We start from the raw sequence: 72,089 nt of genomic DNA, 5'->3' as shown, positions 1-72,089 counted from the left end.
AACAATGTACCATGAACTATGAAACACATGTATACACCAGTGGGATAGCAAGAGTGCCTTGGGCCCTAATGCAATCGTGGAAAGTGACCCTCCTAATCTCAAGCTGAATAGTAAAAAACTATTTGGGGTGCAGAACTGTGCACAAAACATTGGGCTTAGGTGGCACTGGAGCTTCAGTGTCATTAACAGCAACACTGCTTCTGTGCAACACTACAAAGCATGCCAAAAAATGGATGATGCCCTAACCACCCCAGTGAGTTATGCTACACCAGTAAATGAGGGGATATAAGATAATGAAGTAGATCAGTGATTTAGAGGCTGGATGCAAGGCTGCTAGTGACATCCAAGGAGCATATACTCATATTATTACATAGACTGGATGTGGTACAGTGCTCAGGGGCATTAGACTTCGAAATTTGGAGTAATACGTAGTGTGGTGAAATTTCAGACTCCCTTGTCCTGTTGCAGTCATTAACAGCTGCTCTACAATGAGTTCACACTTGTATTCCTTAGCAATGCTGCCTCAGTACACACAACCTGTGCCCACTGACACCACTAACGATAATGAAACAGGTATTGCAAATGCAGAACAAACATAGCAATATCACCATCATACACCACTAAGTTCGGTCAATGAATGACAAGATGATATTTAGAAAGAGGGGCAAACCATATTGGGTGGTATATTATCAGTATAGTAGGACATAGCTCCTCGATAAGTCTTGAGACAATATATATGTAATTATCCCCCATATGATTGTGTGTTACTAGATTAACCACTGCTATATTGTCCTGCAGCTACATTTCAACCACCGCATCCACAACATACAGTTTCATTCACCATTGCCTCCTCCCTACTGCATAAAACCTAGTTCTACATTGATGCTTCAAAAATAATCTTATTTTATTTTTACTTTAATTGTAACCGTTTTTGCATATTTGTATTTATTATTCATAACCTTTCCATAAGTTTAATTGCAAGTAATGTATTTATCATTAAATTAAATCAAAAACTAACACTAGCATTAAAATAGATGTAAATAATTTAGTATTAGAACTGTTGGACCCGGCCCGTTGGGCAGGTTCACCCCTAGACTTTTTGCTTTTTCCTAGCCTGTTTTTGGACCCTGGTGTTGGTGATTTTAGGCCTCTGTGCACTTTTTCACTGTGGTACAGTGTAAAGTGCTTGAGGTCTCTGTATGTGTGGTGAGTGACCTGCCCTCCCATAGGAATGAATGGGGAATATGTATGCCCATGGTAGTTCCTGATGCGTGGGGAGTGCAGGGGCGAGTTTGGTATGAGCGAACTTGTGAGAATGAATGCTGCAAAATGATGTATGCGGCATGACTGTGTCTAGTCTAGAAGTACTACTTTTGGAAGTTGGCATATTTGTGTAAGTTGGTGCTAGCGTGTGATTGGCTGGTGAGCCTGGCCCAGAGTGCCTGGGCCTGCTTGTGGATTGACTGTCTGGGGTGAGGATGACAGGGGCTGGAGAGCCCAGATGGTTGTCTGAGTCAGCCCGTGGATGAAAGGCAGCATCTGCCTCCAAGGAAGTGGGAGGAGATTAGCACCTGATAGTGAAGGGCTGTTCCTGTGTAACTACAAAGCTGGCTCCACCTCCCGCTGGGCGACTGACACCTCTGTCCCTGATACTGAAGGGGACTTCCCTCTAAACCAGTCCAGCTGGTTCTCACACTGCCTGCTTCAAAGGACTTCAAAGGATTTTCTGTGTATAAGAAGGGGCTGTGCCCCCTTCCAAAATGTTCTTGTTTCTGACTTGAATCTACCAGGGGCGGGCGCTGCCCAGCCCCTGGATGCCTGGAGGACTTCTGGGGGGACCCCTCTGCCTTGCCTGGGCTGAGGGGGGGACTTTGCTGAACTTTCTGCCCCCCTAAGCACCTTGAAGTGCTTTTTCTTGGCTATAGCGCTTGGGAGCGCTGGATTCGTCTTTCTTGGCGCAGGGAGCGCTTTGGATTTCCTTTGGCGCTTAAGAGCGCTTTATTCCTGCTCCTGGGAGCGCCGTGGGTCGTCATGTAGCGCTGGGAGCGCTTTATTTACATTGCGAGTGCCCACCTCGCTTATTTGTACTTTTATTTCATTTCGGTATTGCCGATATTTTAAATGCCTCCCCGCCTGCCTAGCTAGAGAGGGGCCGCCGCGCTGCCCGCGGCGACCCGGAAGCGCTTGGCCGGCCGACCAATCCGGTCGCGGCCGGCCGGAAGTCCCGCCCCCGCAGCCCGGGTGCCGAGAAATGGCGACCGCGAGCCCGGGGAAGGAGAGAGGAGAAGAGTGATGGCGGCCGGCTGACAGGGCTCCTGTGAGCGGAGGGAGCCCTGCCACGAGAGGAGCGGCCTGAGGATGGAAGCGGAGGGGGCGCGAGGCACATTGTCGGTGCCTGCCCCCACCGTGAGGCTCCCCGTTGCGTGGAGACGGCCGGTGAGTGAGCAGATGAGAGGGAGGGGCGCCGGGACACATTGTCGGTGTCCACCCCTCCCCCGCAGTAGCGCGAGCTCGCGCTCCTCGTGCATATGAAGCCATGAGGGCTTCAAGGGCGGCCCCGGGTGGCAGCGGGTCGCCCCAACGCGTGTAGAGCCCCGAGAGGCTCCTTGCCCCTATCGTTGTGTCCAGAGCCATGGAGGCTCTAAGGGGGCAGATGTGATTTAAGAGCCCAGAGAGGCTCGGGGGCCATTTCCATGACGTCGAGCCCCAGAGGGGGCTCCAACGACCCCACAGATGTTCTAAGAGCCTGCTAGGCTCAGAGGGGGTATTTCGTTGAAGAGCCAGAGGGCTCCAGGGGCCTATATGTGTCCCAGAGCCTGTGTGGCTCCAGCATGGCGCAGTTTGCGCCCAAGGGTCAGTGAGGACCCTGTCACAGTTTATTTTATTGCGATGCCCAGGTGCCCAGCACTTTGTGGGCACCTGCCACGTTTAGGCTTTTTGTACTCTGTGACTGGCGCTGCGTGGCAGCGCACCCTGACTTTGGACTCAGGGCATCTTTGCCCCACAAGGCCAGTTGGCCTAGGGACTGCCAAGTATTGGCTTATGTAGTGTTGGCGCAATGCGATTCCTATGCTTTTAATAGTAATTGCCTACTGTGTGTTTTTGCGCTATTGACTTATGTTATGGCACCTCTGAATGTTTATGCATTATGTGTCTTCCTTTCCATGCGCTGCACCTCTGAATGTTTAGTCATCATGTGTCTTCTTGCGCTGCACCCCTGAATATATTTTATTGCATCATGTGCTCTATTCTTAACACCTCTGAATGTTTATGGCGTCATGTGTTTCTCCTTATTACTCCTCTGAATGAGTTTATTACATCATGAGTAAGGTATTCTTTCTTAGACCCCTAAATGCTGAGTGTTACTTAGGTGGTTGTCTTTTCTACTCCTCTGAATGTAGGTTTATTGCATCATGAGTAATGTATTCTTTCTTAGACCCCTAAATGCTGTGTGATACTTAGGTGGTTCTTCTTTTTCTAGTACAGGTGGTCCTAGTAAGGTCCTGGTTCCTGTTACCAGTGGTTACTTGTTGTTATCTTTGATTATTATTTTATGTTACATTAATTCTAGAAGTGATTTTATATTCTACATTTTATCTATAAGTGCTATATCTGAATATGACAGTGGCCCTTGTGGCCCTGTCTTGTGTACATAATCCCTGTGAATATTGCCTGTGCCAGTTGGCACAATGTATATGTGTGATTTTATCTGATACGTTTTTACAATACAAAAGTTATTTTTATAATAACCTTGTGTGGAGTCTCTTTTGTGGTGTGCCTAGTATGTTGTTGCTGTTGTGCGCTGGCGCAACCGCTTTACACATTGCCTCCGAGTTTAGCCTTACTGCTTGAGCCAAGCTACCAAGGGGGTGAGCAGAGGTTATCTTGGCATGTGACTTCCTTGCCCTGACTAGAATGGTGGTTTCTGCCTGGCTTTGGCGTCAGCCTTAGCCTACCAGAAATAGCCAGTTCTAAGAAGAACCAATATAATTAAAATATTTATATACAAAAATGATATATTTCTTAAAAATATAATTAAACTGTTTTAATATAATATTAAAATGTAAATGTAAATTAAAATAATTAGTATTAAAGTAGAACTAAAAAATATATGTAACAGCACATTAACTCATTAAATAAAAGATTTAATTGATAATGAAATAAATTAAAAAAAATAATTACATTTCAATTATTTTGTTGCAAACAATTTGTAAAAATATGACCCTATCATTATTATATTTAACTAATATTTACTAAATTGTATTAAAGCGTATCTGTTTGACTAATTTTAATGAATTTTTTTTAATTAAAAGTGTAAAAATTTTATTTTTGTATTTTTAAACAACAACAATAGTCATATATGTATTGAACAATCTATTTTAATAGAAAATTGCGTTTACCACTTAAAAAAATAAATATGTAGGTAAGTTAAAATTTGAAATCATTTCATTTGCATGCAAGCACCTGGAACGTAAATGATGTGAGAGCTACAGGTGCTTAGAGAGTATCACTTGCAGATCAGACTCTCTCGGACTCAATTTTTTTACGCAATAGACTGACAAGGCAAATCACTCTTATAATTAGATTTTTAAAATAGTCAAATTCCTCATGTCACTAGATTCCGTGGCAGCGGTCAAGGCCCCAACTCCTAGTAAACTGCAAATATATTGCTCATTTTTTCTCGTATAAAATATCCTCTTTGTATGCTTTCTTCCCAGAAAAGTAAAGAACCATAGTTTCTTCCTCCTAGAGCATCATCTGGCGCTCCACTAGAATGTTCCTTCAGCACTAGGAACAACTCTGTAGGAGAAATCTGCCCTCTTGCTGAAAAAGTTAAATCAGGCTCCCCACAAGACACAGCTTCTCCTTCCATTCTGGAACCTGGGCTTGTGACTTTTGCTCCAACCTTATGTGCACTGCTCAACCTGTCTTTCGAAGCTGGACAACTTCCAGCTGAGTGGAAACATTCTCAGTTCAAAAAATATTTTATTAACAGTCATAAAAAAATCACTTATACAAATGAAAGAGATCAGTACAAAAAAGAAGGTATACAATAAAGTAAATAAAGGAAACAATCCAAAGAAGAAAAACTGCATATAAAACCAGCTATGATGAAATATGCAACAATTATTAATGTATTAATGTACAAAAGGATGATAAGATATTTGTTAATAAAAGTAGATAAAACAGTAAAGGGAACTCAAGGAGGTTTAGCGTCTTCCTGATGAAAGGGGGATGTAGGCAGAGAGCGGAGAGCACATGTATCAAAAAATGAAGTAACTGGATCCCAAAACTGCTTTCGTTTTGGAGCCAAAGCAAGTGGATAAACATACATTGTGTCTAGCCTATGGTTGTAACATACAGCGTACCACCAAGCCTGGTACGAGAGTTTAGTAAGATCCTTCCAAGCCTTGGTAATTTGCTGAAAAGCCACTGCAAGAAGCAGGTCAATTATTTTTATGCTGAAGGTGCAATGATTCCAAATGGGGGATATACTACCTAGAAAAATATGAGATACATGAAACGGGTGTGTAGTGGAAAAAATATTATTAATTTGAGACCATACCTGAAACCAAAACATGTGAACCGGAGTGCAATTGAAAAGCAAGTGTATCAAATCTGCATGAGGTGCAGAACAAGTCCAACACGTATGTGACAAGTCAGGGTATCTTTTACTAAGAGTTAATGGGGAAAGTAAGAGTCGATTATAGATGAAAAACAAAGTCTGAACAGTATTTGCAGCCCTGGAGGATTTCCGTATCTTTACCCATAGCTTATCCCATAATTCAACAGACCATGAAAGACCCAAGTCCACTTCCCATGCTTCTTCTACCTTAGTCTTTGTGTGTGGTGATGCTGGAGCGTGTAACAAAGAATAAATCTTGGATGCCCTAGTCCCTCTAGTAAGTAAAGTGCGTAATTGAGATATGTTAGGAGACTCCTGAGGTGATGTAGGGGGTAGCATGATGTGTAAGTCATATGCTGACTGAAGTGCTTGTGTTAATTTGAGAAATTTAGCACGAAAGGAGGAAGGAAGATGGAAAGCTGCCGCTGCTTATGAAAAAGGGATAATATGTGATCGGTGGAATATTTGATGTATCCATATAAGACCACGACTTCTCCAAGACTTCCAAAAAATGGTTTATTATTTATTAAAATCGATGAGTTGTGCCAAATAGGTTGTTCAAAAAAGGAGGAAATTAAAGGAGATGGCAACATTTTAGAAGTGTATTTGAGGATTGGAGTGGAAATAGACTTCGGTGGACGAGAAAAAGAGAGGTACTCTAGAAAGGAGAAGGGAGAAATATATGCCAATTCTAGCGTTGTCCACAGGGGAGAAAACGTGGGAGAGTCATCAATCCATGTAGAAGCTTGGTTTAATAGAAAGGATTTGTGATACAAAGAAAAATTCGGAAGAATCACCCCACCCTCTGCTTTCGGGCGCGTTAACTTAGATAAAGACATGCTAGCTTTTTTGCGTCCCCACAGGAATGAAGATAAGATGGAATTAATTTTCTTGAAACGAAATAAAGGGATACAGAATGGAATGTTGGAAATTGTGAATAAAATCAAGGGGGAAAGCATAATTTTGATAGTATCTAATCTGCCCCACCAAGATAGATATAAAGGATGCCATTTTGTGGTAAGGTCCGTCAATTTTTTAAAGCATTCTTCCATGCAACGCGAAACCGTACCTGAGAGAGTAGGAGTAAAGTGAAGACCTAAATATTTCATACAATTAGGGTTCCACGTGAAACCCGAAGTGGTGAAATCCGATTTATAAGTGAATTTGGTCCAAGGTAAAATCTCGCACTTATCTTTTTTTAATTTGTAGCCAGAGACAGAGGCTAATAAATTAACTTCAGTTAAAAAAGCAGGTAACGGAGTCGTGGGCTCAGACAAGAATAATAAAACGTCATCCGCATAAGTTGCCATTTTAATTGTGGACTGTTGGAACGTAAAGCCCTTTATGGCAGTATTTTGGCGAATTCGCAGTAGGAAGGGCTCTAGGGCAAGATTGAATAGGAAGGGTGAAAGAGGACAACCCTGACGAACCCCCCTACCAAGAGGGAAGTAAGAAGAAATGCCACCATTCCCTGCAATAGCAGCTCTGTGGTGCGAGTGTAAGAGAGAGATGAGGGTAGACATTTTTGGGCCATGGCCGAACCACTTCAACGTCTGAAAAAGATACGACCACTCAACTCTATCGAAAGCCTTTTCCGCATCCAAGGCAATTGCAGCAATAGAGTGAGAAGAATGTGAAGTCTTAGAGAGAATATCGAAGAACAGTCTAGTGTTATCTGAAAGCAGTCTGCCTTTGACGAAACCAGACTGCTCCTTCCTCAATAGATCCGGCAAAAAGTATTCTAAATGGAGAGCCAAGGTTTTAGAAAAAAATTTGTAATCAATATTTGCTAGGGAAATGGGTCTATAGTTTTTACAGTGCTGTGGGTCTTTACCTGGTTTGGGAAGAATGCAAATGAGAGCGTCCGAAAAGGAACCTGAGGAAGAACCGGAGTCAAGAAAAGTGGAAATAAGTGTGCTTAGTTTTGGGATTAGTAATGCCGAGAAATGGAGAAAAAATTCTACTGTGAATCCATCTGGACCCGGGGCCTTATCTTTTTTAAGAGCTTTCAAAGCACCGAGAAGTTCTTTCTGAGTTATATCTGATTCTAATGGAGAAAGGTCAGGAGGGATAGCAAATGGTGACTCAATGTCGGAGAAGAATTGATAGATATCCTGGGACGTGGAAGTTGTTTCTGAAGAATATAATGTTTTGTAAAATTGAAGAAATTCCTGTAAGATGTCTTCATCTTTGTGTCTCAGAACAGAATCCTGACCATAAATATTATCATCATCATCATCAATAAGCTTTATTCGGTTGAAACAAAGCAACCATAAAAGCACAATACAATTATTAAAATACATTCATATCAAATACATAATAAAAAGATAGACCATACCAAAGAATAGATGAGTTCATACATACAATAGATTTACCACAATATTACAAAAGGTTTTTGAATTATGCGAAAGTGCAAAGTGCATTAGCAGGAAATGTCATTAGTTTGTGGAGTAGCACTAACTATGGTAATAGACAACCCCTGACATCAGGATTTTATTATCAGACCATTCGAGGATCAGTTTAACAGGTCAATACACCCAATCTGTATCGGAGTGTACAGAAAAACAATTCCGAATGGGTAGATTATCATTGCTGAGTGTATGGCCTTTATTGCCCCTACAGTGATTCTTTCCTGTCTTTAATCTAACTGGGGGCATGTATGCAGTTCTGGGGTAAAAGTCTCTCAATTCCCTTAAAACTATTGGGCCGTCACCCCTTTGAGGCTGCCAGCCTTGCAGATAAGGGACAACACGGGGATCCCTAAAATTTACGAGGATGAGATCACCCGCTATATCTTTAGTTAGAGGACCCAACCATTTCACCCTTCTGACGTTCAAAATTTTCCCGACGATGTTTGGTGGGAGGGCTCTGTTCTTTGTTAGCCAGAAAGATACCTTGTTTGCCAATTCCGCTTGTCCCTCGATCTTTCCGTTACTTAATTCGGGCACACCTGAAAAAATGCATACAAATGGAGCGGCCTCCGGCGATAGATCAATATGATTGATTTTTCTTTGCCTGTGGCCATTGTTGGAGAGAGTCCCCACTAAGGGCGTTGGATCATTGATCGTCCCTACTCTGTTATCAGCGCTCTGTGGTATTACCCTTATTGGTGTTATCTGCCGAGTATTGGATGGTAGTGGCTTTTTAGATTTTTTAGGGGCAGATGACTGGGTTGGGGGGGTACTGCTTTGTGTCGAAGTTATTGGTGGATCGGCAGTGGCTGGGGGTTCTACTTTGTTAGCTCCTACCAGACTTTCTAAGAGGATCGCGTTTGCCTTCATTGTCTCTTCTATAGATGTTACTTTTTCACCTATTACCATGATTTTTTTAACCAATGGGGATATTAAAGATTTAACAATAAGTTCAATCAGGGCCAATGGGTCAGTTGGTATGAAAGATAGGGGAGAATCAGAAGTTGAGCATGCCCTGAATGATTTCGGGGTTTTGCTAGTGGCAGGGGGGGGAACTGCATGCCGCTTTCTTTTAGTGGGGGGAGTCTGAGGGTTAGTTGTTAAAAGAGTGATTTCTTTAACTGAAGTTAGGGAGTGGCTTCCCAGGTAGGTTACTTTAGGATTGGGAGGTGTGTTATGCTTAGGACGTATATTTATTGGGGCACCTGTTTGTTTGTTTCCCTCTTCAATCCAGGTGTGATTAGTTTTGCAAAGCGCGTTCAGTTCTTCCAATAAGGATAGTGATTGGCAGTAGTTAGCTGTCACCACAGGGGATTCACGACTGGATTTTAAATGGTCCAAACACCCATTCCCAAGCCCCCCATGGGAGTCAGTGTTATTTATGGCCCCTTTACCAGCCATAATATGGGTTGCTTACTTTTGAAAGTAATATGGGAGCAACAACTAGCACCAGTGCTGGGCCAATGTACAATGTCAGTAGTCCTTTTCTGTTAGCCCAAGTGTGAATCAAGGTAGTCACTATTATGGGTCTATAAGTTTTACCTCCTTTATCCAGTGGATGGCAGGCGAGATGCAAATGGGATGCCCTGCCCTGCCTCCTATGGCCTCTGAGGGCCACAGAGGGCCCGCCCTTTGCCCTGGCTTAGCCCGGCGCAGTCCCGCGCGCGTCCCGCGACGCGGAGGGAGCCTCGTCCGTTATCAGTGCCTCCGGGGGCGCAGAAACCGGAAATGACCCGCTCAGGCTGCTGGGAGCTGTAGTCCGCCGGCGGCCGTGCAGGTGGAGAGCAACGGTGGCGTGCAGCACTCACAGCATGTGGGCACCAGCAGCAGCGGCGGAGTGTGCCCGGTATGTCCCTCCTGCACCTCGACTTAGGTGCTGAGCTGTGTTCCCCCGCTCCTCAGTGGGAGCCTCGTCCGTTATCAGCGCCTCCGGGCGCGCAGAAACCGGAAATGACCCGCTCAGGCTGCTGGGAGCTGTAGTCCACCGGCGGCCGTGCAGGTGGAGAGCAACGGCGGCGTGCAGCACTCACAGCGTGTGGTCCCCAGCAGCAGCGGCGGAGTGTGCCCAGTACGTCCCTCCTGCACCTCGACTTAGGTGCTGAGCTGTGTAAATATTATCTATATTAGTCCTATTTTTTTAAACTTTCAAATAATTTGCCAATAGTTTGCCGGCCTTATTTTGACCCCTGTAAAATTCAGAATCAAGAAGAAGGGAATTATTGAAGCGCCATTTCTTAGTGAGGGGTGACTTCTGTAAAATGTCCAGGGAAATGGAAATAGGTGCGTGATACGAGATCAAAATAGAACCAATGTCGGAGGCAAACAAAGATTGAGAAAGATGATGTGAGATAAAAATGTAATCTAGACGAGATTGAGTCTTGTGTGGTGGAGAGAAGAAAGAGTACTCTCTTAGAGTAGGATTACATAACCTCCAAGCATCAATAAGTTTAAACTGATGAATGAGTTGTTTGAAAGATTTATGTGACTTGTGGGGAGTGTATGTGCTAGTAGAGTGCCTGTCTAGAAAGGGGTCAAAAACTTCATTGCAATCTCCCGCCAGAATGAAATTGTCCTCATAGTGTTGGGTAATGTCAGGAGATAAAGAAGACCAAAAAGAGGCGTCACCTGTAGTTGGAGCGTATATGTTTAGAAGGCAAACTGGAGTATTATCCACAACAAATTTAACTAAGACCCATCTACCAAGCTGATCCGCTGAGTTAGCAACTATCTTGACTGAGAGGGATTTGTGAAATAAAATGAGAACCCCATTACGCTTTCCGTCACCTGGGGAAAAGAAGACCTCCCCAACCAAGGCTCTTTTAAGTTTGACAGATTCTTCAGGTGAAAGGTGTGATTCTTGTAAACAGGCAATGTCAGCTTTAAGCTTGGCTAAGTGTGTTAAGACTCTCTGCCTCTTTATGGGGGAGTGCAAACCTCTAACGTTCCATGAAACAATTTTTAAAGGCATTCAACAAGGTAAAAAAAAAGGGGCAAGGAAAGGAAAAAAGCAAGAAAAGAAAAAAATATAGAAGAAAGATAAGAAGGGAGAGATATGACTTATCGAACATCCAGGACATGTACGGGTAGGGAGGATGGAGGCCACATAGGATGATGACGGGTACGTAACTCGTGAGGGAGGGTGGGAAGGAGAGACGGCTCGGCAGACTCCAGGAATAAAATGAGGGAAGAGGAAACCCACAGGACAATGATCTATAAAATGGAGATAAAAGAACAAATGAAAAACATTAACAACTAGATATTAAAATATAAGTCAAGATAAAGCATTATCTAAGAACTAACCATCAACAGCAATGAATGCATGTGGATAAAACCATAAGTCAACAATAATAAACTTCAAGTAAAATGAGACACAGATGCAACATCCATCGCAGTAGATCTATGTGAGTAGAGAAAACTCTTCAACTTCAGTGGGTCCTCATAAGAAGTGGTTTTGTTATTAAGAGTCACCCTAAATAGACAGGGATGGAACAGACCATAACGCGCTTCAAGCGAGCGCAATTGAGGACGTAGTGACAAAAATTACTTGCGTCTGTCAGCGGTGGCCTTGGCATAGTCCTGAGAGAAAAAGAGAGGACTGCCCAACCATGTAATTCGCTTCATGGCTCTCGCAGCTGAAATAATTTTAAGCAAGTCAGTATATTCAGGGAAATATATGATAACTCCCCTTGGGTTCCTGACAGCTGGGGTGGACATTGCAGTTGGAGGGAGGCCCAGATGGTGCGCCCTCTGTACATTGAGAGTGGTGCTATCTGGTAATGAAAGGACTTTTGGTAGGAAAGTCTTGAAAAACACCAGGGGGTCTGACCCCTCTGTCCCCTCCGGAAGACCATAAATTCGTAGGTTGTTCCTTCTATTACGATTTTCTAAATTTTTGAGTTGTCTATGCATGGCTGAGACCTGTGCGCACAACGAGTCCACCTTAGAGACAGACGAGGTCAAGGAAGTAACATCCTGCTCCAATTGGGTAACGCGATCATCTACAGTTAACAATTTGTCCGTGATATTTGGAGTGTGGCTCTAGTCTCATCAATGAAGGGGCACAGTGCCCTTATTTCTTCCGATAGGATATCCATGGTGGCCAAGTTGGGCTGCTTTGGAGGAGAAGGAGGATTTTGTTTTAACCTTTTCATAGGACCTTTAGTAGCCGAGGATACGGATGGATTTGATGGTGATGATGTATGTTTAGATGATGATTCCAGCAAATCCTCCATTGCAAGGCACTGAAATCTGGAACTCGTATGAATTAGAAATTTACGTGAAGAAGTTGAGGGTTTATGCAAATCTTGGGATAACCTGCCCATTAAGGAAAGAACTAGTGCAAAATGAGCAAAGTAATTCACCTCACAGGACACTGTATATGTATAAAAACTGAAGGAAAACACATGTAACAGCAGAGTTATTGCTTAAAGAGAGTGCTAGGAATACAATGAGAAGACAGTAAGTTGAAGTAAATATGTAAATGCCACTAATGCAGAGAAAGTGAATTCAAAATCCTACTATGCGCATGTTACTGACATGTCAAAACACATCAAAGTGTAAAAATAAGGCAAATAGCAAACATTCAATACAGATACCAGCCATTACATAATAGAAAAGGATGCTATGATAAACATGCACCGAAATGCTCAAGAAAACATTATACAAAAAACTCAATGTATTAAATAATGTATAAAGCATCTGTGAGGAACATTATAAAAGGTTCGCCGTAGTATAAGTCACTGAAGCATGTGGAAATATCCATGCACAAACTTGAATGAATATAAGATAGAAGGCGCCAAAAATTCAAGTGGAAAGATGAAGGTGAAGCATTAAATGCAGGCTAACGCACAATTAACCAACAAGTCTATAGCAGAAATGTCGAACTTTGGCATAAAACTAGCTGAGACGTGCAACATTGCCAAGGAAATGAAAAGTCATAAACAATCGATCTTCTCATGCATATTTCAGAGGCATTGCTGTAAAACAGGCTGTCGTGATGATGAAATAAGAAATGACCTCATCTGTTAGTAAAGCGATGCACAATGAAGGAAATTCAATTTGTGGCAGCAAAATGATGACAGAAGGGACCACCACATTAAAAGGCAGCAACAAAAATGAGATGTAACTGGTAGGGCGCGCAGTCCTCAGCGAGGAAACCGAACTACAGCTAGGAGCCAAGCTCCGTCAGCGGGACTCACAAAATGGCGGCTGCGTCTCCTCAGAGGCAAACTAAGTGCGTGGAATGACAGTTGAGACGCTGCACATGCAAAGTTAGCCTTTCACAGAGATGAGGGCAGTAAAACACTTGGGCATAAGGGAGTTGGAGCAGGATAAGCTGTTCGCAGCAAGCGTTTGAAAACCGGAGTACCGCTAGGAGCGAAGCTCCGTCAGCAGGGACCGGGAAATGGCCGCAACCTCACCAGGCTCCTTGACTTCTGGGAGTATGAAAGTGGACCCTCCTGACATCGCAAGCTTCAGCGAAGGGGTCGCTCCGATACTGCATTCGGTCCGACATCTAGTCCCGTGATTTTGGCATCTCAAATCACCGGAAGGAGCCGCGCCATGCACCCCTTCACCACCGCTTCCCGGGAGAGCTACAGAAACGCCGCCATCTCCTGCGGGCGCTAGCCACGCCCCCCTGAGTGGAAACATTCTATGGTGGTTCCTCTTCTTAAGAAACAAGCTTTCAACCAATCTCGATGCTTCCCTTTTTTTTGAAAATTGCAGAAAAGCATGTAAATTCACAACTAATGAAGTTCATTGAGGAAATGAACTTCTTCATGAGATGCATTCTAGTTTTAGGCCGCAGTACAACACAGAATCCACCCTCTTTATTAGCCTCAGAAATGCTACGTATGTTGGCTGATGAAGGCAAGATGGCTGTATTAATCTTGCTAGATTTAAGTGGGGACTTTGATACTGTATCAGACGGCCTGCTTTTAGAACAGATGTGCCTCCAAGGTATAAGAGGAAGAGTCTACAAATGGTTTGCCGATTTTCTGGACAACCGACCATTCCAGGTTTTTCAGAAATCGCACACTTTGGAAATTATCCCCTTACAACATGGCTTGCCACAGGTGTCTGCTTTAAGCCTGAATCTGTTTAACTTATATCTCTGTCCACTGGCGGACATGATTGAACGCCACGATGTGAGGATCATGTCTTATGCTGACGATACTCAGCTGATCATCACACTGGCGCAAGATGATCGGAGGGCCGCAGATAATTTTAAGTCCTGTCTGGTAGACCTTGCATCATGGATGGACACCAGCTGTCTTAGATTAAATGCAGATAAGACAGATGTTTTGGTGATCGGGAAGCAGCCCTCAATATGGTCTTCTGCTTGGTGGCCTTGTGAACTGGGGCCCACTCCGGTCCCTAAACTTAAAGTTAAGAACTTGGGCATCACCTTCAATGCAACGCTATCTTTTGATAAGCAGATCTCGGCTACAGACGGAATCTACTTTGGCATGTTAAAGATGGTACGAAAGATTCTGGGACTGCTACCAGAATCAGCTAAGAAAATGGATATTCAGGCCTTGCTGGTATCCCAGCTTGATACCTGAAATATACTCTACTTTGGGGTCTCCATAGGCAGGCTGGGAATGCTTCAAAGGGTACAAAATGCTGCAGCTCGGTTCCCTCTAAAAATTCCAAAGCAGTCCTCCATAAGCACGGGACTTGCCAAATTTCAATGGCTCCCCATTAGGAATAGAGTCTCCTTCAAAGCACTCTGCTTCGTGCATCGGATACTTAATCAGAAGAGCTCAATATACTTGTTTCCTCTGATTCGAGCCTACACTCCCGCCAGATACCTCAGTTCTTCTGGGGCGGTGCTAACGGTGTCTCTAGAGTGAATTTAATGTGCTTGGGGGGCAGCTCTTTTAGGCTACTTGCAGCTAAATTATGAAACACTATGCCCCGGGACCTGGGATCGGAGCCATCAGAAGTAAGATTTCAGAAAAATCTCAAGACCTGGCTGTCCAGGAAATAGCATATGACTGATCTGCCCATGTAGCAGAACCTGACTGACTGATTCTTGGAGCTCAGTGCTGTTTATCTTTAGCGCAGAACGCTCCTTCGGAGTAACCAGACGCTTTACACATTTCTTAACATAACATAATATTTTATTTCACAATATTTCTCGGGCAGTGTTATCTTAAGCCCTTACCTCCAATATTTTGTATGGGAGTGTTTTGTAGGACCTATGAGTGGCCATGTATTGTGCCAGACTTATTCCAAGGCCGATGGGCTGGAGTACATGTACAACTGCTTTTAACTCCTTTTTGGCTGTTATAACTTTGGAATTGTAGTTTGTGAACAACTATGGGCTTACTCTTTTGCTGGTGGGTGTTTGTATCTGCATGTCCCTCCCTAATTCCCTCATTAGACCTCCCTAAACCCTTCTTCACTCCTCCTTAATCCCCTCACATTTAGTACTAAATTTTCTACATTTTCCTCCCATTCCCTTGCACATTTACTACTGTAATGCTAAACCTATTTGTGTGGAGAACTCTGCAACTGAGGTGGAGAACTCTGGATAAAAACAATGTCTCTGGCTATAGGTTTGTGAATAGCATTTTAAAGTACATGTAGTAGCACTAGTGTACTGCTTCTACATGGACTACAAAGTGCATTTAGTTGATAGGCCCCTATAGTGTTTTACAACGTTTCGTGTATTGGTTAACATCCTAATTAACTACTGTATTTGACAGTTTAGCATTGGAGGTAATCCTTTTAGAATTCGAAAGCTTTACCTTTGGGAGGAACCACTAGTTTAGCTTTTTCCAAGGATATTGTGAACCAACACAAATGTGACAGTAAATCGGTTTTGGCTTACTTAATCTGTTTCAAACTGGCTGGTTCTGCTACAGAGATGATTGTGAATAAGGCAATTTACAGGGTATAATTGTGAAAACGCAGCGTTGATGTTTAATACACAGTCTGTGGAGATCTGCGTTTAGAATAGAAGGTTAATATACTATGCAAAGCACAACGTTTATAATGCGGGTCACTGATTAGTATTTTATATATATATATCTCAGTTGATTTTTGGTTTTATGACAGAGAACCTTGTCTTACCCATTATGAACCGTCATGAAGGAACTGCATGCAAGCTGAAGGCACTAATTCCAAATCTTATTGTGTTTTTTCTCAATCTTTTGTTATTGCAAAACCGCTAAGAAGAGTTTTTTGAGTACCAATAAAGACTTATATGTACAAACAACAACAATCACCGCAATCTCTAGACCCCACACATATTTCAAATCCTGACTTTGTGTTTCTCCTGACCAAGCTCCCGTAATATGTAATGGATTATAAGTGACTCCAACACCTTGTAACCCTCATTGTCTTTTGTAACATGTCCTCCCTATTGACTTACACACTCATATAATTCATTGCCTCTGTATGATATCTGTGTGATGTAAAGTGCTTTGAAATCGTACATTGAGATGAACAGCACTATCAAAATTGAAGAAAAAAATTGTATGTGGAAAATTGAAGAAAATTTAAATTGTTTGTGGTATATAAATGAGTGTAGTTGCTCACATAGAGAGGTACATCTGACATTCTTTCAATGTATGCATTTGCCTTACATACAGAGGTTGGAACATCTCGAACTTGACTCCAAATCATAGGGGCCAATTCACAAAGGTAATCTGAGACAAGTTGAACTTTACTGCTTTTTGTATTCACAGAAGTCATTTATGAGTCGCATCTTTATGTCTGCTGTCAGGCCGTAATCTCCGCACCCTAGCTGTACTCTATGCACCCGGGCAATACTCTCCGGTTCGGCCCGTACTCTCCGGCTCGGGTCGTACTTTCCGGCTCGGGCCAGATGAAGTGTAATCAATGGGCTGGAATGCAATTTTTACAAAAAAGAACATGTGTGATAAATGGTTAAGAGGTCATGAAAAACAGTTAGGGAATGGAAAAGGGTGTGGTCAGACGCTACATCATAACCCAGAAAAGTTTGCTCCTTTGAAACATGGTACCATTTGCACCCCCCCTTTATTGAATGTAGTGTCAACACTACAGTCTACACTAAGGGCGCTCCCCTCAGAGTTGATTGTACTGTTGACACTACAGTCAACACTGAGGGGAGCGCAAAATGTGTACTGCATGAACCATGATGCAAAGGGGCACATTTTGCTGGGATATAATGTAGTGTTCGCTGCACTCTTTTCCCTGCCCAAACTGATTTTCGTGACCTCCTCTACCATTTATCACATGTTCCTAATGTTCTCTTTTGTAAAAATTGCATTCTGGCCCATTGATTACACTTTTCCGGCCCGAGCTGGAGAGCACAGCCCGAGTGCGGAGAGTACAGCCTAGGTGCGGAGATTCCGACCCGACTTCGGACGTAAAGATATGACTCAATAATGATCTCTGTGAATACCAAAAGACGTAAAGTTAGACTTTTGTCTCAGATTGGCTTTGTGAATCAGGCCCATAGTTTGTCTCTTAGCCACAAACACCAGCTAGCTCCCCGCCAGGATGCAAATCGAACACAAGGAGCGCTGAGGGTCCTTTATGTGAGTCATTTGTATTGGGCTAAGCCAAAAAATAATTCAAGTGAAACCTCTCTCATCCCCTATAGGTTTGCTTCTCTGAATATTAAGTAGATAAAGTGTGGAGCTGCTGAATGCGTTCAGGTGACAGCAAATTAATCGAGGACAAAGTCAGCGTTTTTCCCTAGGGTAGGCCCGAGTTCCAGAAGCAGCTCAATAGTAGTTTCTGGACAGGGATCCGCCTGGGTCCCCTTCTCAGGCAAAAGTGGTTTTTAAGAATATTTTATTTAGCATCAAAGACGTTGAGCTGTTTTTAGCTGGTTTCTGTTATCAGCTTATCCCCATAAATGATTATTTCTTGTTTATTTTATAAGCTATCTTTACATATCAAATAGCTTGATTTTAATCTACAAAATACATGTTTGCCGCCAACCTGTGGTTCTTCTCAGTAGTCCTGCCAAGAAACTCAGAAATGACTCAAGAATATGTATGCATCTGCGTGCACAGACACCAGTAAATCACAGTTTAGGACTACTCCAATAGAAACAGTCCCAGGAATTTCAAAACACTGGCCACTGCAGCACACAAGTGTTGCGCCTTCTGTGAAACCTGCTGTGTGCCTCGTGGAGACCCCAGCATCGAGTGCATATGGGTCCCTTCAGGACATTTCCCATTTAACACACACAATCTGTTAACATGAATCAAACATTATGGGCATGCGTCTGGGTAATCTTCCAGTCAGGTTCCAGATTTATTCGTCGTTTAATAAGAGAGTGAGACATACAGTGAGCGTCTGCTTGCAATACACCATGTTTAATAGTCATGGCTTCATGGAATGGAATTTACAGTAGATTCCATGTTCAATGGTTGCTAGAGGAGATTTGCAACTGCCAGTGGGATGTAAGTAACCTTTAACGCTGCCTATTTTATAACAATGTAATAGAAAAAATCAGTCCTTAGTTAAAACATAGAATAGAATGTAGGGACAGTCACAAGTGTGTGATGAAGCCCTAATGATATTCATGTCTCTATCAATCAGCCTACACCTGGCATTTAGCTCTTGTTATAACCACATACATTTTTAAGTAGGTTTTCTACAGTTCTGAGTTACAACAAGTACTATTTATCATGTCATTAGTCAATGAGCTAAATTAAAACGCATAAATGCCTTAGTAAATCTAGAACCATTGGCTGTCATGGAACAGGGAAATCCAGTCTAAATTTGTAGAGGATTCTTGTTGAAAAAATGTTTCTTCTCATTTACCACCAAATTGCACACAAGGTGATAGATGCGATGGAGAAAGGTGTGCTTGCCCCACTAATTACGATGCCATTTATTGGAATTTCTGATTGAGAATCGCTGTCTCTTAAATCTTTGTGGATGTAGGCTGATCGCAGTGCATCTGGTGCCGAATTACATATTGGGTGCACTGTCCCTGTCTGGGCCACAAAGCGCCATCATGGGGTGAATAGAATCTGACCACAATGGTGTGTCCATTTGAAACAAACATGATCTTCCCTCAGTGCAGGCACAAACTTGCACCTTCAATGGGGATGTCGCAGCACTGAAAAGTTTTCTGGCAGTTTCAATGGACCGTTCTGGCATGAAGGAGGGTGCAGGAATCTCTGCGCAGGTGGGACTGTCTACACTAACTGTGTACAACTTTGTATGTGGTACAGAGCCTCTGCGCCTCCTGATAGACACCTTGTCCCTGGACCAGCATCAGTAGTAGTAAGACTTGGATATAGAGACAAAGGGGGTTATTACAAGTACGCAGGTCCTGGGATCGCCGTCCTCGCTGTGGCGGTCCGACTACCGCCACCTATGCGGGTCTACCCGCCATATAACGAGTGTTGTGTTTGGACTGCCACAGGACCGCCGCTCCGCCGAGATCCCAGATTCCGCAGGGGTGGCGGTGTGGAAAGGGGCAGAAATGTGCTGGCAGTGCCGATGCTGGCACTGCAGAGAATATTCCTAGCTACATTTGCACCGCCCATTTAATGGCGGTGAGCCTATCATAAATGTAATGTAATGTAAGAGACACTTCTATAGCGCTACTTTCACTCCAAGGAGTATCTTGGCGCTCACCCAACAAAAAGGGCGGCGGACATGCAAGTAAGAGGGCCCTAACTGAGCCCCTGGGCGAGCTTGCCCATGGGGGTGTGTGCGAGGGGCACATGTTGTGTCTGCTATATTTACACCTTTGTTCCTGCACTGTTTGGCCTGCATGACATGGTGCATGTCACACCGTGCAGGAATGTGCAGTACATGCTGTCATGGCGGTGGTCTGTCTGTTAGGCCCTCCTATGAGCCTAACAGACCGCAGCTGCGAAACCGGCGCTGCCCTGCCGCCTGCCTGCCCTGGATTCAACTCGGAAAAAAGGCAGGTGGGTGCACCACAGGCTTGGCAGTCCTCCTGGGAGCACAGCGGTGGTGGTCCTATAGGAGGACTGCTGAACTCGTAATCAGCCCCAAAGTCTATCCCTAATTTTTATAGGACCTCAACCTATAGAGCCACATTCCCTCGCAACTGAGAAATAGAATGAGCACAAAACATGCACCTGCATTATTAGTGTTTCAGAAGAGGCCATGCAAACATCAGTAGTCCCTTATGTAAAACCACAGAAAATTGGCACAAAAGCCCATATGCACCATTGGCATTTTTATAATACTGTCCGCTTGGCTAAGTTTCAGAAAGTATGTACAAGGTGTAAAAAAAATAAAAAACAGGACAAATAAGTTGCACCATTTCACAATGTACGTAATTTGGAATTTGGGAAGTAGTATTTTCTTCAAAGAAAACATATAGGAAGCTACTTTTATATTAGTTTCTCTTGTGCTCCATTATAAGAAATAGAAACAAATACATTTCCACATTCTGGACATGAGGGATGAAGTTACGTTTATGAAAACATTTGGTTGTTCTATTTTATTACATAAGGCGTGCAATATTACAGTTCCTTTATCGCTTGATTAAATTAATGCTTACAGGCACATCCAATATGGTGAACTTTATGTCCCTGAGGCAGGCTGCATGGTTGCTGAAAGCACAGGTTTAGAGGCCCAGGTCTCTGTTATATGTGATTTACAAGGTACACAACACATGGTGTGGTTTGCTCTGGTGGGTGGAGAAATCTGGGCTTTTGTGCTACAGTTTTCAGGACCCAATCTTGGTGGTGCAACGTTCCTCACAAATGGCTACACCCAAGAGCCATTATAGGGTAAGTCTAGAGATGGGTGGAGGATTGTGCCTTCCAAATTTGTAGACATTTTTTTCGCTGATATTTTGTCTAAACACCAATAATCTAAGGGCTGATTACGACAACAGTGCGACCGCCACCGACAGTCCGTTGGTGGCAGTCCCACCTCCATCGTAATACTGATTACCGCCTGCCACATTAGGATGGCGGTAGGATGATTGACCAAACGCCATGGATCCGACAGGCCCATCGGAGGGAGTTGTATCCCTACAAGCGTGGCAGTGCCTGCCAGGCAACGCCGTAGGGATTGCAATGTCCCTTCCTGCTGGCTCTTTCATGGTGGTTTACCCGCTATGAAAAGGCATGCGGAAAGGGACATTGTGGGCCCATAGCGGGCCTCCCTTCCTCCCTGGCCCTCTGACATGGCCTGTGGGGGCACCTATGGTGCCCCACTAACATATCCCTGCACCATGTGGCAGGCACCACATGGTGCCTGCCATGTAGTGCAGGGATATGCACGGAGTGCATATTTTGTACTGCAGCTTGTGCTGCAGCCCGCAGCACCCACCACAATACAAAATATACACTTTGGGACCGCCTTGAAGATATTCGCATCGTGATTAAGGGTGCAGGACCACCTGTTTCCCACCAGGATGGCGGTCGGATGTAAGTCCGACCACCATCCTAATCAGGCCCTTAGATCCTGGTGTGAAAACTGAGAGTTTAGCTCAGGGAAAGGGATACTGATCTGCCTTCTTTTACTTTAATTTCAATATACATACTGGGTGGAATAACATTATAATACAAGGGATTCTGTAATCCCTGTATAAACACCAGTCTCTAATTTCTTTATAATCAGCGACTTGTGACGTTGCCAGTCACCGGGATTCTGTAATCCCTGTATGAACACCAGTTTATAATTTATTTATAATCAGCGGCCTGTGACGCACCCAGTCACTGATTATGGAGAACAGACGTTAGAACTTGGCTATTATAAGTTGTTACAGCCAAGTTATGATGTTGCAATGCCTGCTGCCAGAGCCAGCAGCCGCAGTGAAAGGCAGGTCAGGTCACGGAGCATAAGTGAAGCTGCTGTTTGAAGCAATGAAAACCAAACTTCCCTTTTTTTTCTGCTTTATTATTCCAGCTTAAAATGCTAATCAGAGAAAACATGTTTATTTGTTGCACTCCATAGACAGGCGGAGGAAAGCTAGACTCTTTCTGCACGTTTCTAAATATTCGGAGCTATTGCAGCTTTTTCGTTTATAAAAACACTGACTTGTATTGAACTGTTTCTAATATCTTTGCAACATATATCTAACATGTTTTTGATATAAAAGAGCTACACACCAAGGTTTTAAGTGGTTTGTGGGAAAGGTGCTGGTGTGACCATGTATTATATGGCATTAAGAATCACCTAGTATATATGATAGGGTATTGCAAGTCACCTAAGAGTTTCACAACCTTATGAAGGAACTTGGCCTTTGGCCTTGTTCCTCTACATTTTTATGGAACTCCTTAGTGACTTGCAATATCCTGATAAAGTACAACAGTGGGTACTTTATCCCTTATATGAAATTTGAGAACACAGCTGTTTGTATATTCCAGGAAAATGGGAAACTGGAAATCCGAATAAACAGGAGTAAGATAATTAGGTCTGTGAATCAATCAATCAATCAATCAAAGACATTTATAGAGCGCGCTACATACCCGTGGGGTCTCAAGGCGCTGGGGGAGGTGCCGCTACTGCTCGAACAGCCAGGTCTTCAGCTTCTTCCTGAAGGAGAGGTGGTCTTGGGTCAGGCGCAGGTCGGTCGGGAGGGAGTTCCAGGTCTTGGCGGCCAGGTAGGAGAAGGACCTTCCTCCTGTAGTCGCTCTTCAGATGCGGGGGACGTCGGCGAGGGCGTGGTTGGCTGATCGGAGGTGGCGTTTGGGAGCGTAGAAGTTGACTCGGCTGTTGAGGTAGCTCGGGCCTTGGTCGTGTAGGGCTTTGTGTGCGTGGGTGAGGAGGCGGAAGGTGATTCTTTTGTTGACGGGGAGCCAGTGAAGGTCTCTCAGATGTCCGGAGATGTGGCTGGTTCGTGGGATGTCGAGGATGAGTCTGGCTGAGGCGTTCTGGATCCGCTGGAGTCTCTTCTGGAGCTTGGCGGTGGTACCGGCGTAGAGGGCGTTGCCGTAGTCCAGTCGGCTGGTGACGAGGGCCTGGGTGACGGTCTTCCTGGTCTCGGTGGGGATCCACCAGAAGATCTTCCGTAGCATGCGGAGGATGTTGAAGCATGCCGATGAGACGTTGTTGACTTGCCTGGTCATGGAGAGGGAGGAGTCCAGGATGAAGCCCAGGTTGCGTGCATGGTCTGTTGGTTTGGGTGCGGTGCCCAGGGCGGGAGGCCACCAGGAGTCGTCCCAGGCGGAGGGTGAGGAGCCCAGGATGAGGACCTCCGTCTTGTCCGAGTTCAGTTTCAGGCGGCTGGTCGTCATCCACTCGGCTACCTCTTTCATCCCTTCGTGCAGGTTGGCTCTGGCGGCGGCGGGGTCGTTGGTCAGGGAGAGGATCAGCTGGGTGTCGTCGGCGTAGGAGATTATGTTGAGGTTGTGCTGGCGTGCGATGGCCGCGAGGGGGCTCATGTAGACGTTGAAGAGGGTGGGGCTCAGAGAGGATCCTTGAGGGACGCCGCAGATGACTTCGGTGGCCTCTGACTTGTACGGTGATAGACGGACTCTCTGTGTTCTTCCGTCGAGGAAGGAGATGATCCATTCCAGCGCCTTGTCCTGGATTCCGACATTGCTGAGGCGCTGTACTAGGGTGCGGTGGCAGACAGTGTCGAATGCCGCGGAGAGGTCTAGGAGGATGAGGGCCGCTGTTTCTCCGTTGTCCATCAGGGCTCGGATGTCGTCGGTGGCGGCGATGAGGGCGGTCTCGGTGCTGTGATTGGCTCGGAAGCCGGACTGTGAGGGGTCGAGGGATCCATTCGTCTCGAGGAAGGCGGCCATCTGCTTGTTGACGGTCTTCTCGATGACTTTGGCTGGAAACGGGAGGAGCGAGATGGGGCGGTAGTTCTTGAGTTCGGTGGGGTCAGATAGTAGGTACTCTAAAATATAAATATGGAAATCTTGAAATAGATACTGAGAGGCTTATTACCAGTATGCCCACCCGCAGTATGATGAGTTAGGCTGTCAGACCACTATAGAAACACTGTGTTAGGAGTGGTCAGGAGCAGGTATATGCAGCCGATGACACTGCAGTACCACTGAGCATAGTCTGAGTACCCCCTCCACCACCGTTTTCATGGAGGTGAGCCCACCATGAAAGAGGCAACTAAGGGGGCCCTAACAGGGACCCCTGCCAATCCGTGGCCTAGGGGTGCATACAGGGAGCACATTTGTGCCCCCCGGGAATTGCAGCCCTGTTCCTGCACGGTGTGGCATGAAGTGCCACTCCATGCAGGAATGTGCTGCAGATGCTCTCAACGTGGCGGTCTGCATGTAAGAAAATCCTCTGAGCCTAACAGACCACCGCAGTGAGATCCCTTCAGCACCGCCCACATGACCAAGATTACACTTTCAATCCAGCAGGCGAGGGCACCACAGCTTTGGCAGTCCTCCAGCGGACAGCACGGTGGGGGCCCCCCTTGAGGACCACCAAAGTCATAAAAAGACCCATTAATTGAAAACTTGCGACAAATATATTTTGAAATGAATGAATAGAACTAAGTAAATGTAAATAATTGCATCAAAATAACTATATGAAACTCTTTTTAACTATATGATCAGTGATAAATTACTGATTAAAGGAGTGAAAATTGTTCTTGGTGAGCATGCATGAGTTTATAATGAAAATTTAAATATGGTTAGAAATTATTTGAAATATAAAAATAATGACAATACTACTACTACTACTACTACAATTATAATAGCAATAATAATAAAATAAAAAGACCGTTTTTATAATGTAATTCATTTATATGACTGCTATAGCCTTAATCAAGGGGTTTCAAAGAGCATTTGGCTGATGGGATATGATAGTAGGGTGCATCTCGAGTTTTTGGATATGAGAAGTCTAGCATTGATGTCTAAATTTCTTTAACATAATCTTGGTACATGCTCTCTTTTTGCCTGCATGAATAAATCTTTCTGTAATATGGTACAGAGTAAAATGTGTTTGTTGCATTCCATATTACACAAGCATAATAAAAGCATAATAAAAATGTAATGCGTCAATGCACTTTCTGTAATATAGATAATGGATTGATTAAACAAGTCCTTATTTACTTTTCACATCTTTTTTTCTGGAATTTCATAGATGAGAACGCCACAATATATTTCATTACAGGAGAGCGCAAGGTATACATATGTTATTGGAAACCTTGTGCACTGCTTCCAATTAAAGATATTTGGGCTGGTGTGAATCAAGGAACTGAACTAAATCTACATCTTGCAAATTGGGAATACAAGCTCACTGAGTGAAGAAATTATACTTCGTTGGACAGCAAAGAAAGGAGACTATGTAGAGCTTAGCCTTTCTACTTTGCAGAGGGGTAAAGAAAGTGTCGGGGCTTTGGGCCCGATTTTGACTATGGCCCTCCTGCGCTGGCCTTCTGCTAGCGTGGTATCGCCAAAGCTGTGCAAAGACCTCCCACCTGATTATGAGTTGAACTTGTGCAGGCGGACAGTCCTTTTGCTGTTCCCGCGGTAGTGCCCTGAAAAAGGGCACCCCAATGGGAATGGCATAAATGTTCGAGTAAGACATGGACGGTGAAGTCCATGCCGTGCTGGAACTGGGAGTGCAAGCAGACAGGGGGGCACGCATTGTGCCCCCTGAATGCATTCCCATAGGGGGGGGGGTCATGGGGCACTATAGGGCCCCTTCTGTTTCCCCGCCATCAGCCTTTTCGTGGTTGGCTCACTGCCATGAAAAGGCTGGTGGTGGTGAAACTCAAAATATGCTCAGAGGGACTGTGCCAGTCCCACTCAACATATTGGATTGCCCTTCTGTCTTGCCACCACCAGAACAACAGTGCCCTGGTGCCTCCGCAGGTCCACCGCTGAAACACCACAGAAAGTCATTATCCGGTGGTCTGACAATGTCACCGCGAGCCTGGTGGTCCATGGACGGGCAGACTCGAAATCAGGCCCTTTGATCTTGTTGAGACAATAAAAGAAGCATGTGTGGTGCTTCTGTAGTCATATAGTAAGCAGTCATGTGGTGCATCATATGTAGAAATATAGTGGGACCTCCATGAGAGGCTAGTTGCTGATATGGCCAATGCAGTGCACTTGTCTGAGCATGCTTAAAGCGCCTTCCATTTTCATCGGTTTTGTTGCCAGAAGGGAGTGATCATGTGATAAAATGGTACATATATCCTATTACCAGATTAAAACTGTTTTCTACTGATTTAAGATGCGTGGTATTCAGGCTCTCTCACAGTGGATTGCCTTGATCTTGAACAACAGCTCCAATGTGATGTCAGTGGTCTACATCCAAGAGGTGCTGCAAAAATCACTGTGAATCAGGCTGATACACTAAAGGCGAACACAGGTTCAAACTGAGGAATCTACACACTAGTCCCATGTGTCTAAATGTCTTTTTGTTATTCATATCTAAGTCATTCTAAATTGGCTACACTGAAATTGCTGCAGTCTATTTCCATGTCTTATTACCACTGTTTTATGTATTAAGATGACAGCATATTTAGATTTGTTGACAGTTAATTCGCTAGTCAGAATATGCTGCATGCCACCAGACTGGTTTGGACTAACCATGTATATTGGTAAAACTCATGAATGCACACTACCCAAAAGCCTTGATTATGCTTTTACTGGCTCTGGGCCAAAGAGAATTTCATAGCCTGGGTGGGAAACGTTCTCCCTCCCCATTCTGCTATGACATCCCATTCCCAAAAATGTTCTGTGTCTACCTTTATTTAAAACCCGCACTATTGAATGCACTCACACATAAAGAGATGTGTGACGTGAAACCTCTAGGCAGACATGGGGCAATACACTTTTATGCCTAGGGGACCATGAATCAATTGTGCGTATGATACATTATACATGGGTGGCAATGTAATTCAGTACCATATTTACACCAGGTGACAAACAGGTGCTAACAGGCCTTAATAGGATGTTTAGTTTCTAAGGTACAAAAGTGAGCGTGCCCAGACGAGGGTCCCGTGATCACTGTGCCACTGGAACCAAGCAATACCTGGCTGACAAATAAGCGCAAAATCAGTCCAGGGTTGTTTGTCTGGTTCAGGGAGGCCCGGGCCTGTCAATTCGGTCTAGGCTGTTCTCTTTGGAGCTTGGATCCAGTGGCACATTTAGCACAGGACCCACGTCTGGGCATACCCATCACACTTACGGCATCAAAATTGAGGTGATGGATGGATTGCTTACATTAATCTCAACCACTAGCAATTGCTCTGGGCCCCATCTCAGTCCATAATTTTTTGGCTACCATGCCACCTCAATGTGGACCCAGCCACTGAAACAGGGTCAAGAATGACTTGCATATGGCTGGGTTCAAACAGATGTTGCATGGTGGGTGAAAAATGGTGGATTGGAATGCGACCCAGGGCATTTGCCAGTGGCTGAGATTAATTTAAGAATTTCATTCATCATCTTGTTTTTGATGCCCTAGGAGCAAATATGTGGGCAGTTCCTGTGTGGGAAATAACCAGCAACTTGATGGTCAAAAATCAAAAACATATAAGTCTGTCTGTGCTCACCAATGTTTGCAGTTGGGCTCACCTAGATTTAACCACAAACTATTAACTAACACAGTGTTTGCAACGGCAGAGTATCTACCATTCTTCTTTAAATTTCTATAAGGGCAATTTCTATAATGGTAGATCCAATTTTCTCGATCAAATGCTCACCTTTCCAAAATGTATTAATGTAACTTACGGTTAGAATTTTTTCATTATGTGACCCTAACTAGAACATAGGTGAGCAAAACCGTTTAAGAATCATCCTCCTCTATAACCACAATTATCTCTGTATTAAAATCCAGAATGTGTGCCACCATAAGACTTTAATTTAGATTTGTCCAGTTTGTTCTTGGAGTACCTAATTGTTCAAATTGATGCTACCCATTTGGAACTAACAAAAAGCCACATCTTTCACTTTTAGACTCTGTACAATCCTCTCAAGTCAGCTTCATAATGGTTCAAGTGATTTTAACCAACTCAAATCATTATTTAAACAACGGTTAAAATAATAAGTTGTCTATTCAGAATGTTTCGTACCCACACCCTGGTCTACGATCTACAACTTTTTAAGAAAAATGATAAGCAAGTTTCATATTTTCATCTACTTTGAACTTTTGGAGTCCAAGGATAGAGTATTGATTGCATGACATTTTAAGTTTGAACCTTCCCGAAAAGTGTCAATGATGATGTGAGCAGAAATATGAAAAATGTACACTATGAAACAATTAAAAACAGGACATTCCTCATGGCCATTCAATCATCATTAAACCCCTTCCAGCAATTGTTTAGGACTGCTCATCGTAAATACAACAGTATATAGTAACAGTTAGTTCTGTTGAGAAATGTACAATCGCTTCAAAGAGTTTACATTTATCTTGATCGTCTATGAGACTCGGGACACAGCATGGAGAAAGGCTGATTGATTCCTACCAACATTGAAGAAATTACTTGACTATTGAAGTTCAGGGTGCATTTTTTGTGCTTCTGTGCCTAACGTTGGCACACATAAAGGATTAAGATGCTTGGCTTTCTTCTTGCTTGGTACGAGATATCAGGTAATTAAGAAATCACTGTTTTTTTTAAGTTCAGGAAACGTTAACCGGCTCTTGGAGTTAGTCTCGGCACGAACAAAGGGTATAGATGCGGTGCTTTCAGCCTGATACATACGAGTTAACTGATTAATAAGACCAACAGTGAGGTCTTCTGAGATTTTGTGATCCCTACTTTCCTGAAGCAAATACGAGGCTTTTAAAGCAATCTGTTCATGAAATTCCTTAGTCCTGAAGAAGAACCAGTGTGTTGTTTTGTAAAAACACTCCTGATTGAGGGTCGAAACGTTAACATATGAAATAGGTGTTCTGTTCTAAGCATGGGCGAATTTTGAGAATCTGACGTTCGCGAATTTTGTGAATTTGCGAATTCGCAATCCGCAAAATCCGCGAATTCTCGCGAATTTGTGGAAGTTTTTTTTTGTGTGTTCGGAAGGGTTTCTGCCAGTTCGTGAGGGTTTGGTACTAGTTCGCAATTGCGAACTTACTTGTCGGCTCACAACGGTCGCGACTATGTTGTTTCTACGTCTGGTTCATCATCACAGGTTCCTAGCACCCTCTGTTTCACCACTGCCACCCTCTGTTTCACCCATGCCACCCTCTGTTACATCAATGCCACCCTCTGGTTTATCATCACTGTAGATTATGGGGGGGAAAAGCAAGCACACCTGCCCTGCTTCAACTGACATGAATTAATTTGGGGTTAGTTAGTTTATTAATGCGTCACTGTTTTAAAATTCCAGGTCTGGCACCTGCTTCCTTATCAGTAATTTGCTTTCTCTTGCAGTGCAATTTTTTTTTTCCAGGACCTTTGTGGCCTACTTGTAGCTATTCTATGAGCCTGCTGTGAGGGTCAGAGCAGGGTCATACAATTGTTGCAACTAGCAACTGTACTCTGGAGGGGCCCCAGTCAGGAACCACTACAGGGAATGGTTACTAATGATGAGTTTGAACTCTTGCACCTGCCGAATGCTTTCAATTTTGCAAAACTCGTTTTTCTGCAATTTCGCGGGATTCGCAGGGCGCGAACAAGCGCGAGATCGGATTTGAAAGCCGTGAAATCGTGCGAATATGCGATTTCTTTTTTTGAGGCGTGTTAGTTCGCAAGGTTTTGTGCGTTTTCACGAGCCGCTTGTAGCGCAAGGCGCAAAGTTACCCTCGCGGTCGTTCAAGGGCGCGGCCATCTTGTTTGCATGACGTATTTCCGTTTCCGGGCGCGAAGTGTAATATCGCAAAGTGTGCGGCTCGCCAGTACAATTTTGCGAGTGTTCGCGAGGAAAATCTCGCGCGAACTTACCCGCGCGGTCGTGAACGGGCGCGGCCATCTTGTTGCTCATTTATTGCTATGGTTCTGGGCATGCTTCTTGTATCCTCTCTAAATCTCTGCCATCCTTTGCTTGTTTGAAGTTTTTTTTATCTATTTTACTTATTATCTATCCCTCTATTTTTCTAGCCCTATATTTTTGTGTTTACTGCTATTTTTGGTTAATTTTAAACTACTTTTTTAAACTCTTTTCTTTTCTTCTCTTCCCTATTCTATTTTATTTATTCCTTTCCGCCCAGACCATGGTGAAGGGAGCCGGGAAGCATCCCGAGAAGGGGAAGGGTCCCGCACCCCGTGCCCGGCTCCCGTGCGGGCGTTTGAGGGGGGAGCAGGTCGTACCCAGGGAGATCTTTAGCCGGGAGGAGGTGGCCGCACTCATTTTTTATGTTCAGCGCCGCCTCCCCAGGACCATCATGGCAGGCGGCAGGATCAGTGTCGGGTACGGGATCCGGGAGCGCCAGAAGAGGTGGGATAAGGTGTGCCGGGCCATGTACCACCACTCTCGGGTCCGGCGCACCTACAACCAGGCCACCCATCGCTGGACGGATGTCCTGACCCGTGAACGAGATCTGCTCGACCTGCTTGGCCTTGAGATCCCCGGGCTTGGTGAGTAGTAGTAGCTATTTCTTTACTACTCTGTTTTCTCCTGCTGTGTTATTATATTGCAAACTTTTGCTTTTTACCAAGAGCAATAATGCTGCTCATTACATTGTAGGTAAATTATATTTCAAAATCTTCTGTGCATTTCAGGTGCACTGCTCTCCTTCTCAGTAGTGTTGCAACTATGCTTATTTGTTTTCGATTTTGTGTTCATTTCATTGGCCTGTGAAATTATGTATGAGTGTAGTTTAAAGAAGTGCGTAATGCTACACACTAAGGTTCAGATTTTTCATTACCGGCGCATCCCTGCAAGGTAGCAGGGATGCGCCAGTAATTGTGCGCCACGCCACCATCACCCATGGTGCGCCGTATTTACAATGCGGCGCACCATGGGCCCAAAACGTCACCAAAGCGTTACGCATCTGTGCCGTAAAGGCGGCGCATTGCTGGAGTTGCGTCGCAACGATGGCGCAGCTCCATCAATGCTCTGGGGTGCCCTATCTCCCCAATGCTGCATCAAGCCATACGTCTGCTTCAAGCAGGCGCAGGGTTTGAGTCACGCATCACTGTCATTAAAGTGAGTGATTGAAATCTTGTAGATTTCCCTCAGCCACTTTTAGGATGCGTTCCTGCGCAGGAACGCCCTCCCTTGCGCCGGAACGCCCCCTGATGGAGCAGGGCTTTACAACATGATGCATCTCCCATATGCGTCACGTTGTTAATATACGCCACACCATTGCACCTCTTTTGTGCTGCCGCTGCGTCACAAAAGTCACGCAACAATGGAGCAAAAGAGCCTCAAGGGGCTTCTAAATCAGCCCCTACAGACTCAAGTCCAGTCCTTCCTTTGTACACATGGCGATAAGAAGAAATAGTCGTGGTGGATTGATAGTTTGAGTATTTTAATGACTGGTTAATGTAGTAGGAAACTTTAGTGTTGTCGCTGATCTGCAATCATGATGGACTTTGGCTGTCACTTCGCATGCTGCGGACTGCTGCCTGCCAATCCTAGGCAAACCTTTTTAGTACTTTGTTTAGTGAGTTACATAAGAAGTTTCCAATTCGACGGTCCGCAAATCAAGCAATACTAATAACGTAGTAGACCACATGAGATTGGTCAATAATATATCCCGTGGAATAGTTGTCTATTTGCTATTTCGCCAAAATATTTTGTTAGTTCTTTTGAAATGTTTGATTTGATTGACAAATATCATCCATGTTTTCTGTTTTTCTTTCTTTCATGTTGTACATCAGCTTCCCCCAGGGGCAAGAGGAGGACACAGGAGGAGGAGGAGGAGGGTGCTGTTGAGGATGCAGGCCAGGATCGGGCAGGCGAGGGCTCCTTTGCTGGCCCCAGTAAGTTTTAATTTTAATATAGAGTACTTATTTTTTCCCAGCGTTCCTAATTCATATTTTTCTAAATCGTCTTTGATCTTCTTGTAGACTGGAACTAAATTCTTATCCTGCCTCGACTATGACTCCGTGTGGTATTACTAGATTATTCTTATTAGTCTGTCTGTGTAGCTAACTAAGATTGCACATTTGGCAAATCTGCACAAATAGAACTATGGACACTAAATAAATGCATTGCTTAGCTTATCAATTATAATAGGTGCTGTTAGACTTTCCACATACCTCAGTGATAACAGACTTTGTAGTTGAACCCCCCAATCTCCTTACTGACTAGATAGTGTGGCAGAGTCATTTAGCTCCCAAAGTCACTGATGATTGATCCCCAATGATGTCAGAGGCACGGACTCATGCTTGCAAAAATTGCAAAACCTTTAGCTCATCCACTCTAGTCTGGAGGACCAAAAACCACAGAGTCTATTTAATTTTAAAAGCTTTATTAAAAGTAAACACATTTATTAAAATCAAGTTTGTCATAAAAGTAAACGTTTAACTGAAAATGGAAAAGTGCTTAGTGCTGACGATTAATTGGACACATTTCTTGTGGTCGAGCTGAGCTCTCACCTGGTTTGAACTTGATCCTGCTCGTGTTCTTAGAAGTCAAGCTTCTGTCTGTTAGGAGAAAAAGTGGTGCGTGTTAAAAATAAAAAGCAAGCATTCATCAGTTGTGCCAAAAAGTGCAGCAAGACAAAAGCCTTCACTGGTAAAAGGGACATTTTTACTTTAGAGTAGACAGTCACAAATTATTAAATTGTATACTGTTTTTTTCACATTTCTTTCTTCCTCCTAGACCAAATATTATATAGTAGTGAGTGGTGTATTCTAACATTATTAAATGTACTTTGTAGGTGGAACATCTGGAGGCGGGGCCAGCGCGGAGGTGGTTGTGGCATTGGACGAAGACAACTCTGGGGAGGAGGCGGTGGAAGTGCCGGACAATTCTGTGGGGGATGACACAGTGGTGGCGGGCAGAGGTAAGCTATATATTCCTTACTTATTGAGATTGAAGACTGCAGAGTGTGCTTTCTGCACGGGTGTATTATAAATAAACCAGGTAGTAGCCTCCTCTAAATGTACTTCGACTTAGCTGTGAAGTTTTTGGCGAGAAGAATCCCAATCAGATCTGAGATGAACTTGATTGATGGGATGAACGAAAAGCGAAAGAAGGGTGTAAGTAAGTGTGGAAGGACGAGAAATGTAATGATGACTAGCAAAGAAGAATGATATGTGTTTGCTTGGTCCCCGAGGTGGCTGGGAAAGAAAGAATATGGTATGGTGCATGGCTGGGTGAATGATGAAGCAAGGATGGGTGGAAGGAGAACAGCCTGGGTGGGTGAAACAGAAACTGTATGTGTGCATATACTTTGAATGGATGGATGCCTGGATCATTCATGGTACTATCTGACTCTTAGATAGCATATGTGTATCTATAGAGAGTAGACGGTCACTGGATGAACTAAATGTTACTTTGAAGAGCATGTAACACCGCACCCGCACGTCCGTTCCAGTGTAGGAAAGGCAAGGAAAAGAAGTTGTAATTTTGTCCAAATACTACCATGAATAGTAGCAGTAGTTTGTATTGCAACTGCAAGCACAGCATATATCCAGTTATTACGGTGGACACTCCCTACCTCTCTTAATAACTTTAGTTTAGTAGTAGTACGTCATTCACGTGTGGGTGTATCACTGTTCACTCAATAATAAGCAAAGCACCTAAAGTCATCCCATATGTCATCAAATACATCCCATGTGAAGTGATAGATAATCAGATTATTTAGCTTCCTCATTTTCCTTTTCTAATACTCATTTGCACTGTAGGGTGAAAGCTAAATTAATTAAGCAGTAGCCCTTTTAACAGAGTATTCTCAGTGCCACCCGTAATAGAAAAGTAAGAGCTTCACCACCTGCAAGTACTGGACCGGTACAGTAACGCAAGTCTGTCTCACTCACCATGGTGTGCGCGTCTGTTTTTCTCAGGTGCAAGTTCACTGCGCTGGCATTATGCTGGCTTGCATAAGATAACGTACCAATTTTCCTAAACAAGAGAGAAGAAGAAGAATAAGACTGGTGTACTGTCATAGTCGACTGTAATGGAAGTCCATAGTGCTCGTAGAATTTGTTCCTTAAACTCCCACTAATGTTAGAGCAAGGATGAAGAAGTCGGAGGTTACATAGATACTGTCCTCAATAGTTATGTACTGTGCTTTCAATTTGCTACTTGTACTGTGACACAACTTTCTGCTCAATCATTTTGTGTTAATCTTAAGGAGCATTGGTTACAGACTATGTCTTTCTTTCTTCATATAGTTGCTCCTTCCAAATCCAAGAGACCATCAAGGAGGAGGGAGATGGCTCGAATGGCCCGGCAACGGAGGCTGGATGCCACTGTCGCTGAATATCGGCGGCTGGTGGCCCTGGAGGAGGAGGAGACGCAGTCTGGTACTACAACAACATCCACTGGGACAGCAGCATCCTCCTCCGTGCGGGCTGCTAGCCAGCGCAGTGCTCCAGCGGTACGGAGCCGGGCTACCAAAGCCAAACGCCACCGCCGAGCAGCAAAGACAGCAGCTGCCCCCCACAGGATTTGCAAGGCACGCCGGCGCCGCTTATCCCTCAGACTGTCCTACCTGGAGCAGGAGGTCCTAAGCTATAAGAACTTGGTGGAGGGCCTCCGCTTCGAACATGCCACCCTCCGCAAGGAGCATGATGCCCTGGCTGCTAAAGTCAACAGCACCCTGCCGTAATGTCCCTTGCCCCTTTTTTAGAGACTTTTGGGGTGTGGGAATTGGGAGTTGGGTTTTTTGGGGACTTTTGAAGGACAATCGTTGGGGTTAGGGAGGGTCTTGCAGGAGATTATTTTGTTAGGGCTATAAAAATATACTTTTTGAAACTTTATCTGACCATACCTGTTTTTACTGCTTTTGAGTCTGGTGGGTGGGGGTTTAACAGTAAGTTTGTTTTCCTGAATAGTCCTAGGACTTCAGTAGTACTACCGTCAATCTCTTGTCTCTCCTAATACTCCATTATACTACCTTGGCTCCAACCAAACGCTTATCTTACCTGTAATTTCTGTTTGAAAGTAGGGCTAGGCCCAGGGCTGGCTCCACGGGAAATGGCGATTAAGGTTGCAATCCAGGGCGGATGAAATTTCCTCCTCATTGCGGTGGTACTAGTGGTGTGACACAGTGGCAGTTGCATGGCTATGGAAAAAAAGAAAATGAAACCTGGTTTGTCCTTACTGTAGCATTACAACGGTATGATAGAGAATATAGCAAGTGACAGTACACTAGACTACAACAGTGCCACAATGTAGCCTAACAAATGGTAAAGTATTGATAGTATAACTTGTACTTTTGTAGGATTTCTTTGACATTGGCTACTACTACAAGAAATAGTACTGAAGCTGAGTAAGTCTAGAATATATCCTCGGATTCCTTCACCAGCCTGTTGCTATGACCTTATCCTCCCCAGCAAGTGTGTGGAATTAATGATGTCATTTAGTCACACATCACGCAAAACCACACAGCCCGGGGGAAGAGGGTTATGGTTTGTAAAATGGATGGGAATAGGGGTTTCTTTTTGGGTAGGTTTTGTTGAGAGAAAAAAAAAAAGCACAGCATGGACAAACAATAATTGAACATAAAGACATTTTTGGGTACAAAGCTAACCATAAATCTTTTACGTGACATAAAGGAAGTGCATGCACTACTGAATGCATTGTTACTGAAAAGTAAGTAGTACTTTCGACAACCGTGAACGACAGAATGTGACAGTACAGGGTTACATTAAATTAGGTTTAAAAAATAGCCGAAGTAAAACCTATAGAATGGCTGTAGGGATCAATTTAGAAGCAGAGAGAGATCCAAGAAATGCAGTCACACACACTCATAGAAGAAAAGAATGGATACTGTATCTGTATTGTTGTAGTTGTCCTGTTGAATTTGGTAAGTAAGTTGCATGCAGCAAACAATTCCTCTTATTAGCGGCACTCCTCCATTCCAGCTGACGCTTCGTCCATTAATGTTGGTGACCAGAAGACACCCTGTCCACTGCCTGCCTGGCAGATGCTGAATTGCGGCTCGCTAATGTGAAGCCTGACTCCATCCTTTTTTCCCCATTGCGCAGAGTGAAACCCGGCCTGTAATTATTGAACGAAAAACAGCACTGATAAATAAATATAAGGTATGTACGCTGTGTAGTGCAAAAAGTCACACTTTGATTTTCCTAATAGACAGTACAACATTTTTGAAAGTGCGTACTCTGTCTGAGTCACCTTTTCAAGGATAAATAAGTATGGGCAAATTAATTTAGCGGATCTTTCCCCTCAAGCTAGGTGTACTGTAAACTGTGTTTTAGAACAAAATTAGACCTTCCCAGCAGTGGTTCCACCCAGACCCTTACTAAAGCCAGTTGCAAAAATGTAGAAGACCCCCCAATCAGATCTCAAAAAACGAGGCCAAGCAGAAAACTGGTGACAAAACGTACTTCGAAAGTAAAAGTAGGCCCAAATACCCCCTTACCCACCGTGGATTGTATTCAAACCACTTGCAAGCAAGCAAAAGTATCCATAGCCAGCATCGCCCCAAGACTCGAAAACCCCCCCACCCAAACACATGCAATAGAAATACTGCTAACCCTAACGAGCCCTAAGTTAAGAATAGTGGCAGAGGCTTTCTTTAACTATGCCAAATCCCCCCTTTCCCACCATGGATTTTCTTCAAATGACTTGCAACCAAAATTACACATTCTCACGAGTGCTCTAAGACCCCAGAACTCAGTTGCAAAAATCTAGAACACCCCGAAACACATGCAATCCTGCTGCTAGGGCTAACCCTAACGAACTCTAAGTTACAAAAAGTGCAAAAAAGGCTTTTCCTTATGGGTTTTGTCCCAACCACTTCTATCCGGTATTAGACCTTCCCAGGAATGCCCCAAGACCCGTCAACCCACCCGCCACAAAGCACAACACCCCCAAACAGCCCAAAAGCAAAATCTCATACTTACAATATTTCTCGGCCTTCGGTCCAAACGCGCTGTGCAGCTAGGCCATAACTCCAGTTTTCCACCACGGATTTCCTGAAAAGCAAATGCAATCAAGATTAGAGTGTCCCAGCAGTGCTCCCAGACCCCAAAACTCACCCACAAACACCCGGAACCCCCCCAAAGAGCACCTCAAAGGCAAGCAAGTCAGCAAAAACACAAAAAAAATTCCGCCTCCAATTTGGTCCAAACCACTTTTATCCGGTATTAGAGCTTCCCAGCAATGGCCCCAGAGCCGTCAACCCAGGAGAAAACGAGTAGAAGACCCCCAAACAGCCAAAGAGCAAAAGTACAAATATGGGGACTTAGTCATTTTTTTTGCCAATTTCCCAAATCACTCCGCGCGCGCTCTGCAGCTAGGCCCTAACTCCCCCCTGCCACCATGGATTTGCTTCAAACCTCTTGCAAACTAAAGTATCCATAGCCAGCAGTGCTCCCAGACCCCGAAACCCGCCCACAAACACCAGGAAGCCCCCCAAACAGGCCCCCGAAAACGCTACATTGAGCAAAATGTCAGAAATAGCAACAACAAAAATCAGCGTGGATTTTGTCCCAACCACTTCTATCCGGTATTAGACCTTCCCAGAAATGCCCCAAGACCCGCCAACCCACCCGCCAAAAAGCACAACACCCCCAAACAGCTCAAAAGCAAAATATCATACTTACAATATTTCTCGGCCTTCGGTCCAAACGCGCTGTGCAGCTAGGCCATAACTCCAGTTTTCGACCACGGATTTCCTGAAAAGCAAATGCAATCAAGATTAGAGTGTTCCAGCAGTGCTCCCAGACCCCAAAACTCACCCACAAACACCCGGAACCCCCCCAAAGAGCACCTCAAAGGCAAGCAGGTCAGCAAAAACACACTAAAAATTCCGCCTCCGATTTGGTCCAAACCACTTTTATCCGGTATTAGAGCTTCCCAGCAATGGCCCCAGAGCCGTCAACCCAGGAGAAAATGAGTAGAAGACCCCCAAACAGCCAAAGAGCAAAAGTACAAAAATGGGGTCTTAGTCATTTTTTTGCCAATTTCCCAAATCACTCCGCGCGCGCTCTGCAGCTAGGCCCTAACTCCCCTCTGCCACCATGGATTTGCTTCAAACTTCTTGCAAACTAAAGTATCCTTAGCCATCAGTGCTCCCAGACCCCGAAACCCACCCACAAACACCAGGAAGCCCCCCAAACAGGCCCCCGAAAACGCTACATTGAGCAAAATGTCAGAAATAGCAACAAAAAAAATCAGCGTGGATTTTGTCTCAACCACTTCTATCCGGTATTAGACCTTCCCAGGAATGCCCCAAGACCCGCCAACCCACCCGCCAAAAAGCACAACACCCCCAAACAGCCCAAAAGCAAAATCTCATACTTACAATATTTCTCGGCCTTCGGTCCAAACGCGCTGTGCAGCTAGGCCATAACTCCAGTTTTCCACCACGGATTTCCTGAAAAGCAAATGCAATCAAGATTAGAGTGTCCCAGCAGTGCTCCCAGACCCCAAAACTCACCCACAAACACCCGGAACCCCCCCAAAGAGCACCTCAAAGGCAAGCAAGTCAGCAAAAACACAAAAAAATGTCCGCCTCCGATTTGGTCCAAACCACTTTTATCCGGTATTAGAGCTTCCCAGCAATGGCCCCAGAGCCGTCAACCCAGGAGAAAACGAGTAGAAGAACCCCAAACAGCCAAAGAGCAAAAGTACAAAAATGGGGACTTAGTCATTTTTTTGCCAATTTCCCAAATCACTCCGCGTGCGCTCTGCAGCTAGGCCCTAACTCCCCTCTGCCACCATGGATTTGCTTCAAACCTCTTGCAAACTAAAGTATCCATAGCCAGCAGTGCTCCCAGATCCCGAAACCCACCCACAAACACCAGGAAGCCCCCCAAACAGGCCCTCAAAAACACTACATTGAGCAAAATGTCAGAAATAGAAAAAAAAAACAGCCTGGATTTTGTCCCAACCACTTCTATCCGGTATTAGACCTTCCCAGGAATGCCCCAAGACCCGCCAACCCACCGCCTAAAAGCACAACACCCCCAAACAGCCTAATAGGAAAATCTCATACTTACAATATTTTTCGGCCTTCGTTCCAAACGCGCTGTGCAGCTAGGTCATAACTCCCGTTTTCCAGCACGGATTTCCTGAAAAGCAAATGCAATCAAGATTAGAGTGTCCCAGCAGTGCTCCCAGACCCCAAAACTCACCCACAAACATCCGGAACCCCCCCAAAGAACTCCTCAAAGGCAAGCAAGTCAGCAAAAACACAAAAAAAATTCCGCCTCCGATTTGGTCCAAACCCCTTTTATCTGGTATTAGAGCTTCCCAGCAATGGCCCCAGAGCCGTCAACCCAGGAGAAAATGAGTAGAAGACCCCCAAACAGCCAAAGAGCAAAAGTACAAAAATGGGGACTTAGTCATTTTTTGGCCAATTTCCCAAATCACTCCGTGTGCGCTCTGCAGCTAGGCCCTAACTCCCCCCTGCCACCATGGATTTGCTTCAAACCTCTTGCAAACTAAAGTATCCATAGCCAGCAGTGCTCCCAGACCCCGAAACCCACCCACAAACACCAGGAAGCCCCCCAAACAGGCCCCCGAAAACGCTACATTGAGCAAAATGTCAGAAATAGCAACAACAAAAAATCAGCGTGGATTTTGTCCCAACCACTTCTATCCGGTATTAGACCTTCCCAGGAATGCCCCAAGACCCACCAACCCACCCGCCAAAAAGCACAACACCCCCAAACAGCCCAAAAGCAAAATCTCATACTTACAATATTTCTCGGCCTTCGGTCCAAACGCGCTGTGCAGCTAGGCCATAACTCCAGTTTTCCACCACGGATTTCCTGAAAAGCAAATGCAATCAAGATTAGAGTGTCCCAGCAGTGCTCCCAGACCCCAAAACTCACCCACAAACACCCAGAACCCCCCCAAAGAGCACCTCAAAGGCAAGCAAGTCAGCAAAAACACACAAAAATTTCCGCCTCCGATTTGGTCCAAACCACTTTTATCCGGTATTAGAGCTTCCCAGCAATGGCCCCAGAGCCGTCAACCCAGGAGAAAACGAGTAGAAGACCCCCAAACTGCCAAAGAGCAAAAGTACAAAAATGGGGACTTAGTCATTTTTTTGCCAATTTCCCAAATCACTCCGCGTGCGCTTTGCAGCTTGGCCCTAACTCCCCTCTGCCACCATGGATTTGCTTCAAACCTCTTGCAAACTAAAGTATCCATAGCCAGCAGTGCTCCCAGACCCCAAAACCCACCCACAAACACCAGGAAGCCCCCCAAACAGGCCCCCGAAAACGCTACATTGAGCAAAATGTCAGAAATAGCAACAACAAAAAATCAGCGTGGATTTTGTCCCAACCACTTCTATCCGGTATTAGACCTTCCCAGGAATGCCCCAAGACCCGCCAACCCACCCGTCAAAAAGCACAACACCCCCAAACAGCCCAAAAGCAAAATCTCATACTTACAATATTTCTCGGCCTTCGGTCCAAACGCGCTGTGCAGCTAGGCCATAACTCCAGTTTTCCACCACGGATTTCCTGAAAAGCAAATGCAATCAAGATTAGAGTGTCCCAGCAGTGCTCCCAGACCCCAAAATTCACCCACAAACACCCAGAACCCCCCCAAAGAGCACCTCAAAGGCAAGCAAGTCAGCAAAAACACACAAAAATTTCCGCCTCCGATTTGGTCCAAACCACTTTTATCCGGTATTAGAGCTTCCCAGCAATGGCCCCAGAGCCGTCAACCCAGGAGAAAACGAGTAGAAGACCCCCAAACAGCCAAAGAGCAAAAGTACAAAAATGGGGACTTAGTCATTTTTTTGCCAATTTCCCAAATCACTCCGCGTGCGTTTTGCAGCTTGGCCCTAACTCCCCTCTGCCACCATGGATTTGCTTCAAACCTCTTGCAAACTAAAGTATCCATAGCCAGCAGTGCTCCCAGACCCCAAAACCCACCCACAAACACCAGGAAGCCCCCCAAACAGGCCCCCGAAAACGCTACATTGAGCAAAATGTCAGAAATAGCAACAACAAAAAATCAGCGTGGATTTTTTCCCAACCACTTCTATCCGGTATTAGACCTTCCCAGGAATGCCCCAACACCCGCCAACCCACCCGCCAAAAAGCACAACACCCCCAAACAGCCCAAAAGCAAAATCTCATACTTACAATATTTCTCGGCCTTCGGTCCAAACGCGCTGTGCAGCTAGGCCATAACTCCAGTTTTCCACCACGGATTTCCTGAAAAGCAAATGCAATCAAGATTAGAGTGTCCCAGCAGTGCTCCCAGACCCCAAAACTCACCCACAAACACCCGGAACCCCCCCAAAGAGCACCTCAAAGGCAAGCAAGTCAGCAAAAACACAAAAACATTTCCGCCTCCGATTTGGTCCAAACCACTTTTATCCAGTATTAGAGCTTCCCAGCAAGGGCCCCAGAGCCGTCAACTCACCCGCAAAGAAGTAGAACACCCCCACAAATGCTGAATCTTTCTTCATTGGGCGTAAACCAGCCCTCTGCTTTGATGGAAATAGGAGTCTGGAGGAGGAGGATAGAGGAGCATGTTCTTCTGAACTTGTGAACCTGAGGAATGCAGACTGCGGCACCTTCAAATCAATAAGCAAACAAGTGAAGACAGTTCTGCTGATGGGCTTGTTTTTGTGATTAGGTGATTAAAGTTTGAATTATATTAACTGTGCACAACAAAGAAAGACAGACACACAGGAATAAAAGTGAATAAGGACGAAAAAGAAAGTTATTGATTCATTGTCTCATTTTCAGGGCTCGATGTCATGGTCCAGGAATAAGAATTCGTAATCATACTCTGCGAATTCAGGCAGGGTGAGCTCAGTGTCACCTGACAGAGAAGAAATTTCCTCATCAACGTTGCTGTCCACCTCGTCTTCATCCGGCGTGCTTTCTTGTACTCTGTAATCTGGTGGTATGAGGTGCTGATTCATCTTGATCATTGTTAACCTCTCCACATTTTTGGGCGAGAGGCGGCTCCGTTTGGAAGTTACAATGCCACCAGCAATTTAGAAAAGGGGGTGGTGATGAACAGAGTGTCTGAATTAAGCAGACCACTCTTACCCAGTCCAAAGATCAGGGCTTGATCGATCACCGTTATTTATCTCACTGCACCATCCCAGCTCAGAACCTGGCTATATGCAAATCAGTCTGTCCCTGGCCCAGTGCATCATGGGAACAGGGCAGACTAAACTACCAAGCCAATTCTTCACCAGAAAGGAGACAAGCTACCGGGGACCGGTTTCTGGCATTTCAGCCTTCTTCGGCCCGGCTTGCTTGAATCCTGATGGTGCAGTGAGAAAGGGACGGGATGGTGCAGTGAGCTAAAAAACGGTGTTGGATTAAACCCTGATCTCTTGACTGGGTGAGAGTATTCTGCTTAATTCAGAAACTCTGTCCATCACCACCCCCTGTTGTTTAATTACAATGCCACCAGCAGCACTGAAAACACGTTCAGAAGACACGCTTGCGAGTGGGCAAGACAAGTAGTTTAAAGCCAGGTTGGAGAGCTGTGGCCACAATTCTTTTTTCCCATGCCAATACGCCAATGGGTCAGCATTAACATAGACCTCTGTTGAGTCATTCAGATAGTCCTTCACCATCGACTCAAGGTCCTCCTCTAAGGTGCCTCCACTTTGCTTAGCTGTTGCTGTGACCTTTTGAGAACCAATCCCAAGCCGAGCTAGCCAATCCTCTTCAGCCTCCAATGTTACTGTTGTGTCTGGTGCAGATGATCCGGTTGTCGGTGTCTTTAACGGCTGAGAGGTCACTTGTGCCACAGCCACAGGTGCAGAAGTGGATTGTTTTGACTGGGGATGGCCTGCTGATGCTGATGTACTGCCTTTTCCTTCAATTTTCTGCCGTTCTCTTTCAAATCTCTTGGCTGAGAAGGCTAGCCACTGTTTGTACTTTGTAACATCTTCATCAGCAAAAGGAAAGAATGCTCAGCCTACCAGCGCCTTTTTGTAGCGTGGATCCAGAATAGTAGCACAAATGTAATTCTGGTTTGAGTGGATCATTTTAAGACGTTCATCAGCTCTAATAATTTCTCCGCCAAAACAAAAGGGTCTTAGTTTTTTTCATCTTTTTGAAACACAGAACACACCTCCTTCAGTTGGTGCTCCAGCGTGTACAACAATGGGATAGCTTTTCCCAAATTACAGTCCTCCTTGCTGACTGCACGCGTGAAGACCTCAAAAGGACGAAGCATGCGTGTCAGGCTTTTAACTATGTCCCATTGCGCCGCACCCATCCTCAGGTCCTTCTGAGCTGTACCTCCCTGTGTTAAGAAATAGTGATCGAGTACCGTATACTGCTCATACAGACGCTCAAGCATGTAGAAGGTTGAGTTCCAACGTGTTGCCACCTCCTGGATGAGTGCTTTCACTGGCATTCGACGTTCATGTAGCAGGCTCCTCAGATGCTTCCGGGCCTTAAAAGAATGGCTGAAATGGTTGCACATTTTTCGGCAGGTGTCCACTACCCCATACGCTGCACTGTCTTTATCACTCAAGAATTTTTTGACAACCAGGTTTATACAGTGCGCCAAACACAGCACTCTGAAATAGTCACCCATCTCCATGGCCTTAACTACATTGGCGCCATTATCCGTGGAAACATAACCAATCTGGCATTTTTTTGGGGACAGCCAGTCAAGGACCTTTGTGTTAAACTCATCCAAAATGTTTTCTGCTGTGTGACGTTTCTCCAAACCAAACATGGCTAGTGTTGCATGTTTCAGAGCAGCTTTAAAAACTTGGTCTGGGTCAACACCTGCGTTTAGCTTTGCTTTAACCCCTGAAAAAGAGACCCAGTGTGCAGTGATGCATATGTAATCAGCGCCTGCGCCACTGGTCCACATGTCTGTTGTCAGATGTAAAGTGTGAACAGCACTCTTCTGCAAAGCTGCCCCAATCACCTCCAGAACATCTTCATGTAGTGCTGGAACTGCAACTCCTGCAGAATAGAACCGGCTAGGAACCTTCCATTTAGGGCAGAGCGCTGCCACTAATTCTAGAAAACCAACCCCTTCTACAAAAGAAAAAGGGAGAAGGTCCAGAGCTAGCATTTTAGCCAGCTTAGTGTTATACAGACGCGTCAGTGGGTGGTTCGTTCATATTGCGCTTCTGTAAACAACATCTTTTTAATGTTGCCCTGGACCAAGCATTTACGGGATAATGATGATGATGATGATATTCTCTTCTTAGTGTGGCTCACATGGGGTGTGCTGCTGACAGGGGTACTGGGTGTAAGTGATGTGTTTGACACGTCTTCTTCCTCCTCGTCATCATCAGATGAAACAGCATTACGTGCAATTCGGGCTTCTTGATCGCCTGTAGGTGCGCAAACCATTTGACAGCGTGCTTTCTTTCAAGATGACCTCTCTGGCCTCCGGTACCATAGTTGGAACCAAACTTACCACGACTAACTGCCAACTTACAAATGCTACAAATGGCAAAGTTTTCCTTTTTTGGGCAAACACTAAAGAAGTCCCAAACTGCGGACTTGAAATGTCTTTGGGGGCCGGAGGAGGCGGCGATACTAGTGGTGGTGGTCCTGCTGCTAATGCCAGATGAAGTGGAGGATGTGGATTGCAGAACTTCAGTACTTTTTGCACTTTCACCACCACTAATTGAGGTTGAGGTGGATGGAGGTCCCTTCTGGCGAGCAAGAAATATGGAAGCGGTAGGTGTTGGTGTACTAGTTAACTCCAATGATTGTGGTGTTTCTTCCATTGCCTCCTCGTCGACAACATCATCACGCTCAGCAGCTTCTCGGGCTTGGGTCAAATGTCTTTTTGCTGCATGCCCGCTGGTGCTGCAGTGACCTTTATGATGACTGCGTCGTCGTCGTGAGAGTCTTCATCAGCAGGAGTATCCGCCACTTCTTGTTGAGCCTCATCACACTCCATAACTATGAGTCTTTCGACGACCTTCCTTTTACGCTTAAGTACCTTTGTCAGATCATGGTGTGCCTCACTCTCAGACGGCCGTGGTGGTTCCCAATTTTCATCCAGTTCATCAGAAGGAGGTGGGCTTAAAGAAGATGTAGACACCCCCTTGATCTTTTCCTTGCTAGGGATGTGGAAGACAATGAATGATCATCAGGAGGAGTGACTTCCTCAAATGATACCTCGGCTTGATTGTCGATTTCCTGATGTGCCCCTACTTCGGGAAGAACAACTATTGTGGGCACTTGTGACCCTCCATGCACCTCTGCTTGCGCATCTCCTTGTGCTGCCTCTCCTTCCACATGTACTTGGGCTTCTACTTGCACATGTGGTTGTTGTTGCAGCTGTGGTTGTTCAACACTCGTCAGATGAGTTACAACAACCTGTGTTGATTCAGGGACATTGCTGCTACTTTCTTGCGATGAGCCAACATCACTGGTCGATGGTGATTGAACAACTAGACTAAGTGCCTCTGCAGCACTCAAGGGCTTGGACTTAAGTTGGCGTGGTGGTGGTGGTGGCACTGAGCCCAATGGAGCGGGGGTGCTGCTCCCAGCTTGGTCCCCATCAGATCCCGCTGCTGCTGCAGGCGTACTTTTTTTTTTACTCCCAAAAAACGTGGCGGGCGGCACACCAGCCTCCTTGGTAACTTGCTTCTTCTGCTCCTTACTGGCAACTTTCTTGCTAGAGGAGCTACGGGGAACTCTTTTTGGGGCCATCTTCTTCAGAGCAGGTCAGAACAGCAGGCCGCAGTTGCACGAGTTGCAGAGTTGTCTGTGGCCAGACGTGACGTCGCGTGACGTTATGCTGCGCACACACACCGCAGCAGGACTTCTTCCTGACACTGGTGGTTCTCTTGAGTCTTGTGCACCTAAAAGCAATGGAAGACAGAGGAACATCAGTTCAGTTATACACCCCAAAAAAATCGAAAAAACACAGAGAAATCAGCACAATCCCATGCCCTCCATGATGTTTAAATTCAAGACACCCCACAGAAAGACTAGGCACATGCACCACTCACTATCCCTGGTGAAAAGGCCACAACAATAGGCCAAAAAAACGAAAATCACAGAAAAATCAGCACAATCCCAAGCCCTCCATGATGTTTAAATTCAAGACAACCCACAGAAAGACTAGGCCTATGCACCACTCAGTACCCCTGGGCATGAAGGTTGAAAGCTAGGCAAAATGGTTGCAGACCTAACAACACTGCCTGCACTCAAAATGGCCCCCTCCCTCCCAGCACATGGCCTGCCTGTACCAGCACTCAAAATGGCCCCCACCCACATGGCCTGTCCCCATGAACACCCCAAAAAATCGAAAAACACAGAAAAATCTGCACAATCCCAAACCATCCAGGCCCTCCATGATGTTTAAATTCAAGACACCCCACAGAAAGACTAGGCCCATGCAACAATCACTACCCCTGGTAAAAAGGCCACAACAGGCCAAAAAAACGAAAATCACAGAAAAATCAGCACAATCCCAAACCATCCAGGCCCTCCATGATGTTTAAATTCAAGACACCCCACAGAAAGACTAGGCCCATGCAACACTCACTACCCCTGGTGAAAAGGCCACAAGAACAGGCCAAAAAAACGAAAATCACAGAAAAATCAGCACAATCCCAAACCATCCAGGCCCTCCATGATGTTTAAATTCAAGACACCCCACAGAAAGACTAGGCCCATGCAACACTCACTACCCTTGGGCATAAAGGTTGAAAACTAGGCAAAATGGTTGCAGGCCTAACAACACTGACTGCATTCAAAATGGCCACTTGCCTCCCAGCACATGGCCTGCCTGTACCAGCACTCAAAATGGCTCCCACCCACATGGCCTGTCCCCATGAACACCCCAAAAAATCGAAAAACACAGAAAAATCAGCACAATCCCAAGCCATCCAGGCCCTCCATGATGTTTAAATTGAAGACAACCCACAGAAAGACTAGGCCTATGCACCACTCAGTACCCCTGGGCATGAAGGTTGAAAGCTAGGCAAAATGGTTGCAGACCTAACAACACTGCCTGCATTCAAAATGGCCCCCTCCCTCCCAGCACATGGCCTGCCTGTACCAGCACTCAAAATGGCCCCCACCCACATGGCCTGTCCCCATGAACACCCCAAAAAATCGAAAAACACAGAAAAATCTGCACAATCCCAAACCATCCAGGCCCTCCATGATGTTTAAATTCAAGACACTCCACAGAAAGACTAGGCCCATGCAACAATCACTACCCCTGGTGAAAAGGCCACAACAACAGGCCAAAAAAACGAAAATCACAGAAAAATCAGCACAATCCCAAACCATCCAGGCCCTCCATGATGTTTAAATTCAAGACACCCCACAGAAAGACTAGGCCCATGCAACACTCACTAGCCCTGGTGAAAAGGCCACAACAACAGGCCAAAAAAAACAAATTCACAGAAAAACCAGCACAATCACAAACCATCCAGGCCCTCCATGATGTTTAAATTCAAGACACCCCACAGAAAGACTACTAGGCCCATGCAACACTCATTACCCCTGGGCATAAAGGTTGAAAACTAGGCAAAATGGTTGTAGGCCTAACAACACTGACTGCATTCAAAATGGCCACTTGCCTCCCAGCACATGGCCTGCCTGTACCAGCACTCAAAATGGCCCCCACCCACATGGCCTGTCCCCATGAACACCCCAAAAAATCGAAAAACACAGAATAATCAGCACAATCCCAAACCATCCAGGCCCTCCATGATGTTTAAATTCAAGACACCCCACAGAAAGACTAGGCCCATGCAACACTCACTACCCCTGGTGAAAAGGCCACAACAACAGGCCAATAAAACGAAAATCACAGAAAAATCAGCACAATCCCAAACCATCCAGGCCCTCCATGATGTTTAAATTCAAGACACCCCACAGAAAGACTAGGCCCATGCAACACTCACTACCCCTGGTGGAAAGGCCACAACAACAGGCCCCAAAAACGAAAATCACAGAAAAATCAGCACAATCCCAAACCATCCAGGCCCTCCATGATGTTTAAATTCAAGACACCCCACAGAAAGACTAGGCCCATGCAACACTCACTACCCCTGGTGAAAAGGCCACAACAACAGGCCAAAAAAACGAAAATCACAGAAAAATCAGCACAATCCCAAGCCATCCAGCCCCTCCATGATGTTTAAATTCAAAACACCCCACAGAAAGACTCAGTGCACCCACCACTGAGTACCCCTGGGCAAAAGGCCCCAAAACAGCCCAAAAATCGAAAATTCCAAAATTGTAGTTGCCGCAACTGTAATGCCCCAAACAAACTTACTTGTGAAATTTCTAATCCAAAAGTGATCCAAAGAAAGTCAAAAAGGCCTCAAATCTAAATATCCAGCAGCATCCACAAAAAGTAATACTTCCAGCTCCAGATCCAAATGAAAAGTGACCAGGAGATGGAAAAAGCACTGGGAGGAGCCTGCTGGACAGGAACAGGAAGTTGAAGACTGTGGGGCACTTCCTTCCTTCCTCCCACCCCCCCCCTCCTTAAAATGGACTCCTCGCAAAAAAAGTGCAGGCAAATGTCAACCTGAGGAGTTATTCAGATAAAAATCATCATTTCCAGAAGGTTTATGCTGCTTGCTGGTGGATTTCTTGTGCAGAACTGCAAATTTTGTATTTTAGTGCGAGATTGTTGCTGCTCGCCGCGTCTACAAACTCGCAATTGCGAAGTCCCGCGATACGTGATCACGGCGTACTCGCGTTGACAAACTCTCGCTGTGCAAGTTGACAAGCCGCGATTACGTAATCGCGCTCTCCAAATTCCCGCGGGATCCCGCAGCAAGATCCAAAATGGCGCAGCACTCGCAAAATATCGAGAAAAACAACTCAGCAAACGCTGAATGACGGTAAGTAAACGCCGCGCGCCGCAAAATTGTATCACCAAGAAAAAAAAATTCGCTGCGTGCGAATTTGCGGATTTTCGGTAAATTCGCGAGCGTTCGCGGATTGCGAATTTACCGACAATCCGCAAAATCCGCGAGCGTAACGGATTTTCTGCCCATGTTTATTCTGTTCTCGTATCTGACACATCTTCATCCAAAGAATAAGGACATATGTTTGAATATATAAACTAAAAACATACGGATGCCCAATCAAGTCATTCTTTCTACGTTGTTGATAATGTTGAGTGTCTTAGCATTTGGACTGTCTTTTATGTTATTTATCTTGTATATGGCACTTGTGTATGTAACCTTATATGTTGTGGAACAGTTCTGTCTCTTTAAGATATTAGTAAATGTATTGGTTTACACAACATATGAATTCTAATATATTGTGCAGTTTGAGCTCTTAGTGTGAGTCTCATTTTTATTGTGTTTGTGATTATGAATGTTGACTGTGTACCATTGATTGGTTCTCTTACACAATCTGGATAAATGTAAACTCTTTAAAGCAATAATACATTTCTCGACAGAACCAACAGTTAGTATTTACTGTCAAATTTCCTCGGGTTCTGTGAGGTACTGGGATACTTCATTAATATTAATCATCGTAAATAGAATGCTCAAGTAGCAGGTATGCATTTTCAAACATGGTTAATCTTGACTAGGATATAAAACAAATTTTGGCAAAACCAATTGATCTGGAAGTGAATGGTAATAGTTGCTTGACTGTGTTTTTGCCCCCAGCTGTCCTAGAAAGAAAACCTGATAATGAATCATCTGTACCCTCAAAGAAGAGTGTTATGACAAGGACCCAGAAGACGAAATTTAGGATGTAAGTGATGAAGTTAAAAGTAATATACAGTAGAATTACAAAGTAGATACTCTTGATAAAGTTTGAGTGTTTCTGTTGTTAGGATAGCCTATCTCTGTGCAAGCTTTAGTTGGTGAGCAGAAAAAGCTGACAATCCAACATGTCACCATAATAGCAAAGTAAAACAAATGAACGTGCAAGGGTGATTAGTGAATAACCTGTTTCTGCTGCCGAGGTAAGCAACATGGTATCGCAATGGGCTCCACATTCACTCCATCTTTTGCTAATCTGTTTATGAGATTGTTTGAGGCGGACTGGATTTGAGGTGTGAAAGGAGCTAAATGGGTTGACAGCATCCATTACTGGGGCAGGTACATTGACAACTGCTTTTTGGTCTGAACTGGGGACTCCGAACTCCTTTATGATTTCTTTACTTACCTAAATGGGAATAATTGGAACATGCCATTTACAATTGTGCAGAGTCAAGAAAGTATGGTGTTCCTGGATTTAGAACTGCTCATTCAGGGCACTAGAATCTGCAGCAGACTACATAAAACAGAAAAGTCATGTAATTCTGTGTTACTTGTGACAAGTTCTTATCCTAAATCGCAAATAAATACCATATGGGCTTGTAGGAATTGTAGTAAGAATTTTCATTTTAATACAGCTAAGCATGGGCGAATTTTGCGAATCTCGCGTTCGCGAATTTTGCGGATTTGCGAACTCGCAATCCGCAAAATCCGCGAATTCTCGCGAATTTGCGGGTTTTTTTTTTGTGTTCGCGCGGGTTTCTCCCAGTTCGCGAGGGTTTTGTACAATTTCGCAAACGCGAACTTACCTGTCGGGTCGCAAGTTTTGCGAACTTGTTGTTTCTACGTGTCCAGCCTGTTTGGGACACTCTTCTTCATCACTGCCACTCTCTGTCACCACTGCCACTCTCTGACTACTCATGCCACCCTCTGGCCCACCCATGCCATCCTCTGTTTCATCACAGCACCCTCTGGTTGTCCAGTCAGTGTACATTATTGTGGCAAAGCAAAGCACACCTTCCCTGCCTCAAGTGACCTGAATTAATTTGGGGCTGATTAATGTGTCACAGAATATTTTTTTAGCTGGCACCTGCTTCCTTAGTGCTTCCTGATTAGTGATCTTTTGCACTTGCTAAGTGCTTTCATTGTTGCAAAATTAGTTACAACACCTGCCCTGCCCCAACTGACAATAATGAATTAGGGGCTGATTAATGGATTTGAACTTCCAGCCTGGCTCCTGCTTGTCTCCCTTAGCTGTAATTCAGGACCTTTGTGGCATATGTGTAACTATTCTGAGGTTCAGAGCAGGGTCACATAATAGTTGCAACTGGCAACTGAACTCTGGAGGGGCCCCTCAGGAAGCACTACAGGAAATGGCTACTAATGATGAGCCTGAACTTTTGAACCTGGTAAGTAGTTTCAGTTTTGCTAAGATCGTATTTCTGCAATTTAGCGCTTATTCGCGGGGCGCGAAGTTGTACTGGGAAGCCGCGAACTCACGCGAACAGTGCGAGCAAGCCATAAAATCCGCTGCTCGCGGATTTGCGGATTTTGCGGGAGATTCGCGAATCTCGCGGATTGCGAATTTACCAAAAATCCGCGAGCGAAACAGATTTTCCGCCCATGCTTAAATACAGCCTTGACAGATATTGAGCATCGGTTCCTGGAGAGGAGCTATGGTAAAATGATGGTGGAGAGGTGAAGAAAAGGGCCTGTCGCCTTTCTCGGATGGCAACGCTCAAACAAAAGGAGAGGAACGTTGGGGGTGAGTTTGGGAGAATATGTCTGATCACCAACTATCATCCTGACTCAGGCAGACTGCACAATATACTGAAGAAACATTGGTATTACTTGTTGGCTGATAAGACATAACTTCCATACATATCAACCACACCTGGTATAACTTAAAGAAGGGGTCTGACACTGGCGAATTTGGTTAGGCCCAGTTATTCACATACACCACCACACAGTGACTGGTTGACGGACCATAACAAAGGTTTTCATAAATGCTGATATTGTAATGTTTGTAGAAGGGCACTGGACAAGACACCGTTTTTTATTATAATGACACTAGCAGACATGAGATAGTGATGCATATTGATTGTGGTACAAAATATGTAGTATATGTGATTATGTGTCAGTGCCACAAAATGTATGAGGGAATAACGATCGGATCATTACGTGAACGCATGTTTGAACATTTTAGGGCAATAAACCAGAATGACATGAAATATCCTATAGTGGTAGATGCTTTTGATTGTGACATTCAGGGATGCTCACATAATGTTAGATTTCATGGTATTCATTACATATTAGATTGGATCAGAGAGGGGACAATCGAGAACTTCAGCACAGATGATGTGAGGCCACCTAGATCATGAAACTGAGATCTGTGGAGCTAGGACTAAATATAGATAATAAACTACAATACTTTCTAGGTGACTAGACTAACTGGTCATTCTATCTACATGCATATATGGGTGTTTCTAATATGATCTGAGTCAGCTCGTCATGTTCCGGCCTCCCTTCAGCTTGGCCAAATCTCTCCCATCCTGAAAAACACCTCTGCCGACCCAAATGACCTTAACAACTTACGCCCTATCTCTAACCTTCCTTTCCTCTCTAAAGCCCTGGAAAAATGTGTCCTATCACAACTAGAGAACCATATCCTCGCCTTCAATCTCCTTGATGTTTTTCAATCTGGATTTAGAAAAGGTTGTAGTACAGAAACTGCAATGTTAAATATCACAGACAACATTCATCGCTCCCTTGACAAAGGTGAATCCTCACTACTAATCCTCCTTGACCTATCTGCGGCATTTGATACTGTACATCATCCCACCCTTCTCAACACTCTCAAAGCTCGATTTGGCTTGGAAGGCACTGTTCACAAATGGTTCTGCTCATTCCTTCAAAACAGATCTCAGCAAATCAAGTTTAGCCACTTCCTTTCTAAACCTCAACCTGTCTCCCTCGGTGTCCCTCAAGGCTCTATCCTATCCCCAACCCTTTTCAACCTTTTCATGGAACCACTCACCCTCATTCTCAAACAAGCTAAAATAAGTTACCACCTCTTCGCCGACGATACCCAACTATACTACAAGATCAAATCCCACAATGACATCCTTCACCTCAATGACACCTTGACTAGAGTACAAGCCTGGTTCCATCTCAACCATCTCAAATTGAACGCCAAAAAAACTGAAATCATTCTTTTCACCCCCAAAAACAATACCCTTCCCATTCAAATCTGGATCGACGATATCAAAGCTCTCAATTGTTCCCTCTCCACCTCTAATTCTGTTAAATCCCTAGGCATCAGCATCAACTAGAATCTCAATCTCATCCCCCACATTAAAAACACAGCCAAAAGTGCTCTTATCACCCTTCACCACCTCAAGAAAATTAAACTTTTCATTCCAGCCGATGATTTCAAAATCGTTGTCCAATCGCTTGCCCTCTCCAGGATTGACTATGGTAACGCCACGCTTACCGGCACTCCTAAAACCCATCTTGCACTGATTAAATCTGTCCTCAATATAGCTGCATGACTTATCTCTGACTGCAAAAGATTTGACCACATATCCCCCGTCCTCAAAAATCTCAACTGGCTCCCAATTGAAGGAAGATCCGCTTACAAAACCGCTTGTATCACCCACAAAGCTCTTCACCAAAACACCCCCTCCTACCTTGCAACAAAACTAAATAAAGCAGGTTGCTCCAGGTCCCTGAGAAGCACCAACTCCCTTCTCTTGATCACACCCAGACTAAAATGTCAAAAAACTCAATCGCGTGCTTTCTCTGGTAATGCTCCTACCATTTGGAAATCTCTCCCTAAGGACCTTCGTTGCAACCCCTCCTACTCCATTTTCAAAAGAGAACTCAAAGCACTTCTCCTCTGCAAATATTGGGGTATATAACAATACTGTCACTGAGCTTGTCCACTCTTCTCTCCTCTCTTATCCCCCCCCCTTCCATGTCTGAATGCTACTTTATCCCTTTTAACTGTTTCGCCTTTTTGTAAGTTTACCTCCCTTGTATTCCCCCTTGTAAAATACGTATTGCAATACTGTATCCCGTTGCTAATTCTGCACCTATTGTTATCCTATCTTATGTTGTCTACCTCTGTTGTAAAGCACTCTGATACTCCAGGGTCCAGCAGCGCTATATAAAACCCTTGAAATAAATAAATAAATAAATAAATAAATAAATACTGGTTGTGCTAGGACCATTAGAGGAACATAGATTGTATCATAAGAGGATGGGAAGTGATTCTAATTGCCACTAATATGGGTAATGTGATTCAATATTATTGGAATTAGAATGTGTCTGCTGTACACTATACTCCAGTTTAAGTTACTCTACCAATGTAAGATTTACAGAGGTCATTACGGTATATAGTATAAAATTAATAACAGTATGGAACTTAAGTGGATTAGTATTGACACCATTTGTGACATATGTATAATACTGACAAATGTTGGTACGTGACTATACACACTGTCTTTTATGTGAAGGCCTAATTAGTAATATTACACTGTGAAATAACAGGCATGTTAAACACTGTATATACTATGTTCTGAAACATGCTAGTTACCCTTTGCTCAATTATAATTTATTTGGATGGGTAACCCGATAATGAGAATATGGATATTGGTGATACAATAGGAATATATTTGGTTGTTTTCTCAGTTTCGAGTTTTAACGTTTGAGTATGGGATATATTGTTAAATACTACAAGACGGCCGCCATTCTTTCCTTTACGGGTCATTTGACCGGCATTGGAGTTAGTATATATGGGGCATCCAAGGTGGTGCCTACGGTGCACACCAATACTTGATGGAGTACTCTCTTGGAATAAGCTACTAATGGTCGGGTGAGTGCGGGGGTATAGAGACGTAATGTGATATGAGATGATATATGGGGTGATTAGGGTGACAGTGTAACAGATAGATGTTGGCACCCTTCACATATACCCTTTCTGCTATGAGGCAGTTGAGAAATTGTCGAATGTAAGAGGATATCATTAGATCTTCCACTGATCAAGCCAGCACTTAGTGAGATAGTGGTACTTTTGAAACTATCTGGGGCACTTATGTTCTTATTACACGGGGAAACAGCAAGGCCATACTAGGTAAATACCAAGTGGCATGCATGTGTTGGAATGGGGATATAGATTTTGAAATTTACAGATAAAATTAATGTTTCCCGACAGGGTGTGTCCCTCATATTTGGATACAAGATCGCACTGAGTTACTGGTTCGTAGACCTTTAAACATCACAGGTGATTTTACTCGCTGTAGGGGTGTGTTTTGGACACAAGAATGGAATAAACAAGATTTTCGTTCTGAGATACTGATACGCAGACCAGTATATGATTATATGATTGCAGGGGACAATTAAAAACGTTTTTTAATGAGATGTTCTCTAAATTGCCATGAAATATATAAAAAGAACAATTGATGGACAGAATTCTGAACAGTGTCAAACATTCACCCCAGTACAGAGGTCTGGGCCTAAATCCATCATATTCTGCTCCCCATGCCATTCCAATTAAAATCCTGCAATATGCTAATCAGTCTTGACCCTGCTTCCCATGGGAGTAGTCCAGCCTGAACCGCCAGGCCAGGTCATCCTTGGAACAGAAACAAGAAGTCAAGGTCTGGTTTTGGAGTATCACCCCTCATCAGCCTGGCTAGCTTGAATCCAGTGGCATGGAGATCACAGGACCCACGACTGAGCATGCCCGTCACACTCGGGGTAACAACTGCCAAAAGAACAATTAATTGACAAAATGCTAAACAATGTCAAACCACCCCAGTACAGAGATCTGGGCCTAGATCCATCATTGTTTTGCTCCCCATGCCATTCCAGTTTAAACTGGAATACCCATGGGAACAATCCAGCCCGAACTACCAGGCCTGGTCCTCCCTGAACCGGAAACCGGGATCCTAGGAACGGTTTTGGGTTCTCACCCCTCATCAGCCAGGGTAACTTGACTACAGTGGCACGAAGAGCCCAGGACCCATGTGTGGGCATACTCGTACCACTTGAAGGTACAATGAAATATGTGGTAGACGTCTATGGAAAGCATAGCATGGGGTTTCAGGATTCATGAGAGTCACTCACAGAGGAAATACCTTTTGGATTGACAATATGTGAGAGATTGACGAATGGGGACCATGATGGGAGTGTGGATATGGGTTATTGGAACCTTTTGAATGTGTATTAAATGTGGCTAAATACTTGCTTTTAACTTGCTACAGAAATGGGACGTGTTTGGATGATCGGTGATTTGTCTAAATTTGGATTAGGCAAACAGTTATTTAACGCAGCATAATTTTGAGTTTTTATTTTAATGTGATTCTATTCTTTCTTTTGCACTTGGGTATGTGATTGAGAGTATCTGATTGCTCTCTCATGAGAATACTTCTACCCTACACTGAGTTTCTCTATTACTTTGATATGGATCATTACTTTGTCTAACCAATGGGTCACATTAGACTATATAAAATAATTTTTTCTTGGAATTGTTTATATTTTTCAGTCAAGTAGTTTTTCACTTTAGCTTCGGATGCACTGTAATGTTTTTTTGGTCGGTGTTGGTACTTCTCTGCCACATTCATATAGTTGTTCTTATAGAGACGCTTTGAGTTCTTATTACAGCCCTGAGGAAGTCGACAGGCATATTTGCCAGATGACGAAACATGTGTTGGCTGTTTTCGCGTGGCTGCTTGTACCATATATCACCATAACCTGAACTTCAACATGTGTATGAGATAAGAAAACCTAAAGAATAAAGAATATCTCAACTATGGACACTCTTGGAAACTGATGATTGATTATATTGAGTACTTGTTCATAATTACATTTACCCTGATTGGGGTTCTTGTGCTGAGGCTGTATGGTAGCCACCCTTTGTCCTTGTAACACCCATTCTACTAATTGAGTAACAGAATACTTGGTCCTGAATATCCAGTTAGCGCCATTCATGAACCTGGCTACCTTATTCGATTGAGGGTACCACTCAAATATGTGCCTCATTAGACCTTGTCTATGATAGTCTTGATGGATCCTGCATGTAGGCGTGTGAGAATGGGCCCATCTTGGGGTAGAGTTTGCTAGTTAGTTAAATTCTTCTTTGAAGAGGGCTTGTTAGAAATGGGGGTCTCTAGTTGGCAATGGTTTGCACCTTGTCCAAGTAGGGACCCTTCCTTCTACTCAGGATAAGGAAGTTACACTTCTAAGATAACCCCTTCGCACCCTCTTGGTTGCTTGGCATGAGCAGTCAGGCTTATCTTCGAGGCAGTGTGTAAAGCATTTGCACATAACCAACAGTAACACAGTGTAAGCACTACAAAAAGACACCACACCAGTTTAGAAAAATATCCAATATTTTTATATACTTAAGACAAGACCAAAAATGATACAAATCCACAATACAGTACTTAGAAATCTTCAGTCATCAAAATAAACTTGAAATAAAGTTCCTTGAAGTTAATAGTTCCGTCTGGGGCTATCACAGCTTCATGAACCACAAATTCCAAACAGTTCTGGCTGACCGCAACATCGTAGGCTAGCTAGGGTGTCAGGAATATTAGCAAAACAGTACCTTTAGAAATGCAGAACGTCGGCAACCTCTTGTTGAGCTCCAAAAGCACAGCCTCCGCAGGCGTCGGTTCTGGAGGTTGGTACAGGAGTAATCGGCCCCTTGAAGTCACACATGTTGCAGAATCAACTCCTTGTGGTTTAAGTCAGGAGCGCTGGCATCAGCAGGCGTCGGGTGCTGCGGTACAAAGTGCAGTGGTGCTCGTCACGGTGCTGGCAGGTCATGGTGCAAGCAGCAGCGTCGTCGTTGCTGAAGCGCTGTCGTCGGCTGACAAACTGGAGTAGATGGCACTGGCGTCGGTAGGCCAAGGCTGCAGTGCGGGGTAAGGACGGTGCGTCGTGTAACTTACGAGCGGTGCCTTCGAACCACAGAGACTTCTTGAACAGGGGCCAGCTCTACCTCAAGCCCTTGGAGAAACTCATAAAATCCCACAAAATCCTTTGTCCTCTCAGGCAGAGAGTGTCTGTGCTTAGTCCAAACTAGTTTTGTCCTCTCTGGCCCAGCTTCCTGGCAGGGGATGGAGACAGCATTGTCCAAGGCAGACAGGCCTATTCAGGTGCTAGGGAAATCTCCTCCCACCACTCTAAATGCAGACCGGGCCTATTCAGGTGCTAGTGAAAACTCCTCCCACTACTCTGAATGCAGCCCAGGCCTATTCAGCTTACCCCTGACTCATTCAGGAAAGGCAGGGCACACATCAACCCCCCCCCAGTGGCCATCTGAGAGAATGCACCTCGTCAACCCCTGTCACTCCAAAGTCAGAGAGTCAATACACATCCTAGCAGAGGCACACAGGATGGCTAAGCAAGAAAATACCTACTTTCTAAAAGTGGTATTTTCAAACACAGACTGTAAAAATCACCTTTACTAAAAGAGGCATTTTAACATTCTGAGTACAGAGATACTAAACGTTATTTTTCTACCTTGTCCCCAGGGGTAGTTATGTTTATAAGATGATATAAACAAACTCCCCATCTGTCCTAAGAAAAATGCAGCCTTGCAATGGTGAAAAACAAAATACTCTGTAATTCACCACCAAGACATGTCACACACACCAGTACATGTCCTACCTTTAATATACACAGGAACTTGCCTACAGGGGTACCTGGGCCTACCTTAGTGGTGACTGACATGTAGAAAAAAGGGAAGGTTGGATGCATTTGCCAGGTTGACCTATCAGTTACAAACTGTGCACAGACTCTGTGGTGGCAGGTCTGAGTTACATTTTCAGGGCTACTTCTGTGGGTGGCACAACCAGTGCTGCAAACCCACTAGTAGCATTTGATTTACCAGCCCTGGCACTCTCACTTCTCTTTACTACGGCCTCACCAGTAAATCAAATATCCCAATCATGAAAACACCAATCCGTACCATAATTTACAACAGGAGCACTTGCACTTTAACACTGAACAGCAGTGAGAAAGTGCGCAGAGACACTAAACCATCAAAAACAGAGTCAAAACCGGGAGGACAGGAGGCAAAAAGGCAGGGGAAACATGCCAAAAGAAGCCAAGGTTTTTCGAAGCTAAGAAGACTGAGAAATGCCCTCAGTCAGGGTCCAAGGATGATGTTTTTACCCTTTTGCTTCTTTCATGTGGATAACTGTTTTGTGATGATCGTTCTGGGATCTCAGATGCCGGTATGTAAATAATTGTGAGGCCACGGTTTCCTAGAAAGGATCATGCACATACTTCTCTAAGTTCGTATTCAGTATTTCACTTGACTGTTTGCCAAGCCCAAGATTCTTTTTAGGACATCTGGACTTTACCTAGGTGCTTGAATTCATCTTATGGACTTGTTTTGCGATGGCTATATATTTGCATTTTTTGCACAAGGGAAAGGCTGCTTTTGAGCTGGATTACTAATTGTAAGAAACCTGAATAAAAATGTTATTTCAAGAATGGCTCTGCTACCATAGCAAGCGAAATGGCACAAGTGGTAAACAAGACCCCTAGGCCCCACCCCACACTCAAGCAGAGAGAGTCACTGGCTCCCCTACAATTTTCAGATTTGCGCCAAAGTTAGATCTGAAAATCCGTTCCTGACAATACAGGCTGAACCTAAGCCTAAGGTAACCTTGGCCCACGCCCCAGTTTGCTCGGAAGGCCAAGGTCAGTGCTATAAATTCTATTACGCCAAGATTACGCCCCTACTGGCGGAGGCCTTAACTCAAGTCTTCAATATGTCATTAAGACAAGCTAAGGTTCCAATGAGATGGAAACTGGCTCAAATAAAGCCTATTCTTAAGAAGCCTCTGGCCGATCCTAATCTACTGACCAACTACCGTCCCATCTCCTTGTTACCTTACTTTGGGAAGGTACTAGAACATCTAGTCAACAAAAGACTCACCACTCACCTCGAGAATCACGGTCTCCTTGATCCATCACAGTCTGGCTTTCGAACTGCCCACAGTACCGAGACAGCCGTTGTTGAGATTGTCGACAACATAAGGTTAGCTTTGGAAAAAGGGAATCAGCGATCCTGGTCCTCCTAGATCTGTCTGCCTCCTTTGATACAGGGAAAGCCCTTGACTGGTTTGAGAGCTATTTGGCGGACAGATCTACCTCTGTTACAGTGGATACCATAACCTCATGTAGCCATTCTGTGACTGTAGGGGTCCCACAGGGTTCCATTCTAAGCCCTATGTTGTTCAATCTCTATCTTACCCCTCTAGCGGGACCATTAGATCCTATGGCTTCGAGACCGTGTCTTACACCGACGATACTCAATTACTTGTCCATTGCGACTCTGACTACGTTGGCACTCGGTCTCGTTTTAAGAGCTGCATGACCCGAATAAAAGATTGGATGACTATAAATAAGTTACAGCTAAACAGGGATAAGTCTGAAATAATTTTGTTTGGTGGAGCTGAGGACTTCTGGTCTCATGACTGGCGGCCTTCTGAACTAGGAACATGCCCCTCTCCTAAGACAGCTGTACGAAACCTGGGCATCACCATTGACAGTTCTCTGTCTATGAAATCCCATATTGATCAGGTTTTAGGGGTCTGCTACGGGATCCTGTGTAGCCTTCGTAGGATCTTAAGTGGCTACCCATCGAGGCAAGAAAACCACTAGTGCAGGGCCTTATTATCAGTCACTTGGATTATGGAAACGCCCTGTTTACCGCCTTGAACGAAGATCTGCTTTCCAAGCTACAGATACTGCAGAATACAGCAGCCAGGCTTGTCCTCAACCTTCCTCACAGATCTCCATCTGCCCCCAATTTACGAACGCTTCACTGGCTCCCTATTCGACAAAGATGTCACTTTAAGATCTTAAGTCTTGCCCACAAGACAATGTATGATACCAGCCCATACTATTTAAAAAACAGACTGGAATGGTACCAGGAAGATCATTAAGGTCAAGCTCAAAATCACTCCTTGCCCAGCCTCGCAATGGAACGTTGCGTAACGGAGGCCGTTCCTTTTCATACCTTGCCCCCATGTTATGGAACAAATTGCCTGTACATATTTCATCTACAACGGATCACAAAGGTTTCCGTAAAAAACTTAAAAGCTGGCTCTTCCCTCCTACTGCTTACTAGCCTGGATTGTTGACTGTTCTATCGCCCTTTCACTGCCAGCGCCATGAGACCTCACGGTGATTTGTGCGCTATATAAGAACATATGACTATGACTATGACTATGACTATCCTCTTACCTACCAGGAGCCAGTGTAACTATCTTAAGTGTGGGGAAATAGGATGGCTGAAAGGGATCGATCAAATTAGTCTTGCTGCCACGTTCTAAACCATCTGTAGTCTATAAATCAGGTAGGCTGGCAACCCCAGATATAGACTGATGGCGTAGTCCAATTGCGAAGTCACCAGCGCATGAACTATAATTCTGTGGCTGTCCTCTGGCAGTAAGTAAAGGAATTTCCTTATGATTCTCAGCTTTCCAAAGCATGCTGAAGAGGTCTGAGGTACATGAGCCATAAAAGATAGATCCGTTTCCCACTTGATGCCTGGATTTCTTGCTGTCTTCTCCAGGACTGGCAGTGAGCCCAGTACTGCAGGCACCAGAGGCTCACCGGGGAGGGGGAACCTGACTAAAAACAGGACCTCCGTCTTGTCTGCATTTAATTACAGGAAATTACTGTTCCTCTATCTAGAAGTGCCCTTCAGGCACTCCTTGAATTTATGGAATGCAGAAACGGATTGTTCTTTAAACGAGAACACCAACTGAGTATCATCCGCATAGGAAACTACTTTCACCCCCCATGATGCAATGAGAGTAGAGAGTGGCACCAAGTAGATATTAAAGAGCAGTGGACTCAAAGCAGAGTCCTGAGGCACTCTATACCATAAGTGCTTTGATGCAGATCAAAATGGTTGGCGAAAGACCTGTTGGGAGCGGTCTTTAAGATAGTACTGAATCCAGGAGATTGTCACCCCCAAATACCCAGCTGATTTAGTCTACCCAGTAGGATTGAGTGTGCTACTGTGTCGAATGCTGCTGATAGATCTAACTCGACTAACATGGCTGAAGCTCCAGCATCTACAGTCATTCTCGCGGATTCAGCCACCTCAACCAACGCTGTCTCAGTGCAATAACCTGAACGGAATCCAGATTGAGAATCATGAAGGAGGCTGTTCGCCTCTATAAACTTGGAAAGCTATCATTGCGCCAGTTTCTGTAGCATTTTTGCAGGTGCTGGCAATAGGGAGATTGGTCGAAAATTGCTGAGCACAGCATCAGCATTAGATTTTTTCAGTAGAGGTAGTAAAAATGTTTGTTTCCAGATGTCCGAAAAGTGCTGGGTTTTATTGAGGTGTTCCAGATGTGGGTCAGTGTGAGATTTAGCAAGAGGGCCAATGATCTAAAAGGCTGGGGAGGACAGGGATCTTCTGGGGAGCCTAATTTGCATCTCAGGATTTTGGTCAGTGATTCCTTGAGTGTTATAGGGAGAAATTCCGAGAAGGAGCATGGGAGTTCGAGCTTACAGTTTGCTGCAAAAACGAAACCTCAGCCACAGACAGAAACAAGGAGTACATTTTTAGAATTTTTTCCTCAAAGAAGTCTGATAAGCTCATGCACAGGGAAGGGGAGGATGATACCCTCCAGCACTGACAGATTGGTAAAAGATCTAATAATCTTAAAGATGTCCTTTCCCGAGTTCTCCAAACTCTATGCTTTTGACTAAGTATTCCCCCCTTGTCACCCACATCAGTTTGCGAAGTTTCTTCAATGCCTCCTTATAGGTATTTTTTGTTGCCGGATTGTACGTTTTCTTCAAGCAGTGCTCTAAACTCTCATACCTGCTTTTTTCCATTCTAAGGTCTTCTGGAAACCAATTGGAGAGGGAGACCCTCTGGTGGTCGTGACTGGCCTAATAGGTGCTACTGTATCTAAAGCTGATGTGATCCACAAATTAAAAGAGTGAGGATCATCATCAGGATTGCCCGACAGCTGTGGCTCCATTGCTTGTAAAGCTGACCCCAGGGTGTCAATTGTTATCTTTTTCCAATTCCTCTTTAGTTGAGTTTGTTTTCCCCCAGAACGATGTTTAGTCTCCAGCCTGAACGAGAAGGGGATGAGGAAATGATCTGTCAATACTATGCGAAGGGGATCCTCCACTTTCAGATTTTAGATATTCAATACAATTTGATCTAATGTATGGCCAGCTCTATGAGTGGGCGAAGATGAGTAAGGTGAAAATAAGGTTAAAGCCATTGAGTGTAAAATTTAGCTGAGAATCCTGGGAGCAGCAGGGATCATCTACATGGAGATTGAAGCCTCCTAGGACTGTATAGTTAGCAAAGTGCTGTGACATCTGGGCAATGACATTGCATAGTTCTGATATGAGGCTATGAGGGCAATCAGGCGATCTATATATCAGTAGCCCCGCAATGCTAAAGCTGGCAAGATCTTATTACAGAAGCTTAAACCCTCAATATTGACTATTTAGGGACGGCTGAAGAGATCTCCTGTGTATCCTTCAGACTAATGGCTACACCTCCCCCTTCTATCTCCACCCAGTTAACACAAATGATTTGAAAGTCAGGAGGAATAGCAAGGTTCAAATCCGGCTTCAATCCCTCTTTGTATCCAGGCGTTGTCCATCAGAGAAAGCCAAATGTCATCAGCATGTTTAGGTAGAGACCTACAATTGATCAAGCATGCTCTTACACTACTATCCTTCATCTTAAAAGAGAGTTAGAGATCATTACATTTCCCTCACCAACCCCTCAGAGGGCTTCGATTTTAAAGTTGCAATCTTTACAGGGGTGCTTGCATACACCATTCTCCACGTTGGCACAAGGGTTGCCTCAGCATAGGGTATTTGTTAATGCAGTAAAAGAATCTCTCTGCCATTTTACAGTTTTACCTCTAACAATATATGCATCATGGCTGGTGCTGGCCACGTTCCGGATGTGGACGGGCGGCACGTCCGCTGCACGTGTCAGCGGTGTATTCGCGTCGCGGCATGAATTAAATAGACGTCTGGGAGCCAATCAGCAGGAGCTAGACTGCTCACCCTACCAAAATGCCATCTAAACGCCATGGAGAGGTGCACTCCCACAACTCACAAAACAAAATGAGCCACAAAGTCATCCTGTTCAAAATAATAGCAGCTTACTCAGGCTGCAATCTGCTGCATGTCCGCGTCGCGGCACGCATTAGATAGACAACGGGAGCCAGTCAGTAGGAGCTACACTCCTCATCCTACCAAAATGGGGTCTAAAAGTGTCCTTGCCAAGAGGAGAAAAGATGGAGCTCTGCTCGGGACCCGGGGCAGGAGAGAACTCAGCTCAAGCCCTCTCTACCTGAGGTAAGTGTGCAAAATGCACAATTAAGCGAAACATTTTTTTTAAATAGTGCAGAGGAGTTAGATGAAACTCAATTTGGCAGATTCTAAGATATCATCAATCATGTTGTGCACCCTGCAAGAGGTGCACTCCCACAGAACTCACAAAACAAAATGGGCAGCAAAGTAAGCAAGTTGTTAATAATGGCAGGTTACTCAGACTGCAATCCATGTATTAACTGTATGCAAATAATTTTACAGATGTCCCTTGTGTCCATCTGTCCCTTTTTGTTTGTATTCAGCTCTTCAAATAAAAGTGTTACTTCCCAGCTTTTTCGTGGGGCCCTCAAATCCATTGCATGTCTCTATCACCATTTCCTTTCACCAGTAGCACCTTGAAGTCGCCTTTGAATGGTATATGCACTGTACAAGCAAACACCATGAGAGCCCTGAGAATCCTACTCATTACAGGTTCATCGAGACGAGGACACTATCATTACAACATGGGCTCTGACACTGGGGCATGGACACTGAGATTGGGCATTGCTTTTGACTCTTAAACACGGGCACCAACAATCATATCAGAACACTGTCACATGGGGTTGCTAAAGCAGTGTTAATGAAACAAGGACACTGACATGGAGATACTGTGACACTCTCATGAGGGTGTGAACACTGAGAAAATAATGCACCGAGGCACTGGTAGGGGACACTTGTGTACTGACACACTATTCCTAGAGCACAGCTTAAACTCCTTTCAGAGAGCCACTAGGCAATCATTAGTTACTGGGTCTAACCATTGAGGTTGAGGTCTTTTCCTGCTAATGGGTCCTGAGTATCTGGGCCAAGTACTACCCCTTCAGTGCTGGACTGCCAGTGGTAGCACAGATCGAGCAGTCCAAGGCTCTTCTGGGGGAGGTAGGCATAAGGTATGCTAAGCGCATATCCCAAAATACCCACAGTGACCCCAATACGTTGATTGTCCAGTCCCATACTTACTTTGCGTAGCAAAGCATTATTCATTATATACGCAAACACAACATACTAAATAAACCACACATACGTCTTTCAAGGTTAGCTTCCTAGTGCTGAATGGGGCCACGTCCCCACCTCATGAGTCCTTTCTCCCATCCTTTCTCCTCTGCACTAAACACTGCATCCCTGGTGTATATCAGGAGGTGGCCCCCCGGTGCGACCCACACTAACAGTGCACATCAAAATCTAGTTTTGTTCTGAAAAGGTCAGCTCCCCAGATAGTAAAACCGCAGAGCTCGTACAAGTCTCAACATTGCTTGCAGCCCTGCTTAAGAATTACCCACCAGGTGCATTGACAAGTGTTGGGTGCTAGGGTGGGTCGCACCAGTCGCACATCTTCTGGGTGCTGCAGCTCCTTCTTTGAGGGTCTTTCCTATAAGGTGGTGAATCAGCAGCAATGCTGTAGGGTGGCTTCTAGTCTTTCTCCAAGTCCCTTCACTGGCCCTGGGGGCTCCTGTGACACAGATGACAGCCCTAACAGTCCTAGTGGCCCCCTCCTGGCATATAGGGGTCACTGATACAATGAAGGCTCCAGTAGCCTCAGAAATGTCAACATTCACAATTCAGCAAAATCAGGAACCCAAAGTACTGGATTCAGAGACCTAGTTTGTATGTTATGGTCACTGCACAAATTATGTCAGTACATACCAGAAGAAGAAAGAAAAATTTCTTTCTATAGTCCCCTCACTCACCGGGGTTTCCCCACAGTGACATGCTTCATCATTGGGGCCATCCCAGTTCTCTACGAAAAGGGGCGTGCTGCGACTAGCGAACTACGCAGGAGCACTTTTATTGTGAATAGACTATGTGTGGTGTAAAGTGATGAGATGGTGGAGTGGGTGTAAGTGAATTAAAAATACCGTGCTAGTGGGCCTCAACAAATTTATTTCGCTCCTAGTTTGGTATATTAAAATGGGGGTGACACTGCTATTTAACCTTAAATAGGGCTAAATCAATGTTTCTGGTCAACATGTTTCAAGCTCCCCAGGCTTTTCGTCAGGACCATACAGGGACCAGCCTGTCTGGAGGGGAACGAGTAGGTAACACGGTGCGGTTTCGCCGATAAGGAACAATGTTTCCATGAGGTGATCCTGCCCCCACCAGAGACCATGAAGTGCTATTAAGCACCAATACATAAACAACGAGAAAGTACAATCCTATGTATAACACGCATGTTTAAAAGTTAACAGCCTTAGATGTAGTATGGTAATTTTATTCATCCTATTCATTTGAATATAGGAGTGGTATATACAGGGCTGGTCCCTGTATGGTCCTGACGAAAAGCCTGGGGAGCTTGAAACATGTTGACCAGAAACACTGATTTAGCCCTATTTAAGGTTAAATAGCAGTGTTCCCCCCATTTTAATATACCAAACTAGGAGCGAAATAAATTTGTTGAGGCCCACTAGCACGGTATTTTTAATTCACTTACACCCACTCCACCACCTCATCACTTTACACCACACATAGTCTATTCACAATAAAAGTGCTCCTGCGTAGTTCGCTAGTCGCAGCACGCCCCTTTTCGTAGAGAACTGGGATGGCCCCAATGATGAAGCATGTCACCGTGGGGAAACCCCGGTGAGTGAGGAGACTCTAGAAAGAAATGTTTCTTTCTTCTTTTGGTATGTACTGACATAATTTGTGCAGTGACCATAACATACAAACTAGGTCTCTGAATTCAGTACTTTGGGTTCCTGATTTTGCTACGTTTACTTGGAGGTTGACCTAGTTTTGTTTATCCTCCTTCTCCCTCTGTTCTTCTACTTTTAACATTCACAATTCTTCTCTGGGAGTTACAGTCCTCACCTCCACAAGTCTCTTCAGGCCCTGAGCTTCCAAAACAGAACCCAGAGGACTCCATGTTATGTACCACACTTAGGCACACACATGCATCCCAGCATGCACCCACAAATATCATATGCTGTCTGCCACTACACACAATCCATGCAAGCCAACAGTGAGTTAGGTACACCCCCACAGAACTTTACATGAATGGACGAGCAGGCCCAACTCCAGTGACAAGGGTAAAAGGCCGGTTAATACTACTGATTACTAGTTAATGCAAAAACAAGTATGCTGCAACCACTATGCTCATTTCACTTAAATCCAGGGAGGGCAGTAGCCCTCTTCCATCAAAAGAGTAGCGCTTGGTGCGCTTCTACTGCTCTAACCAGACCCCATTACTGTGAGACAGGCATGGTCATGGTGTACACGCATGATCCATGTTCGCCCAAGACCAAAAATAATTACCTAGGGTCTAGATATCCATGGAACTGGGACACCCAGGGTAAGAGTACATGCCAATCACCAGGCATGGGACTTTTGTGCCCCGACTTACTAACATGGCATGACACTGGGAAACTTATACTGACATTTGAGCACTGACAGTGGAAAACTAGCATGGCAGCCATGACAAGAGCACAGCCACTATTTATTTGAACCTGAGAACCGACACATGTATACTAGCAAAGGGGACATGGTAGATGTGCACTTATACTGTGACATTTACTTGTAGTTAAATGACACAGTAATTGGGACACAGGTATTGACCATACGATACTGACCTAGGGACTCTGACTTAGAAACGTAAACTAAGGACACTGATGTGAGGGCATTTCTACTGCTGCTGTAACATGAAATGAGAATGAATAACACTGCAATACTGACTTGGTGACACAGACTAAGCAAACACTGTCGCAGGGACAATGATGTTGAAACACTGGTACCAGGACAATGATAGAAAAGCATTGAGACAAATGGACTTGCCTCAGCCGATGGCCCCCACCTGTAATGGTCAGCTTGCGGGAGAGGGGGCATCCAGCAGCCAGTAGACAGTAATGCAGTGGTGGTCCAAGAGCAGACATTTTTGAAGCCCTGCCGCTCGACTCACTATCCTTCCAGCATCACTTCCTCCACCTCATTCCCACGACTCGTGGCTCCAAGTCACATTTAATGTAATTTTTAAGTAAACCGCAACTTTAGAAAGTTTGCCAGTGACTGTTTACACTTAGCAAAGAGAGGTATGTGCCTGTTGTACCCTGCTCTTGGGAACATCATTCCTGAGGCTCAGACAGAAGAAGTGACTCTAAGAGTCCGTTGGCTGACTTCCGGTTACAAAGTCAGGGCCCCGAAGGCTAAAGAAGCTTGCTTTGGTGAGATGGTACCCAAAACTGCCTGAAAGCCACTACTCACCGAAGTGCAGCCTGGGGGACTGAGAATTGAACTTCAAAAGTTACACCCAAGTCTGTTGGACTTGGGAGAGTCATCGGAAAACAGTTTGGTCACCCAAGTGATGAGTTACCACCAGCTAAAGGGAGCCACTAGTTTCACTGTAACCTGAGATCAGTAGGCCAGTGGCAACTTCTTTTTGGCAAGATTACAACTGGACATTGATGAACATTGAGCCTATGCCCGAAGTCACTACACCATGGCCATAGATCAATGAGTCGCCAGAAGAAAACATACACCACCGTATCAGCAGCTTCATCATTCTTCAGCATCATCAGCACCCTGTATCCCTTGCCTCAGGACCACTCCATTGAAGTCTATGGCAGTTCACCCACAAAACCTGGAACTGGACTGGATACTGCTTTTACTTCGAGCTAATTGCCCCACCAAGCTTCAACGGCTCCCATGACTTGCTCCCTGCCAGAGTTGGCCATCCAAAATGGGCCAGAGTAGAAGCTTACAACTTTACAAACGTTTTCAAAGTAACCGCAGTAGTTATCATTACTTGTTTAGGGAATTGAACATAAAAGCAGTGATTTATTATTTGCCTAATAATTTATATATCTGAAACCCTCTGGTGGATGTTATTCATTTTGGTATCAAAAAATTCAGTAAAATGTGACCTATATTCTGAATTTGGTGTTGTATTAACTTTCAGTTGTGTTCCTTTCTTATTCCACTGTTTTGGTATTTCTAAATGCTTTGCACTTGTTCCTTTGGCAAATCCTGACTTCTCAAAGACACAGGTACCCCGGGTTGACCTAAGATTTTGCAAACGAGCCTGACTGGACCTAGGAGGGGGTTTGTATGTTTATTACATAATGAGGTCCCATAACCACACCATATAATAAACCATTTTCCTTACATTTGGGGAAAAGATTTACAAGTTGTTTTGTCTATTACCTGTTGGAATAGAATATGAAACAAAATTCATAAATCCTTTAGAGAAGCAAATACAACACACAGGTTATACCTGTCTCATTAATGAAAGGGGAAGGTGTGTCACAGGACACCTGTCGGTCATGTGATACGCATCTTTAAATTAAATCTTATGTTATTTACCTGTTCATATATAGAGAGATTCATAAGACAGGTTACCGTCTGTGAATAAAACTCAAAGACTAAGGAATTGCAAACTCACTATTAAAGATTATACAACTACTGAACACTGACAATTAGATCAGGGTAAGAATTGGTGATGGCCGAACACTAACCAACGAAATACCTACGACTGGAGGATTAAAACAAGGGTGCGTCCTTGCCCCACTGCTTTCTAATTTATTTTTAGCAGATCTCTCTACCGCATTGAATGAAGTAAATGCACACCCGCCTAGGTTAGCTGACAAGCAAAAATCTAATCTGTTGTACGCAGATGATGTTATACTTTGAAGTCAAACTAAAGTTGGGTTGCAAAGGTTAATTGATAGTATATCAATGTACGCAAAAGGAAATTATATGGTAATAAATGAAACAAAGACCAAAGTAATGGTAGTTACAAAAAATACAAGACTTAAAAATGAATATAATTGGAGGTTGGAAGAAACTCGATTAGAACATGTTGATTCCTACCGGTATCTTGGAGTTATATTTAATGACAGTGGAAATTTCTTTCCGCAAAAAAAAAAATTACAAGAAAGCTAATACTTTGGTTGCAGCATTTAGGATTATTCAGACATCAGTATGTGACTTGTCTTATCGTCCTTTACTAAAAATAATTTTGGCGAAGTTATTACCTACCCTGACATACGGCTGTGAGGTATTAAACAGGAAAGATGCGAAGATTATCAATAACGCTGTTGCAAAAACGTATGGAATCCTATTTTGCCTGCCGAATAACGCCTCACAAGCATAGGTGAGGCTGGAATTTGGGATAAATAACCAGCTATATGCAAGAAAAAGAGAAGTTCTTAAAGTGTGGAACCGAATAAAAAACAATCAAGAAAACCAAATGTCCCAGCTATTATGGCAAGAAGTCAAAGACAATAGGAAACTGCAGGCCTGGTCTCATCTAAATAAAGTGAAGGAAGAATTTGGTGTAATATCGATTTGGGAAAATACTATTACCCAGGAAAGTTTAAAAAAAACAATTAACAAACTTACTAATCATCTTTCGCTAATCAAAGACAAAGATATACTTGCAAAAAGAAAACATGCATGGCCAATTACAAATGGATTTATGAAAAAAGAAGCCCAAGAATATCTTGAATATTCATGGTCGCAGAAAAACAAACAAATCTTTATCAGAGCACGTTTTGGCTTATTGCCGGGTTTATGTAATTTACCTACATGGAAGAACACTGAAGAGAACACTGAATGTAGGTTATGTAAATGCGGACAAGAGAACATTATACACTTCTTATGTCTTTGCCCAGAATTAGAAACTGAAAGGAAAATTATCCTTAAGAGACTATTTAATGACCGTGGAGTAAGGACATGTAGGCAAGCATGGTTGGCATGCCTAAACACTAAAGATATATTCATGATCTCTGCATTTGTAAACTTTTTATATGCTGTTGGAAAAAAACTAGAGGAGTAATATTTGATTTATTTGTCCACTGTATCCCAAAATATACTGTGTATTGTATCTTAGTAAGTATAAGACATGATAGCAATTGTGTATATTTTGTTTTAAATCGTTTTATACTTGATGGTATTTTAATCATTTCCTGTAAGATTTTAATTATTCAAACAAATAAAATAAAAAATAAAACAGGTTTGTAAACAAATTAATGTGATGTTTGATGTTAATACACCTTATATCCCTTATATATTATCTAATATATTTCTAGATAGTGCTTCCCTTAATTATGAGGTTTTACCCCATAATTTTAAATTATTACTCTTTTACTGGCTTTAGCTTTTCATCAGGTTAATGTTGCAAATGTTACCTGGAAAGCGTAGTGGTATTCAGTATGTTTTAGTCACAGGCTGAACAGAGCTCATTTTAAAACGTATGCTTTAGCTGGTAAAAGGGAAAAGATGTGATTACCTTTAACAGAATTCCTTAACAAATGTAGCCTTCTTGACAAATCTATAGACATATCTGCTCAAGAGGTAACTAAGCCTCCATGATTAGCTTTAGCTATATGGTATTATTTACTATGTAAAATCTGTTAATGTCATCATTTTATGATATTACTGTGTTGGGCAGTATTGCTTATATATGTTTGTTAGAGTGGATCATTTACATTTTTTGACAATTTCTGTTTTAACGCATGCATTTAATACTGCATTATATACTCTTCCATTTCCTCTCTATGTGTCTCCTTTAGCTCCAAATACACCTTTACTAGGCTTTATTGAATTATTTATTATTTAGGTATCGTGTACTTAACATTGAAATGTGTTTACTGATCTTCATAGCCTTATTCTTTCAATGTTATTTATAAGTGTAGGAATTGATGCTATTTTTGCTAAATGTTATTGTGCAATATTTTTTTTGTTACTAGTTTTATAACTCTGCATAACTTTTCAGTAAAGCCTCTTTTAACCAAAACAAAGGAAAGATATATGTAAAGAAGAACCCCAACATGTTGCTGAAGCATTTGTGCTGGGCAAGTGTCCATGGGTGGTAGTCAAAAGGCCATTGGTCAAAGGTGTGAAGTGAAAAAAAGGATCTTTAAAAGCCAAAAAGCGGAGACAAAACGATCACCCTATTAACAAGAGGGTGAGAACAAGCATAATCGCATGTTAGCACCCTTTTTCCCGATGCCTCCCTTTGCATCTCTAATGAGATGCAAAGTGGGCATTCCAGACCTAAATAACATGAGAAATGTCGCTAACCGACATTTCTCGAATTAACAAGCTGGACGCTAAACAGCATAGCGATAAGAAAAGTAGAGCTA

The sequence above is a fragment of the Lissotriton vulgaris genome, chromosome 6, assembly GCF_964263255.1.
Source record: "Lissotriton vulgaris chromosome 6, aLisVul1.2, whole genome shotgun sequence".
NCBI classification, from domain to species: domain Eukaryota; kingdom Metazoa; phylum Chordata; class Amphibia; order Caudata; family Salamandridae; genus Lissotriton; species Lissotriton vulgaris.
The sequence above is the reverse complement of the archived record's forward strand: the minus strand, read 5'-3'. Positions refer to the sequence as shown.